The 58,099-nt window shown below is 37.4% G+C and overlaps 2 protein-coding genes and 1 pseudogene across 2 annotated transcripts; all 3 read right to left on the bottom strand.

The window, feature by feature from the left end:
• Window positions 1-7,188: 7,188 nt before the first annotated feature.
• LOC114047201 (olfactory receptor 2D2-like) lies at window positions 7,189-8,136 on the bottom strand. The gene has a single exon (XM_027868004.1). It carries the CDS (start codon window positions 8,122-8,124, stop codon window positions 7,189-7,191), a length of 936 nt encoding a protein of 311 aa, XP_027723805.1. The 5' UTR covers window positions 8,125-8,136.
• A 12,860-nt stretch (window positions 8,137-20,996) lies between these two features.
• On the bottom strand, window positions 20,997-22,016 carry LOC114047200 (annotated as a pseudogene).
• Window positions 22,017-36,335: 14,319 nt separating this feature from the next.
• Window positions 36,336-37,271, bottom strand: LOC114047360 (olfactory receptor 2D2-like). The gene has a single exon (XM_027868171.1). The coding sequence runs from the start codon at window positions 37,269-37,271 to the stop codon at window positions 36,336-36,338; it is 936 nt and encodes a 311-aa protein (XP_027723972.1).
• Window positions 37,272-58,099: the final 20,828 nt, after the last annotated feature.

The following is a 58,099-nucleotide window of genomic DNA, read 5'->3' as shown; positions in this document are numbered from 1 at the left end:
CTCTCTCTCTCTCTCTCTCTCTCTCTCTCACACACACACACACACACACACACACACACACACACACACCCCTACACTGCTCCCTGCACACTCCCCATACTTTCTCTATCAATCAATCCTTGATTCTAGTTATTCAAACAGCTCTGGATCCATCTAAGTATGCATCCATACAGTTCACATCTATCTTGTTCACAAGGCTATCATTAGAATTTTTTTCAAATTCCTTGTTGAAATCCATAATTTCCGTGGAAATTTCTCATGTCTCTAAGTCTAATAACCCTGTTACAAATATAAATTAGGTCAACCCTCACATCTATTTTCTTGGTGAAGCTTATGTTATCTCCTAGTTCTCAGTGTTTATATTTCTAAGTGTTTATCAAGTATCTCTTTAATAAAAAATGAAGATTACTTGCTATTGATAGAGCTCAAATAGATTCTAAAGACAGGGGAATGACTTGAGGATGGGAATCCACTGAAAAATCAATTTCCTCCAGATCAGCATCTCTTGAGCCCTAGTTTTTTTTTTCTAGTGGCAAAAAAATAGTCACAGGAAGATCTCAGTGAGTATTCTCAGAATTCACCACAAGAGACTCATGTTTCTTGACAGGGAGAAATTTGTAGACTCTGGGTGAAGATACTAGTGTCCTGCGGGTATAGAAGGCTAAGGGACCAAAAGGTGAATAATTAAGAAAAATTGTCAGTTCCTTGAGATAACTAGTTCTGACCTAATTCATTATGCTGAGAGCTAGGGGAGAGAGTATCATGGAGCTTCCTCTTCTAGGATAGTGATAGGTTGTGTTTTTGACTTCTATAGGTAAGTGTAATAGAGCATATATTATTCTGCACTGTCTCCTGAGAGTGTTAGTATTGGAGAGGTGTTTTCCCAGGTGCCCTTGAATTTCTTCCAACAGCCTGGTGATTTCTGTAAACAGTGTCAATTGCTCAAGGGTCAATCTGTCTCAATCCATGTCTGCCTCATGTGTTAGCAGAGCTAAAGATCTGAAAGATGTGATTCTAGAGAGAGGTAGAAGAGTTCATATGGTAGTGTTTCTCTGACATATTTTCTTTTAAAAGTGGCAAACTGAGAGAGACACATAGAATGCAAAGGGGAACTCCAAATTTTTCTTTTAAGGGATACTACATGCCATATTCCCTGTCTTTTTTCCCTGCCCTCCATCTTTCAACCACCACCTACACACTTCACTCCTATCATCTACCTAATCAGCTTTGAAATGTTTGCTTTTCTTGGTCCTAAAGAATGTTAATTAACTTTATATCCTACTTTAATAATTGTGCCCAGTTGTCCTCTACCCAGTTTCAGAAGAAAGGAAAGTCTAAGATTGTTTGATAAACAGCAGAGATAGGAAAGAGCATGGAGAATCTAATGATCTTGTGTGATCATAGGGAGTTAAATTTTGGGGCTGTATCAGACTGTCATTCTACCACTCAGACCCAAAGGTGTGCACAGAAATGACCTTCTGCTTCTCATTGACCCAAGGATTAAGTGTGTTGCCTTTTCCTCAGGTTTCTGACATTTCAAACTCCATTATAGGGTTACCTGGTCAATGCTCCTTCTCTAGATCGTCTCCATGCCTTCATGACATGTGACTCTTCTTTTCTGAAGAGTCTAAAGGATCAGTTCCCTCATCATGTAGAGCTTGGTTTTTTTTTTTCCTTTGGACAATAGCTAAGTATGATCAGAAAGAAGGCCATATAACTCCACATGAGTTTTTAACACAAAAATATAGCTATGGAGGAAACCCCTATACCTGAACCCTCACAAGTATAGATAGGTGTAAATACTTTACATGAGACTCTTGTAGCAGCAAAAGAACTCATCTTCTGATGCAGTATATCAACTGGGATTCATTCCATGCCAATGCCTGAGGAGTACCTGTTGTTTATGGGAAACAAGTCCTATAATGAAAATCATCTGAGTACATCTACTGTCGAGGGGAAAGTACTAGAATATTATACTTGGTGCATGAGGGATTTTGAATCAAAAGGACAAAATCAGCAAGGTACTGAATATAAATTCCCTTGAAACATTCAAGGTCAAACTTCTCCTCTTTCAGCCACCCCTTCCTCTTTCCCTCATCTGTATCTTAACCCTTAATTTCTCACCTGAAATGCAGAAAAGACCAGGAAAGGATCTCATAGTCTGTTAAACCAATCCAAATGTGGAACACAGAACAGGTACGTGAGAAGTAATCACTGGTCTAGGTAGATAGCATAGAAAGCACAGGGATCTTTACTAGAAGGCAGAAAACATATTTAAGTCCTTGTAAAGTGCCAGGAAGAGGAGTTGGGAAGAAGGCAAGGAAAGAGTGGAAAACTGGTTCACATGCCCCCTTCCCTCAAGGAAGTTTGCTTGGTGGTTCAGAAGATGTACCTTTCAAATAAGAGCAAATTATTTGAGGATAGTACAAATTTAATGGGCTATGAGGAGAGACGGTCTCTAGAGCAAATATGCTCTAGAGGATATTGTACTCATTAGGAGAGATATGTTGGCGTGTTTCTTTTCTATGTGGTTCTCATGTGGTTGTAAAGATCAAATTTTAGAGCAGCTAATTCAAAACTACATCTATAGGGGTTGACTGGGCCTGGGTTCCTTTCCTGATTAATTAAGGGAAAGGGCAGAGACTGGTCTCAGCTGAGTTTCTTGTCCTCTTTTCACCAGGTGCTAACATCCTGTTCAAGTATAGCCTATTGCTCTGAGTACTGTATGTGGAAAGTGTTTTGCTCTGATTCAGTTTTTAATCTCCTATCTTCTTTACATGGCCAAGGAGATCATTATTTGCCACTTTTTATGAAGTTGCAAGATTTAGGCAGAGTCTCTGCCATAGAAAATCTCTATAATTGGACCTTGAGCCCTAAGCTTGAGGACTTTAAAAAATTTTTACTGCAGGGGCATGTGGCGTCACTTGAGAGGAGAGATGATAACTCTAAATATTAAGCTACTCCAAAGTTAGTTGTGTGGGATTTCTTTCTTATTTTGTGAGATTCTCTGTACTTACTCCACATGTGACACATTTATTTTCCTTCGAAGTTTTGGAACAGGGAAAGTTTGTGGAAAGCAATTATTCAACTATCTTGTTAGTCATGTTATTCTTATTTCTTTTTATTAACAACAATAGCAACTGACATTTTATAGTGCTTTCAAAATCGCCAAGTGTTTTGCATATTTCATCCGAGCTCCACAACAACTTTGTCATGTAAGCATTATATATCACTATCCCCATCTCATGTACAAGAACAGTGAGGAACAAAGAGAATAAGTAACTGCCTAATGGTCACATGGCTTATCAGATGTGAGATTTGAACATAGCTCTTTCTAACCTCAAGGCCAATTCCTCTATCCAGTCAGTCAACTGGTATCTGTTAATCTACTACATCACACATCTCTTTTTCTCCTGTCCCTGACTCCCATTCAACTCAATCATCTTTCTAGTCAAGTTGTTCAAAATGTGGGAGTGGAGGGGAAAGACATTTTAAAAGGCCCAAGTAAATATAGCTTTCACCTCTCTGTTCCAAAGGCTGCTCCAAATGGAAGTCTGCAGCCTATGATAACTGAACAGTAGAAAAGCTCACGTCACTGCATAGTGATCATATGCCACTAGTAGGCAAGACAGCACTCAGCAGCCCCAAAGAAGAATATATAACCCATGTGAGATGCCCAAACAAGAAAAGAGATGGTTGTGTCCTTGACCAGAAGGGTTCCCAGTATCATGGTTACTGTGATCAAGTTGAACCAGATTTCTAAGAATGATAAGAATGATTTCTAAGAATGATTCCTCTTCTTGAGGAAGAAAAAGGTGGGGCTAGGCAGGGCAGAGTCAGCTATAGTAACCAGTGGTGCCCAACATTATGAAGATGTTGCCCACAAAAGTAACAAAATAAATTGTCAGAAACAGGAGGAACAATAGATTCTTAACTTGGGGGTACAGTAGAGAAGCTCTCAAGGAAAAAACACACGATTGTACTGCTCTTTCATGCCATTCTCTTTGTCAGAACTTGTGGAGCATTCAGACCTCAGAGAGGTGAAAGGATTGTGCTTCAGCCCAAGGGAATAGGGAATTTATCATCCACTATTTCCACTTCCATCATGCCTTCCAGACAATGGCTTCAAAAGAATCCTTTCCTCTAACATTCTTCCCTTGTTCTTTCCTCAAAAGTCTGAAAATCCAAACATTTGCATCTTCCAAAAGAACAACACACTTCATAGGATGAATACAACTGAATTTCAGACTCTCCCTTAAGCTGTAAGTCCTTTACACCCTAATTTCTGTTGTCCTGCAGAAGAACATCAGAGAAATTTTTTGGCTTTGGTTTTTTTTTTCCTGTCCTCTCTCCCTTTTTGTCTGACAAAAAGGTTTTACAGCTATTTTGTTGGTCTCCATGTGGATTGGAAAAGAATCATTTGGCTGAGAGTTGATTGGTTCTTTGGAGGACAGCTGAGCCATGCTCCTGTGTGGAGAGCATGTTAGAACATGTTATTTCATGTTTACAACCTGAGATTAAGAGATTAATAGTTTTAAATAAGTTTATGTTCTCTGGACATATTTCCTTTTGCTGCTTTAATCAAATATAATTTAAATAATTCATCATTGGCAAGGGAAAGTCAGGTGGTGTGGTGGATAGAGAGACAGAAAGACTCATTTTCCTGAGTTCAAATCTAACCTCAGATACTTACTAGCTATGTGACTCTGGGCAAGTCACTTAACCTTGTTTGCCTTAGTTCTTCATCTGTAAAATGAGCTAGAGAAGGAAATGGCAAGCCACACCAGTATCTTGGCAAGGAAGCTCCAAATGGGGTCATGAAGAGTTAAGCATAACTGAACAACAACAACAACAACATTAGTAAATTCCTTTGCTTGCTTGGCTAATACATGAACCACTCAGAAACTTACTTTGGTTTCACCTCATTTTCATATTATATATTTGTCAAGAAATTTTGTTGTGATGACATATTCCATTTTAAATTTTCTAATTTTTTGGCCATTGTTTTCCTGTCAGTTTGGAATATTGTTAAGAGTGTTTAGTTTGGTAATGTTTTGATACATTATATCCTTTTTGGCACAGTCATAGTGTCATTGTATAATAAACACAATACTTTGCCATCCAATTTGATAACAAAATAATCCACGTGCCACTGAGCCTTAAAGACATGACATTAGAAATCTACTTTTCTCTGCTTTTCTTATTTTAACATGATGGGTATGTACTGTAAAAAAAAAAAGTCATGCAGTGATAAACATGGCACTTGAAATGTTGTTGAGTTATAACTACTTCACTATGATTTGTAGTATACTGAGCAGCAGTGTGAAGATATGAGACTGTCACATATAGTATTGACCTAAACTACTCAATTCTGCCATTGTAGTGAGAAAGCAGCCATAGACAGTATGAAAATTATTGAGCACAGCTGTGTTTTCAATTTTATTTACGGACACTGACATTTTAATTTGATGTAATTTTCACATTATGAAATATTTAAATATTTACATAATAGCACCTACCTCACAGGATTGTTTTAAGTATCAAATAAGATAATATTTGTAAAGTTTACAACTATAACACTGGCACATAGTAAGCACTTAATAAATGCTTGTTCTCTTCTTACTTTTTTCCCCTTCCTCCCTCCCTTCATGTAGTTGATTGTGAAAATCCCAAAGGCTTGGAGATTTAAGTTGCTGTGTTATCAGTATTCACCAATTGGGGGTTCATATCTAAAGAAAAGACTGAGAATATTTTTACTAGGAATATAGCTAGTCTTGATGGGGCAATGAGACCGGGACCCCTAAAAGCCCCCACACATAACGCAGCCTTTTAACTTTCCCACACTGGTATTTTGCCTGAGGCATCTGGTCCATCCCAGCCCACCTAGATACTCAATAATCCTTTTAACTACCCTTTCACTGTGGCATTCTGATCTCTTAGCTCCTTTCACTGTCTCTACCTGGAACCTCCAGACCATTTACCACTCCTTAATCCCATCTAGACCCTTTCTCTATTGCTCCTGGGACACCCTAGGCTATTTACCACTCCTTAATCTTATCCAGATATTCTCACAGTCTTTTTTGTAGGTAAATATTAGTCCCATCCTCATCAAATTGGCAGATTTACTAGGAATCTTGCCCACCATACTGGTATTATGCTACTTTGACTGAAAGAAGGCTTGAGTGGTCAAATTTTTTTGAGGCAGACTTGCCCTGTACCCTTACATTTCGGGGTTCCCAGCACCCCAAACCACAACAGACTTATAAAGGGTTAGTAGCCACTATTTGTGAGTGAGGCACCACCATGAATGTCTTCACGTCACAACTGAAGTTGAAAGAAAACTATTCTCCCAGATGGAAGGGGGCAGAGAAAATAATGTCCCAGAGGAGAAGTAAGTCTGGGGGAAGCTCTGCCCACACAAACACAGGAGTGAGGCAAAAAAAGGGACTGGTAGCAGTGCCTACCTGCTTACCAGCAGCCCAGTAAGAACTATTAGAGTTTGTTTGTTAGATAAATTTTAAACTCAGCTCTCTCATCAATGAAGTTCTCTTTCTCCTTTCCATTTTAAAAGTCTCTCTACAATCATCACAGTTAATGCTTAATTCCTCAAGAATGACAAACTCTCTGTCCTCTCATAGACTCCTCACAGATGATAGCTAAACTGTAACTCCTCAAGACTCTACTCCCTTTTAAAGATGAGTAACAGTACCCGTAGACAATGTGTAAGGGGTTACTGAAACTGACGTCATATACTTCATACATTTAAAGAATTAGGCAACTTCAGCATGAAAGTTTTTTAAACCAAAAAATATTTTCAAGAAAATGATGTTACTTAAGAGATTAGAGGCTAGTAAAAAAATGCTTCAGACCACATGTTCTATAGTCTATCAAGCATTATTATGCTTGATGTTATGATTCCACATCCATAGTATTCATTTCAGTCACCCATATAAGAAAAACCACTCAGTTCTCCACAATGATTCATGCATCTGCTCACACCTCTCACCATGATTGAAGACATAATACAGATGTACAATATGCAAAAATTGTGTCTAGAATTGAGAGCAATGCAAACTGTCCTCCAGGGTTCTCTATCCTCAGTGACAAGGAAAAGGCCATTTCTTCCAAAGTATGGAGTACACAATAAGGGTTTAAGATAAGGGATACTGACAAATAAGGATTATGATATCAGAATCTACCCAGTGGTCTCTTAATAACTGCATTTCTGAGTGCCCGCTTCACATCTTTATTCTTCAAGCTGTAGATGAGAGGGTTAAGCATGGGGGTTATCACTGCATAGAACACAGACACCAGCTTCCCCTGCTCCTTAGCAGTCTTGGGTGTCATATAGGAAATTATGGCTGACCCATAAAAAATGACAACTACAATAAGGTGAGAGCCACAGGTGGAGAATGCTTTGAGTCTCCCTGAGGTTGTCTTCATCCTGACAACGGTCACTATGATACATCCATAGGAGACCAGGATCAGGGTCACAGGTGCAAGAAGAATCACCACACCCATAAGGAAAATGGCCATCTGTGAGCTGTGGGTGTCTGCCGATGCCAGCGCCAGGAGAGCTGGGGGCTCACAAAAGAAATGGGGAATCCTATTCTCCCCCTGGTATGGAGGTCGTAGTGTGAATGTTGTATCCACCATGGACACTAGTATTCCACTGGCCCAGCACCCTAAGGCAAGCTGGATACACACTTTCCATGTCATGATGAGAGGATAGTGCATGGGCTCACAGATAGCTAAGTACCTGTCATAGGACATCACAGCTAACAATGCACATTCTGTACATCCAAAAAGGAGGATGAAAAGAAGCTGAGCTGAACAGCCCATGAAGGAAATGAATTTTCTCCTGGAGATCATATGGACTAGGGCTTGGGGAACAATGGTGGTAGAGAAACAGAGGTCAGCTGTAGACAAGTTGCACAGAAAAAAGTACATGGGTGTATGAAGCTGTGAGTCAGAAAGAACCAGGGAGATGAGGAGCAGGTTTCCAAGCACAGTAACCAAGTAGACCACCAGGAACAATACAAAGAGCAGCAACTGGGTCTGAGGGTCATCAGTAAGTCCAAGGAGGAGGAATTCTGTTACCCAGGTCTTGTTCGTTTGGCTCATATTCTTCCTTCCTTCTTTAGGAATTAGCCAACACCTTCTTAACATGGGGATGTAACCTATAGGATTACAGAATCTTAGCATTAGAAGAAACTTCAAGATTACTTAGTCTAGCCTCTCAGACAACAGCTTCCCTGGTGGTGGCCATTGAAGACTTCCAATGAGAAGCAGGGCACCACTTCATGAGGAAGTAATTTCTTTGCTGGACAGTTGTAAAACTGAGATGAAATCTTTCCTTCTATGATTTATACCCACTGATCTCAGTTATTTTGGTTGGAATAATGCCAGCTAATTTCAACCTTTCAAAGATGGTTCTTTCCTACTTTTTCAGTCTTCTGGTGGTACCAATGGACTTGGAGTCAGTTATGTCCTGAGTTCCAATTCAGTCTTAGACATTTACTAGCAATTATCCTCCCTGGTCTCTCCTGAAACTGCCATGATATTGACTAAGCCTCTACTGGAAGCTCCTGTAGTGTGATCCTGGGCAAATCACTTAACTTTTCCATACCTCAGTTTCCTCATCTGTAAAATGTAGATAATAATAGCACCTACCTCCCAGGGTTGTTGTGAGGATAAAATGTGATATTTGGCAAGTACTTTGTAAACCTTAAAAGTACTAAATAAATATTAGCTATTATATTACTACTAGTACAAGTATTACTGCCATTGCTGCTACATCTCACTCCCCTTCACATACTCTATGATCCAATGACACTGGCTTTATTCCTTGCACATGACACTTCATCTCCTGACTTGGTGCCTTTTCACTTGTCGTCTTCCATGCCTTCAATGCCCTCTCTGCTTGTCTCATTTTCTTGGCTTCCTTTAAGACTGGACTCAAATCTGACCTTTTCAAGAGCCCTTCTCCACCCCAACCTCTCATTTCTACTCCCTTCTTTTGACATTACATTCTATTTACTCTGTATATAATTTGTATGTCTATAATTTGCCTGTTGTCTCTCCTCTTAGATTGTGAACTCCGAGAGGAGTTGAGGATCTTGAGAACCAAAAGTAGTCATTAAGCTGATGCCTCATTGATCACTCTGTATTCTTTTCTCTCTGTTATTATTAAGTTTTTAGCAAATGTAGGGTTTCCAACTAAAATCTCCCCTTCACCCAGATCCTTAAAAAAATCAATCATTTAGATCTATGTACCCTAAACCAGGGGTGGGGTACCTATGTCCTCAAGCACCAACGTGACCCTCTAGGTCCTCAGGTGTGGCTCTTTAACCAAGTCCAAACTTCACAGAACAAATCCTTTTATTATGGGGATATGTTCTGTGAAATTTGGATTCAGTCAAAGGGCCACACCCAGGACCTAGAAGGCCATATGTGGCCTCGAGGCCACAGGTTCCCCAACCCTGCCTAAACTTCTGAAATTTGTTTTGTTTATGAAATAGAATCATTGACAGGAATGAAGCAGGAAAGGGAGCTATGCTGCAACTTAGGGAAATGAGACCAACTGAGAATGAAATGTAAATTTCTGGATCCAGAAGGAAAGCCTTCTAGAATTCAGGAAGAGGAAGATTTTGTCACTTACTATGATTACTGAAGCAGTGATCTTGCCCACCAATGCTCACTGAGTGTGACTTACAGTCCCCTCATCATCTGAGTTTCTCTGCTTCTCAAGTTATCAATGTCTTTTCAAAACCGCACCATCCAGAATGAAATATAATACACAAGATATGGCCTGAATAAGGAAGTATGGAGGGACTATCAACTTCCTCATTCTGGATACTATGCCTTTCATAATGCATCCTAGAAGAGGGCATTATTTGGCTTTTGGATGACCTTGCTGACTCATTTGGGTTGTAGTCAGTAAAATCGCAAGACTTTCCATGTATACGGGGGTATAGCCATACCTCTCCCATGCTGTACTTGTGAAGTTTTTTTTAACCCAAATGTAGAACTTTGTATTTCTTCCAATTACATATATTTTCACTCATTTCAGCTCATAATTCTAGTCTGCTGAAATCTTCATGTATTCTCATTCAATGTGTGGTAGATTTCCTACCCACTCTTGGTGCCATGTGCAAATTTGATAAGGATAACATCTGTCAGGCAGCTAAGTGGTTGAGTACATAGAGTGTTGAGTTTGGAGTCAGGAAGACCTGAGTTCAAATCCAGCCTCAAACACTTACTCGTTTTGTGATTCTGGGTAAGTCACAGACTCTGTTTGCCTTAGTTCCCTGGAGAAGGAAATGGCAAACCACTCCAGTATATTTGCCAAGAAAACTCCATGGATAGTATGGTCCATGGAATGACAGAGTCAGACACAACTGAATGAATGAACAATAACAAACATCTTTATCCAAATCATTAATAATGTTTGACATCATGGAGCAGGGATAGGATTTTGACCACTCAATTTAAGACCCACCTCCAAAATCACATTAACCCATTAGTCTTTGTATCTGGTCATTCAACCAGCTCTGATTTCATCTAGCAGTAAAATTATTTAGTCAGCTTTTCCATCTTATCCAGAAGAATAGTATCACAGACTTTCAGATGTTTTGCTGAAATACAAGTGTACTTTTCTACAACATATTCCTGATCCACCAGTCTAGTTACCCTTTCCAAAAAGCAAATGAAGATAATTTGATAATACCTGCTTTTTATAAAACTATATTAGCTCTTAGTGATCACTGCAATAATTTACATGAGGATAACCTTCTATCATATGTTGTGTCCATTGCTAAAGGCCAAGGCCTTATGGAACTTCTTTTGAAGAGTACATGTATACTTACATTTTATATCATATTTCTCTTAGTTTATGGAATCCTCATCTGATTCCTAAAAAAGGAAGCCAATCTCTGAGTGAGAAAACCAACAGGAAAGGAATTTTATGACTCTGAAAGCTGCATCTGTGACAATCCCATTGTAATTGAGCCTGAATCCCTCTATGGCAGGGGTATTTAATCTGGGGTCTATGAACTTGTAAAATATTTTGATAATGATATTTCAATCTAATTAATTTAATCTAATCAATCTAATTTCTTTTGAAATTCTATATATTTTACTTTATGCATTTAAAGACATTATTTTGAGAAGGGGTTCATAGGCTTCACCAGACTGCCAAAGGAGTCAATGACCTAAAATATTAAGAACCCCTGATTAATGCCCTTTCTGCAAAAAAGAATGATGCCTCTAGAATAGTCAGTACATTTGTGTTCACACGAACCTTGGGAATACAGGACAGTTTTATTCATTCTATTACCTTCAATTTAATAAGACTATTTTTTAAACTATTGACTAAGATATAGCTCTATTCTAGGATTTTCCTAAGACTTGATTGCCATAAGAGATGTGAAAGTGTTTTATAACCTCTAAGATTCCATTCAAATGCATTCACAACTGGCAGAGTAGCAAACCTTCAGATCAAAAATTCCTCATATATACCAAATGCATAGATGTGCTGGCTCACAAATGAACTTCTAAGCACAATATGTTTATGAATTAGGAACTGTTTGTATAGAAAATGCCACCAATTTAGACAGCATTAAATATAATTGGTGGTTGTTCCAACTGATTTGGTCTAAGTTCTCTTTGGGTTATCTATGGAGAAAGGGTGAAATGAATCAACGATGTGGACAAAATTGGGAGTGTCAAGAATATGTTCAACTGCCTTAAGAAGTGACGCATTTTACAGATTCTAGAATATTAATTGTTCAAACTAGTGCCACTAACTATAACTACATTTATATGCTTATTAAAGCACAACCCCAGGACTTCTTGGAAAGATTTTATTAGCAGTAGGCATTAGTTGTGAGCATTTGAAAGTGCTGAATAAATTTCATTTACACATAGACTAAGGTTCACATTCATCTTGGTAGTGCCCTCAATTAGCTAAATTTAATGAGATTTCACTATTTTAACTCTTTTATAAAAAAAAATCATACTTCCTAAAAAGAAAAAACGATGTTTCAAAGGTGCGACATATGTATAAAAATTGCCTGAGCATTAATATTTTTGACCTCTAGGTCTAGTTCAACCTCATATTTGCTATCTCGGTGCTCTAATTCACTCTATCACCCATGCTCCCTTTTCCTGAGAATAGGTTGATTATATTCAGGTTCCAAAAAGACAAAAAAGGTAGGTCTAGGAAAAAGTAAAGTCTCATCTTCTCCTGTTTCTTTCTTGAGATGTGAGAAAGAGCAGTTAAAGAATACTCATAGAATCAGAGAATCTCATAGTTGGGTAAAATCTCAGACCTTAGCTAATCACATCTATACTCCAATAGAAATTCTTTTTACAAAATCCCCAAGTTTTTAATACCACCTAGTGATGAGGATCTCAGTACCTTCAGAGGTAGCTTGTTCCGTTTTTGGATACTTCAAATTGTTAGAATGTTTTTATTTATATTGAGTATAAATCTGCTTTTCTACAACTTTTACCCTTTGGTCTAATCTGACTGTATGTCAAGTGAAAGAAAGTTTCTCTTCCATTTTATAACACATAAAATACTTGACAAGAGGAATCTTGTCTTCTCTACCACCCATGAGTCTTCTCTCCTCCAGTTTAGTTATTCCCAGATCATTCAAGTTAACCTTATTTGGTGTGACTAATAGTTTTCAACATTATCGTCACAATTTTCTTGACATGCTCCAGGAAATTATGTCCTTCTTAAAATATAGTTCCCAAAAGTACAAAATTTTCCTGATATACTCCAACCAAAGAATACTACAATGGGACTATAACACCTGATGCTCTGGATACTGTTTCTAATAATGCATTAGCTGTGGGTTGCCATTTGGCATTGTTGAATAATATTAACTTTGCAGTGTTCTAAAACCCATAGGCTTTTTTTTTAATATGAGCAGTTGTTACTCTATGCCCTCTTGTGTTCCCAATAATTTGAATATAAATGTGGGATTTTACATTTGTCTTTATTCACTTTTATCCTTTAAAATTTCTCTCACTGTTTTATTTTTGCCAAGATTTTTTGGATCCCAATTATGTCATGTGATATGTTATTAATCCCTCTACATTTTATGTTACCCAAGACTTTGATAAGCATTCCATCTATGGCTTCACTAAAGTAATTGAAAGGGTGTTGAATATTTAAGCACCAACAAGAGTTTCCTGGAGGCCTTCTACAAGAAAAAGGTTCCAATATCAAATCAATGTTGATTTTGATACTTTTGCCACCACTGTTTGGTTCCAGTCATTTAACCAGTTCTCAATCCAACTAACTATATTAGTCTGCAACTCTCCATGTTGTCCATAAGGGTATCATGAAAAATTTTGCCTAAGTCCTTTTTGAAATTGAAAATGTCTATGACACTCCTCAGATTTTTCAGTAGAATAAACCTGTCACAAATAGTAACGAGATTCTTGGTGAATAGTTCTTAATGCATTATTAATAGTTCTTAATGTGTTGTTCACTCAGTGAACACCGCTTATCTTCCTAAGTGCTCTTAAGCTTTAATCATAATTGAGAACATTTGTAAAGGTTAAATAGAATCCTAGAGATGGGGAGCAACTTCAGGAGAGGAACCATTCAGAGCAGCCAATTCCCTACTAGTTGATTTCTCTTGCACCTTAGCTTTTCTAAGGAAAAAACGAGTCAGGAGAAGCCATCAGAGGGTGTTCTTAAAATTTGCCAGAATAATATTTAATGTCGTCTACCCAAGGATTAATCAGGTCTCATCCTATTTAGTTTATATGATCAGATGAGGTCAGGCCTATTCAGCATGGTACGGCAATAGAAAGGCTTGGGTTTCTTGACAAAGAAAAAAGCTTATATGTTCTGAAGGAAAGCTATGAACTCCTTAGCATATGAAAGACCAAGAGTGAGATGCGGGGATTGAGGAAGAATCAGCTTGGCCCTGAAACTGCTATTTCTTGCCTAATTCATTATTCTAAGAGCTTTCCAATAGATACTGAGCAGACATATAAAGGATTCAACCTTAGGTCCTAGTCTCCCAGGAGAGTAAATAGGTTTATTTGTGGCTCTGCAGGTTAGCATGAGATAAACACAGTTACATTATTTTTCCACTGTTCTCTAGGTATGTGACATTGGGAAAGAACATGGAGGTTTGGGGGCTCATTTCTGATCTTAGGGAACTAGGTTTTGGGGCCCTAGGTGGGACTGTATCAGACTGCCATTCCATCATGCAAACCCAAGGTTGGACCCTAATATATTATGTGACTACTCAGAGCTGGGAGGCAAAAGGCTTAATGGCATTACCTCTTCCTCCAGTCCCTGGTCTAGAATTCTACATTGAAGGTTGTGCTGTCAACGATCCTTCTTGATATCATTTCCATACCTGAATGAGATAGGAATATTTTTCCCTAAGTGAAACTAGAAGACCAGCTCCTTCAGTATACAGATCTCACTTTTGCTTTGGCCAAAAGCTAGGATATATCAAGGAAATGGTCATTCTTCTCCAGCCCAGTTTTATCCCAAAGAGTAAAAGTGTAGATAATCCTCCTATACCCATCTCCCTACCCTAACCCCTATGCAAATATATGGGTGAGTGTGTAGATTAGATAGATAGATAAATCTTCCCCTAAACAACATCTGCATGACATAAGAGATAACCCAGAATTCAAACCACACTAATATAAGAGGAGATGTGTGGGTAATTAGAGGCAGCTGTATGGAAATCATCTGAGTAGATCTACTGCCAAAGGGAGAAAACCTAGAGCAGCAGAATCTGTGGAAAGGGGATCTTCAAACAAAAGGACAAAGCTGAATACAAATGCCCCATTAAATATCCCAAATTAAACTCAACCTCATTCAGTAACCCCTTTTGCCTCTGCTCTCTTTCTTACACTGAAGTCACAAAAGCACCTCACAGTCAGAGAAGATTGTCCAAGCAGGGAACATGGAGTAGATACATGAGAAGTAGTTAATAGAAATGGGGAAGATGGAAATAGCAGGTACCTTGTGTGGAGACAAGGTGCTCTTTTCAAATCTTGGTAAAAAGTGGCAGGAACTGGTGTTGGGGGAGAAGAAAAAGAGTGGAAAATTGACTCAAATCCACCCTTCCTACCAGCAAATCTCTGGTGGTTCAAGGAACTTCTCTTTAAAATAAGACCTAATTCTATGAGGACAGGTCCTAGTTAAATGGACTATAGTGTGGAATGGTCCCTGTAGTATCTAATATGCTCTGGAGATTTTTACTACTAATTAGGGAAGATCTAGAGCTGTATGCTTCTTTTCAGAGTGATTTTCCAGTGGTAGCCAATCAGATATTTTAGTAGAGATAATTCAAATCTATATCTATGGCTCCAAACTCTGAATCTCTTCCGTTCTCCCTACCCCATAGTTTCTATGTCCATTTGGGTAGCTACATGTATGGGTAATTGACCAGGTGAGGAGCCTACATATTTTTTGGCTGTGTACAAGAAATTTATTCATCAATTTATGAGATGAACCTGTGAAATGCAGAGGCTAGATTTAAAATTTTATTTTACTGCAAAGAAAAAGGGTCTATTGAAAAGTCCATAAATCATATTGGTTGGTGGAATATTACAATCTAAGTGCTTTGACTTTATTCAGATGTTTTTAATCATGAAGTAGAATGAGAAGATCCCAGAGTTGAGGTCTATGGAGTCACCTAGGCCAACCCAAACTATGAATCTTATCTGCAACATACCTTACTAACTGATCTAGACACTGCTTTATCTCCAGACTCCTTGCTTTTCCACAAACTGTCCCCCATGTCCAACTCATGTCCTTCAAGAAACCTTTCCTGGTTACTATAATTGTCAGTGTCTCCTTTTATCACTGTGAATTTATTTTGTGTGTATCTTGGATGTACTTATCTGTAAACAATTCCCTTGAAGAATGCTCCTACGAAAGTCTTTTCTGGTCACCCTTACAGCTTCTGAGATGATCTAAAATTTATCTAGTACATGATTGTTTGGCTATTGTCTCCCCCATTAGACTGTGACCTCCATGAGAGCAATGATTATGTTTTCCCTTTCTTTGTATTTCCAGAACTTAGTATAGTACTTGGAATGTAGTAGCTGTTTGATAAATATTTGTTGACTTGACTAGAATAAAAGGTCTTTGAGGGCAGGTGACTCTTTCACTTCTCTATTTCTATCCCCCAACACCTACCTCAGTGTTTTTCATATCCAGGTTGCTTGCTTATTGCTTACTTACATGCTTGATTAATTGACAAGTAGTCATGCAATTTCTGCTTGCAGACCTCCACTGATGGTAAATTAACTACCTGCTAAGGCAGCTCATTCCATTTTTGAACAACTCTAATTACTATTAAAAGTTTGAAATCTACCCCCCTGTAACCTCTACCCTTTGGTATGACTTCTGCCTTCTAGATTTGAAACTAGCCCATAGTGACTAGGGCTTTGATCCACCAAGATGGAGATGAGGCATGCCTCTTCTTACCACTTCACAGTCCTCCAAGCTGACAACATCGTGCAAATACTCCCAGGTTGCCACCTCCAGGCTCTAATTCCTGTGGCACTCCTTCCTCAGGTCATTCCTTTTCCTCACGTTTCTACGGGAATATGGGATAGAATCTCTGTAATGCTCCAACTTCACCTATTGACATTTATATAATGACTTAATATTATCAACTATGTTATTACAATTGGAACTTTACAACTACCTTGGGATGTAGCTATTACAGGTATTACTATTCCCTTTTTACAGCCAAGAAAATTGCAACACAAAAAGGATAAGTGAAATGCACATGGTCGCACAATTAGGAAGCAGCAAAGGTGGGATAGAACCCAGGACTGACTGATCCCAAGGCTAGACTTCTGTCCAGCAGGCTTTTTCCTTTTGTCCGTGACTCCTTCCACACTAACTCCCCATTTTAACCAAGTTAATTATAATATCTGAGACAGGCCTTTCTGAGAATCTAGCAGCATGCATCCTTCACCTTTCTACTCACCAGGTTGTACATAATATGACTCAACAAGGCAGTCGCCGCTATGTAGAACAGTATGAGCAGCTCTTTTTTTTTCTTAGGTGAAGCACTGCAGCAGGGCCAAGTGTAGTGGAGGATGACACCACAGCAAAAAGAGGGGAAAGAGAACAAGAAGAAAGAAGCAGGGAAACAAGGCCTCGTGCTTCCCCATTGACAATGGCCACCTTTAACATCTTGGGGGGATGCAGCCATATAACCCCAATACCATCATGAAGGAGAAGCACATGAAAAAAGTCTAATGACTGTGGCTCTCAGTGCCTCCAGCTCAAACACATTATGTCCATACAGACCAATGCAATGGCAAGGGGGCTGTCACAGAATTGGGTTCATCATGTTTGCAGTACAGGATGAGAGCTAGAAATCAATGTGGTCAATGTAGTGGTCAAAAGAAAGCCTGAGAATCAGATGGTACAGCCCCCTAGTCCCAGGCTCTGTGGCCCATGATGATAGGTAATGCAAAAGGTTATGCATGGCCATCTAGCGGTCATATGCTTTGGTAGGCAAGAAATGGTCCACACAGCCCCCCAAAGCAAGAAAAACGTATCTGAGCTTTAAAATCATGAAAAGAGATGATTATTTCCTTGACTAACAAGGTTCCCAGAATCATGAGCAAAGTGACCAAGTTGAATCTCTGAGCAGGACAGGTTCTTGAGGCAAAAGTACATGGGGTTGTACAGGTGGAGTCAGTTGTATTGTCGGGATGCTGAGGACATTGCCCATAAGAGCAAAACAGTCAGATACAGTAGTAATAGAAGAATGGATTGCTCGCAATGCAGGCCAGAGAAGCTCACAAAGACAAATTCACCCACTGTTGTCCAATTCCCACCAGATTTTGGCCAGAACTAGTGCACTGTAGCAACCCCAGTATAGGGAAAGGATTTCTCTCAATAGGGTAGAGAAAAATAGAAGCCATAAGCATAAAGGTGAGAAGAAATTCCAGAAATTCATCCTTTTCCTGACCCCAGGAGGGAAAGCAACACAATTGTTAACATTACTTTGATGAGCTGGTAGTGGCCAATGTCTTCTTTCAGTGAGATGAAGGACCACCAGATATTACTATCTTCCCTTTTTCTATAGCCTCTAGATATCCAGACATTACTACCTGACTGGCTGAGGGTAAGAAACACTGACTTGCCATCCACCTCACAGTTAAACTCTCTTATTATAGTATGAGCTCCTTGAGAACAGGGACTCTATTGTTTTCCTGTTTATAGCCTTAGTACTTAGCACAGGGCTTAGCCCCTAAATTCATACATATTTATTCATTCATTCCATTGGCTCCCTTGAGATTCTTGATTTTATATTCCTTCAGGTGAATTTTACTCTCCTATTTTTAATTTTATAAAGTAATCTTTTAGTAGTTTTATTGCTGTGACACAGAATCAAGTAATTAATCTATGTAATATTTTTATTATATTAGCATGGCCCAACCATGAGCGGTTAATTCCTCTCTGATTAAGACTTTACATGGAGTGTTTTGTAATTTTATTCATATGATTACTACATGAGTTTTGGTAGGTAGACTATAATCTATTTTATACATTCATTTCTTTTAACTAAGTATAACTGACAGAATTTTAACACTGACTTTATCTAGAGTATCTCATTGGAGTTGGAAAAGATTGTATGAACTTGTTTTGAAAAACATTTTGATGACTGCATTTCAATTGTATTCATTTCCTTTGTAATCATATGTATTTTGTTTTATGCATTTAAAAACATTCTTTCAAGACGGCTTTATAGGCTTCAGCAAATTGCCAAAGGGACCCATGACACAAAAAGGGTAAAAACCATAGGCACCACAGGCATTATTATTCTCATTTTAACAATGAGGATTCAAAGGCAAAGAAAACTTAAAACGTTTAGCTTGGGATCATTGAGCTAGTAAATGACTTCAGTGGGACTTACACCCTATACTTCCTTTCTCCTAAGACAGGTCTTTAGAGATTCACTACATGTTGTTGTTGGGTCATTTCAGCTGAGTCCAACTCTTGGTGACCTCATTCAGAGTTTTCTTGGCAAAAATACTAGAGTGGTTTGCCATTTCCTTCTCTAGCTCATTTTATATGTGAGGAACTGAGGCAGACAAGGTTAAGTGACTTGCTCAGGGTAACACAGTTAGTGTCTGAGTTTGGATTTGAATACATGAAGATGAATCTTTCTGATTCCAAGCTGTATCCACTGTGCCACCTCACTACCCTTATTTACTACATATAGCCTGTCTTTTTGCTTCTGTGCCTGAACCTTCCCCTGCTTCCCTTTCCAAACAAATTTATTATAGTATCTGGGGGATGATGGTCTTTCATAGGGTCTAATGGCATGTATCTTCTTCTTTCTGTTCTCAGACTGTAGTCAATGGGGCTCAACATGGAAGTAAACATTGTGTAGAACAATGATAGCAACTCATTTTTCCAGCCTTGTTACACCTGACTGTCCTTCCCACACTCTACAATCCAGTTGAACTGGCTTTCTTTCTGTTCCTCACATATGGCACTCTATCTTCGTATCTTTGTGCCATAGTGCTAGCTGTCACCATGTCTGCAATCCATTAGATTTGTTCTTTGTCTTCAAGACATAGCTCAAAGACTATATTATATATAAGTCTTTTTAAAGACCCCCTTCCAACCTCTAGTGCTCTTCCTCCCTAACTACCTTGTATTTAAGTACTTTCTGTAAGGTTTGGTGCCTTTAAGGTGCTTCCCCTTCGTGTGGAACACTTTATAGGTTAGCTAAGAGTTCAGAGTTCTAAGAGAAATAGTTATTCTTACTCTGATTCAGATAGTTCTTACTTTTTTAAACATATAACATTCATTTTTAAAATTTTCAGTTCCAAATTCTCTCCCTCCCTAAGATGTCTTAGGCTGGGAAAATGTCTCCCTCTGACCTTTTATTGGCTCTGCCACTCCAAAACTTGATTTGAGGCATCATTTTTAAGTTTTTAGAGGGGAATGTTGGGAGATTTCAGCTGGGTAACTGCCTCAAATCCATTACCTGGGCTCTGCCTATTTCTTACATTTTTAGTGTAACAAGTTTGCAGAAGTATCATATAAAGATTTTATCTTCAATAAATATAAGGAGGTTGAGAATGGAGAGAGACAAAATAAATTATTTTAATTGAAAATATTAAAATAAATTGTAAAATTCAGAGAAGCATAAGAAGTCATAAATCATGTGGATTGAAGCAAGGAGAAAGAAAAATACAATATACATAGTAATATCAATGACATAGATGGAAAGATCAAAAAAAATGCAGTTGTACAATTGTTAATTCTCTAGTTATGCCTCAGAAAAAGAGTATATAACAAATAATTTCCTTTCTTCTTTAAAGAAACTGATTATCAATGTGGAATACTACATGGAATACTAGACATCATTGCTGTTTTTAATTAATTTTGCTTCATTGCTTTTTTCCTTTTTCTTCCAAAATCTTGGTTATAAGGAATAGTTCATGTTATAGAGAAAAGTAGAATAACATGTTCAGAAATTAGGTAGGTTCAAAAACGTAAGCAAATGGTAAAATAATAAAAAGTAATGTGTCCGGTATAGAACAGAGCATTGCAGATGTGGCCTTACTATAATAGCATATAAAGGCATGATTACCTTATGCATTTTTGACACTGTATTTCTACTCAAGGTAATCTAAAAGTAGGCCAGTTTTTTTTGTGTATTTCCTCCCTAACTTCCCAAAGGCCTGATCCTTTCTTTTTGTTCCCAAGCATCATTATACTATACCTGGTTGTTTCCCAAAGTCTAGAGTAGAATTTTCTGTTGTAATAATTCCACATTAATAAGACTCTATTCTAAAATCCTACACATTAACAAAGTTCTCATCTAGTTCTTTAAGATGATAGACACATCATGCCATGCCTCTCCCTATACCTAACACATATTACAAGTATACAACACATAAATATTCTAGGTATCACTACAGAGCAATATAAACATGTATTCACATGTTAGTCATAATTAAAAGGCTATTTTTTCATGTGGTAGGAAAGGATATAGTAACCCTTGGAGTGAAGAGACAATGCTATATTTAATGACAGTGAGACAGTCAGGATCTGAAGAGTTTCCTCTTTTGGCTACATTCTTGAGTGCCCTCTTCACATGCTTGTTCCTCAGGCTACAGATGAGGAGATTAAGCATGTGGTTTATCACAGCATAGAACACAGACACCAGTTTCCCCTGCTTCTTAGAGGATTTAGGTGTCATATAGTTGATGATTGCTGCCCCATAAAAAATAATGACCACAAGGAGGTGGGAGCCACAGGTGTAGAATACCTTGAGTCTCCTTGTGGTTGTCTTCATGCTTACAACAGTCACTATAATAGAGCCAGGATCCAGGATCAGAGTCATGGGGATGAGAAGAATCACCACTCCCATGAGGAAAATGGCCATCTGTGAGCTACAGGTGTCTGCAGATTCCAAGGTCAAGAGGGGTGGGGACTCACAAAAGAAATGAGCGATTCTATTAACTCCTTGGTAGGGAAGTCATGTTGTGAATGTATTGTCAACCAACATCACTAGAATACCACTGGCCCAGCAACCCAAGGCCAAGTGGCCATACAGTCTCCATGTCAAGATGAGAGGATAGTGCATGGGATCCCAGATTGCCAAGTACTGGTCATAAGACATCACAGCTAACAGTGCACACTCTGTACATCCTAAAAAGAGGGAGAAAATAAGCTGAGCTGTACAATCTAAGAAGGAAATAATCTTCCTCCTGGACAACATGTGGGCAAGAGCTTGGGGAACAATACAAGTAGAGAAGCACAGGTCAGCCAAAGACAAGTTGCAAAGGAAAAAGTACATGGATGTATGGAGCTGTGAGTCAATCAGAACTAGGGAGATAAGGAGCAGGTTTCCAAGTGCAGTAACTGAGTAGACTATCAGAAAGAATATGAAGAGTAGGAGTTGGGTTTGAAGGTCATCAGAAAGTCCCAGAAGGAAGAATTCTGTCCCCCAAGTCTTGTTGGTGTCCCTCATCTTGTTTTTTGGTTCCTTAAAAGAATTGCAAATGTTGGGTACAAGACTGTAACCTATAGAGTCATAGAATCCTAGTATTAGAAGGGATCTTCAAAGTCCTATCTCCTACCCAGCTATCAAAAGCTGTACTGATAGGTGGTCATTGAACACAATAATAAGCAGTAAACTATCACACCAGTAAGCCATTGTATTCAGGGGCAGTTCTAAGTGTTAAAAAAAAAATGCTTCTTATATTTAACAGAAATCTTCCTCAGTCTGACCACCCATGCCACTTTACCCTCTATATATGCTTTCTTGGTAATTTCATCATCAATGACTAACTATTATCTATGAAGATGAGTCCTACATCTATATATCTAACCCCAGTCTCTTAATTATGCAGTCTTACCCGTTCCCCTTTGTAATGTCTGAGATGCTATACAAATTCTTCAAAACCCTTTGCATGTTATGCAAATGAAATCAAACAATCAATAAACATTTATTAAGCACCTACTATATACTAGGCACTGTGCTAAGTAATGAATGCAGATACATACAGATATAGACAGATTGCCTAGAGTTCCAAACAGGAAGCTCACAAATTCCTTTTACATACAAATGCCTGGTTACCCTCAGCCTTCTCTGCTTCCCACCTACCCTAATACACTCCTAGCTCTTCAAACTGTTACGATGCAATTACCTCATGGCCAGTGTGAAGAGCTATTTGACACTATTCTCTTCCCTATCACTTCCTTTCTAACTACAAAGGAAGATCATGCACACTCAAGGCTCCCCAATTTTCCTCTGACATTCACTATTACACAACAATAAATTTCAATAAAGGTAGTATCTTTCTCTTACAAACATGTACTTCTTCTGGGATTTCCTCCTTCCTTTCTTGCTGAGCTGTTATTCAGTTGTCTCAGAAAATCCATCTCTTTGTATATCTGCCTGTTTCTCCATATCTCCCTTTTTCTGCCTGTCTTTGTCTTTATCTATCTTTGTTCCTCTAGCTCTTTTGTCTACCCTCTTCTCTCTCTCTCATGAAAACCCCTTTTATTTGTGAGACCAAAATTAGGACTAATGAGCTTATGAATAATACAAGTAGGTCATTTATGTCAAGCAAAAGGGAAGTGATTATATTTTGACATAAAATTAGATAAATCAGTGCCATCAACATTCAAAGCTCTTGAGACTTCCTGGAAAAATCTCCTCAGAATCTCCACAAGCATCTCTATCTACCTCCTTATCACCTTCTCATTAATTGTTATTCCTCATTCCCCAAGTTGGACTGAAAGAAGAGATATAAGAAGGCAGATATCTTTCTGTTTCTTTCCAACATTGGGGACTGTAAGTGTGGAACACTGAATATAATCTCAGACTTTCTGGTTTATATTGGTTAGTTTTGTTGGACTATTGTTCTCTCTTCTTTTTTTATTCTTCATTTTAATGAATAGTTCTCTGGGCAGAGGAAAGGAATGGTAGAATGCAATGGGAAATGAGAGTGATATAAAAACAAAAGCTCTCAATAACAATTAAAAATAAGTTGGTGACATAAGTTAAAAAAAGAAAGCAATAAATTGCTTTACTTTACAAATATTCTGCTGTTCAGATTCACTCAGGTGAAAGTACCCCCAATTAATTCAGCTAAATGAGATCTAATTGTCCTTACTAACCACATTATGAAAAGGAATTCTTCTTGGTGGGTAAACAGGATGGAGAAAGGATAGGGCAGTGTAGGAAAAGTTACTGAAAATTAGAAATCCTGGGTTCTGGTTCTGGGTCTGCCTTGGATTTGCCCCCTACATGAAATAATTCTCACCACTCCCTTTCCCACTTCTTCCTACTACTAATCTAAACTTAGCTTGATCAGAATCAAGGCTCTATAAAATCAGAAAGGTAGATCCAGAAGAAGATAAATCTCTAACTTGCCTTATCTCTCTGATATGATGTGAGGAAAAAGAACAGAACAAATTCATAGAACCATAGGTTCTCACAGTTTGATGATACTTCATAACACATCTAGTCCAATCTATATCTGGATAGAAATGTTCTTTACAGAATCTCCAATGAGTTATTAAATTCATGCAATTATGGAGAACTCACTATCTCATGAAACAATTAATTCCACTTTTGGATACTGTAGAAAATCATTACCAAGATTGAACAAGAATTTGCTTTTCTGTAGTTTTTGTCTATTGATCCTAGTTCTGCTAAGATTGAGTTTGAAAAAGGCATAATTTCTCTTCCACATGAAAACCCTTAAAATACTTGATAGAAGCCATCACTTCCTTTCTATTCCCACAAGTTTCTTCTCCAGTCCAAATATTCTCAGATCTGTCAAAATGTCCTCATATAGCATTGGTATAAGCCCATATTCCATCATGGCTAATTACCTCTAAAAATATTCCACCTTGTTAATATACTTCCTAAATGTAGTCCCCCCAAGTTGTGCACAATACTACAAATATAGTCTACCCAAGAAATAGTAAAGTGAGAGAATATGTTCTCCTGCTATGGACTTGTGCTTGTTTTCCATATCACATTGTTTAGTAATACTGAGGTTTCAATCCAGTAAAACCCAAAGTCTCTTTTCATGAATAACTTTTCAACTCATATCTACTTGTCCCTCCAATTGTTTGAACCCAAACATTAGACTTTAGATTTGTCCATATTAAAGTTCATATGAAAGTCATTTGTAGGGATCATGGGAAGGAAACTGGGATAGCAATTTGGTAGATATGGAGTCTTGCAATGAAGAACAAAGCTGAAGATGCTAAATCACATGATCAAACTCTCCCTCTTTCAGCAAACCTATTTTCTTTTGCTCTCCTCTTTCCTAAATCTAGTTTTCTCACCTGGAAAGCATTTCGAATGTTGTAAAGAGAATTCAGATGAGAAACATAGTACAAATGAATGAGAAATAGCCAATGAATGAGTTGGTTGACATAGAAAGAGCAGGGATCTTGTAGAGAAAGTAAAATGCTTAGTTTAGTCTTGCGAAAGGACCACTAATATAGCAAGAAGAGTTGGGAGAAAGAAGAAGTGTGGAAAAGTAAGTCAAATTATCCCTTTCCACCAGCAAGTCTCCTTGGTTCTTCCAAATACTTGCCTTTCTAATAAGGCCTGATTCTTTGAGGATGGTCTTGATATAATGGACAATGGTTTAAGACAGTGTCTAGAGCACTTAATATGCTCTAGAGAGGGTTCCTCCTCATTAGGTAGGCCTGGCGCTTTATGCTTTTTTCAGGGTGATTCACAAGTGATATCAAAGGGAGACATTTTTGTATAGCTGTTTCAACTCTACATCTTCAGCTCTAAACTCTCAATCTCCTCTCTTTTCCCTTCCTTGTAGTCTCTGTGGACACATGGTTAGGTATATACAAAGGCAAGTAAGTGACTAGGTATGCAGCCTCATATTTTTTTTGACATGGATTTATCACTTTTGAAAAGAACCTGTGAAATCCATATTTCAGAGTTGCAGGTTTGTTTTACTAAGAAAAAAAGTCAATTGAAAGGTTCCCAAATCATATCAACTAATGGAATTTTATTGCCTTGATGTTGTGGTGATATTTGGACATTTTGAAAAATGAATTAGAATCAGCAGATTCCAGTACTGAAGCTATTTTAACCCAAAGTATGAACCCTGTACTATTCAGCATTTTAATCAATAGTTTGGATGTCTGCAACATCCTTGACAAGTAATCATCTAGCTTCTGCTTAAAGCCTTCCAATACTGGCGACCTAATACCTGATGAGGAAGCTCATTCCAATTTTCCAACAGTTGTTGATTTCCAAGAAGATTATTTTCCTTAGACAATTGTAATTTATCTCACTACAGCTTCCATCCATTGGTTCTAATTCTGCCTTTTGATTGATGAATCTATTGTAGGGTGGGCAGGGCTTCATTCCAGGCACCCATAGGAAAGACATGTGCTTTATCTGTAATCATTGTGTCCACAATTCATTTCATAATCCTCTTTTAGCCCACACTGTAGCACAATCACCTCTAGACTTCTGGCCCCATGGTCTCATCCCATGATCTCCTTCTTCCAGGATCAGACTTGTTTCCCAATTCTAACAGAAGCTTAGGCCTGACTCTCCGAGGAATGCACCATCCACATTCCTGTAATAATTCCACCTGGGGTCAGTCTATTTGCTGTGGTCTCCCCTTTCTAACTGAAGTTACCACAAGCACAGATGTAGTGAGTTACAATCCCACCCTCCAGTACAAAAGACGCAGTTCTAGTCTCTCTTCCATATGACAACCATTCAAATATTCGAAAATGTCCCCTGGGGATCTAGGTGGTGCAGTGGATAGAGTGCTGGGCCTAGATCCAGGAAAATCTCTCTCCTGAGTTCAAATCTGTCCTCAGAAACTTACTAGCTGGGCAAGTCACTTAACCCTGTTTGCCTCAATTTCCTCATCTGTAAAATGAGCTGGAGAAGGAAATGGCAAACCACTCCAGTATCTCTGCCAAGAAAACCTCAAATGGGGTCACAAAGAGTCTAACACAACTGAAACAACTGAACAACAATAACGACAATCATGTCCACTAATTCTTTCCAAACTAAAGATGTTCGTATCTTTCAAATAACCCTCATGTGATATGGTTTCAAGTTTTCTCACCATCCTATCAATCTTTCTCTGAATACTCTGTACTTTGTCAATGTCCTTCCTAAAAGTGATGCCCAGAATTGGACATAAATTTACTTGATTTGGTCTGCCCAAGTACTAGCTATTCAATCATCTTCCTCACTCTGGGCACTATATCTCTGTTAATGCAGCCTTGACAAGATTCATCTCAGAGAAGAGGATGCATAACTATTTCTAGCTTTACCTTTGTCACAGAAAGCAAAATTCAAAATTCACTATCATCTGGCATTGGGATCCCATGTGACAAAATCTAGATAAATCTAGGAGTGCTGAATAGGGCTACAATGCGGTGTATGATACAGGCCTTCATTTATTCAGAAAAGGCAATAAAACAGAAGTCAGATAATCAACTATTACATGGCCTAGCCAGTAAAAATAGATCTTTTCAGATAAGGCCTGAGTAGTACAATCTTTATGCTGGATTCCAGGGAGCTAGTAGAGCACGTTTGTATCCCATCACTTATTAAACTTGTTCCCAGAGATCAGGTTAGATTCCTCCACCTTGCCCTACTACAGGAATTTCTACCCACAAATTATCCAAAAACCATCACTTTTTCACAGGCTAGTTTTCAAATGAAATGTTCTTTTCTCACTGTGTACCTTTCACTCATCTAGGTACAAAATTATGTCTTCGACATTGTGTGATCTTCCATCCTGCATCTCTTTCCTGGTTTTTTGTTAGTTTGAGAATGTTCACAGATGCCTTTTTGCAGATGAAAAAGCATCAGCAAGACAATAATATCCTTTATTTCAATAAGATCAAGTCAAACAATCTGATTCATGCAGTCTTGGAAAAGAACATCATTAACTACTCTGTCATTTGGGTTACTATTACAGTCATGAATGCAGCAATCATCCAGTGGTTGGTGATCACACTACCAGATAGTCTACTGGGCTACAATTGCTCTATTCTCATGTGACATTGCTCATGCCGTCACGTGTGGCTTCAGTGAAGAAATAATCCTCCCTCCCTCTAGGACACATAAGGGAAAGTCAAACCTCCAACTCATTGATTATGGTCCCAGAAAAGACCAGAGGCACAGTAAGTTGCCAGACTTCACTGCTCTTTACTAATGATAATGATCACAACCGATATTTATATAGTGCTTTTAAGTTTTCCCAATGCTTTACAGAGTTCATTACATGTGAGCCTCATAGCAACCTTATGATGTAGGTAGTACAGATATTAATATTACCATGTTATAGATGAGAAAACTTGTGCACAAAAAGGGTTAGTGACTTGCCAGTGCTCACACCTAGCTAGGAAATGTCAAAAATGTGATTTCAATCCACTAATCAATCAATATTTATTAAAAATCTGCTATGTGCCCAATACTGAGCAAAGCTTGGGAATACAACTACAAAGAAAAAAATAATTCCTGTGTCCAAAGAGTTCACATAATTGGAAAGACAACAAGTATGTATAACAGCATATGCATAATAAATATAAAGAGAATAAACATAAATTAATACACAATAGTTAAATGCAAGGTAGTTTGTGATGGAGGACACTAGCAATTTGCAAGAATCAAAAGAGGCTTCATGTAGAGAGTGGTAGTTAAACTGTATTTGAAGGAAGAGAGATTCTGTAAGGGAGAGGTAAAGAGAGAGTACATTCCAAGCTTAGGGATGACCAGTGCAAAGGTATAGAGAGTGGAGTACCATGCCAAATGTAAGTAACAGAAAGAAGGCTCATTTGACTGGACCAGTGAGTTTAGAAGGGGGAGTAATGTACAATAAAGTTGGAAAGATGGTTTGAGGCCTGGTTGTATTGGAATTTAGAAGCTAAACAGATTGGGAAGCTGAAAATACAAGTTGTCTCTGCTTTGGTCACAGCAAACCTTGAAAATCAGGAGGCAGCATCCAGCTGGATACAGGCTCTGTTCTCCATGATGACTAGATACTGTGAATGATCATACATGGCTACACAGTGGTCATATGCCATGATATGGCACCTAGCAATCCCAAGGAAAAAATCCTTCTGAGTTGCACAATCAAGAAAAGAGATAATTGTATCTTTAGTTTCAAGGTGACTAGCATCATGGGCACAACAACCAGGCTGAAGCTGCCAGGGAGGACACATTCTTTTTTTTAATAATATTTTATTTTTCCCAATTACATGCAAAGGCAATTTTTAACATTCATGTAAAAAATGTTTTGAATACCAAATTGTCTCTCTCCCTCACCTGCCCCCTCCCTAACATGGTAAACAATTTGATATAGGTTATATATGTACAATCATGTAAAACATTTCTATATAAGTTATGCTGAGAAAGAAGAAACAAACCAAAGAAAAAAAACACATGAAAAAAATGAGAATAGTATGCTTCAATCTACATTCAGGCTCCATCAAATTTTTTTCTCTGGATGTGGTTTGCATTTTCCATCATGAGTCTTTTGGAATTGTCTTGGATCATTACATTGCTAAGAAGAACAAAGTCAATCATAGTTGATCATCTCACAACGTTGCTGTTACTGTGTACAGTGTTCTCCTAGTTCTGCTCACTTCACTTTGCATAAATTCATGTAAGTCTTTCCAGGTTTTTCTGAAATCATCCTGCTTGTCATTTCTTATAGTACAATAATATTCCATTATAATTATACACCACAACTTGTTCAGCCATTCCCCAATTGGTGGACATTCTCTCAATTCCCACCCCCAAAAAATAGCTACTATAAATATTTTTGTACATATAAGTCCTTTTCTTTTTTTCAAAAAAATCTCTTTGGGATATAGACCCAGTGGTGATATTGCTAGATCAAAGAATATGTACAGTCTGATTGTCCTTTATGCATAGTTCCAAATTGTTCTCCAGAATGGTTACATTAGTTCACATCTCCACCAAGAGTTCATTAGTGTCCTAATTTTCCCACATCCTCTCCAACATTTATCATTTTAGGACACATTCTTGAGGAAAAAGTACAAGAGGTTATATATGGCAGAGTTAGCTGTGGTGCTCAGGATGGTAAGGAAGTTACCCATAAATGTTACAAAATAAGTGGTAAGATACAGCAGAAATAGAAGAATCTGTGGCTTGCACAGCAGGCCAGAGAAGGTAACAAGGACAAACATACTCACTATAGTCCAATTCCCCCAAATCATTCTCTTGGCCAAAGGTGGTGTGGTGTTCAATTCCCAAAAGGTGAAAAGACGCCTCTCAGTCCCAATAGGCTGGAGAAGTTACCAGCCACTGTCTATATCTCTATTATCCCCTCCATAAAGAAGACTTCGTGTGAGCTTCCATTACTCCACTGTCACTCTCACTCCTTCCTCAAGTGTCTAAAGATCCAAACATCTGCATCCCTTGAAAGATAAACATCTTTCAATGGCAAGAATATAAACTGAACGCTGGACCTGTAAAGCCTTTATGACCTAAATTCTGTCTCCACAGAAGATTAATGGGAATAGCTGCACCTTTGTTCTTTCCCCCTCCTTATCCCTCGGTCTGTCTATCAGCAGCGTGGAGAGATGAGGAAGCCCAGATTCAGGAAGAGGCTTGTGTGAAAACTGTTGAGATCAAGCAGGGATTCTTTTCTGTAAAACAAAAGTTAGGAAGCACAGAAATCAGAAAGCTTATTCATCAATCAGCAACAACATGTACTGAACACGCCCTATATTCAGAGCCTTAGACTAAATGCTGTGAAGGGTACAGAGGAAGGAAAGGGTAGATTTATTCTACCACAGAACTCTTTATTGGATGGAGAAATAGTTCATTCCTTCAGGAAGTGCAGTCTAATGGTCAGGCACATAAAAAAATAGGTGAATGATCCTTCGTTGTATCCGCATGGCAAGATGTACCATTGGACTCAGGAGGGAAACTGAGATACAAACAGAAGAATAGTTATTATTCACATCAAACAAATTAATATTAGTCCCAAGACCATGAGGAAAATTCATTTGTCCTGAGCAGCAGTCCTTCTTCATTTAATCTGCCAATCAATAAGAATTTATTAAGTACCAATTGTGATTGAGGCAATTTTCTTGATGCTACAATACAAAGAAAAAAACTAATCAATCCGTCTCACAGTTTCCAAGAGTTTACATACTATCATAGGAAATTATATATATATATATAAATAGATAGATAGATAGATTGATAGATATGTAAAGCACATATACCCAAATACTCAAATGGATCTATGATTTCATCATTACCCATCCTGTGTACTTCTAGTCCATGTCCTTCCAAAAGTTTGCTACAAATATGTTGCCACATCTGCAACATACTGGGAGCCTTTTTCCTACTCTCATAAAATTGCAAGAGTTTCAGAGGCCATTTACCTCTCATCCCTCACTTTTTCCATGTAACCAGCCTATCTTCTTTTTCTATCCCGCAATTCCTTATTGACATCCTTTATTGCTATTTCTCAAAGCTTCTCATTGGTTATGTGTTGCAGCCATTCTATTACTCTTTCTGTGATGCTCATCTTATATTCTAGGCTTCACTGCCACACAGCAATAATGCAAGAATGTTTGGATTGGAAAGATGGATCTGTGGTATCATGGAAGCTTTGGAGTCAACAAAAGTACTTTATGATTTCCCAAAAGCAATTCAGCACACTCTCCTTTTTTAGTTCTGAAACTAGATCACTGTCCATCTATACCATCTGTACTATGTGCCCCAGATACAGATTCTATTGAATCAGCTCTATAAGGGGTTAATTCAGATGGATGTTGAAATCTGGGTAATAGACATTGTTTATTCATTTGTTCTCATCTTGTGGATGGACAGGTCAGACTCCTTTAAGGGATTACAGATGTTTTCAAGGAATCTAAGCAGTGTATCTGGATTTGATGAAATCAAAACAATATCATCTACAAACAGGAACATCTGAAAGACCTTACGCTCCACAGAGATCCCTCCTTGATGTGGACACCATGATATATGTCTTCAACCACACTTTATTTTCCTCCAACTCATGAATAACTTTCACATTAGTAATAAGTCTTTTCCCATGTGTTAAAATATAGTCAGTTTTGTTCTTTGTGGTGTTGTTTAGTGTGTGCCATGTTCAGTAATTGTCAATTCTTTTTTTAAAGAAAGTGTTCATGATAAAGAGGCATGAGGCCACAGTATAATCTACAAGCTTTTGGTCTTTCATTTCTACCCCCTGAACTATACTTCCCCATACATTTTCCCCTAGCTTCACCTTTCCCAAACTTTGCATTTAAATCACTAAATATTAGAGTATATGACATTTTAATTTTTTTTAATCAATTCCTTCATAGAATCTCTCCACTTTTATCTTCAACAACCAAATGTTGTGCAAGCTGCAATTATTTTCATGGTGGCCTTTTTACAAATATCTCTGGAGAGTTCTACTCTGGTGTATCTTCCTGGCATGGAGATGATCCTGGAATCTCAAAGGCTATACAAACAGAACATGAGGTCTGGTAGGTTCCATCATGCTGGAAAGGTTCTGAATATAGGCCTAGGAAAAGACCTAGGTAATCATAGGCTGGTCACCTAGTAACTATTTTTAATTTTTTCAGCTATGGAAACCCATGAAACTAACTAAATAAATAAAAAGATTGCTCTCTATCCTTTGTGGCCCCCTTCTGCTTGTGAAGTGATGATGGTAGAGTGGTGGGGAAGAGGACAGAGAGGAGTCAAGGATAATATAGTCTTTAGACTCTCAGCAAAACTCAATTTGATTATTGGTACTCTAAATGTGAGATCCTTGGTAAATCACCAATGAATGGACATCTTGCTGGAGAAAGTGAATAATATCCACCTTGACATTTTTGCTGTAAATGAAACCAGAAGTAATATGGAAGCTGCAGTTAAATGGCATAATGGCTTCTTGGAGAGGCTTAAAAAAGGAGTTGGCAGATTTTTTACTTGCCCCAAAGCTACAAGAAATATAATTTTATAGGACCTTTGACCATTATGTATACAGTATATATGTGTATCTACATATACCTATGTTTGTATATTTACATATAAATGTAAAAACTGAAAAAGAATGATGTGTATGGGGAACAGCAAGTTGACAGTTTTAGGAGAACTAAAGAGAACGTAAAGGGTAATAACGTATAAGAGGCCTTGGGAGATAGAATGGAACCAGATTATGGATGGATTTAAATGTCAAATTGAGTATTCTTTATTTGACCCTCTAGGCAACAGGGAATCATGGGAACTTCTTGAGGAGGGGGGTGACAGTGGCAGAACTCTGCTTTAGGACTGTGACTTTGGCAGCTATGTTGGCTATGGATTGGAGAGGGGAGAAACTGGAGACAGAAAGATTAGTTAGGGGGCTATTGCAATAGAAGAAATAAATAGCAATGAGAGACTGAACAAGGGTTGTAAGTATGTGCTTACAGAGAATGTGATAGATAACAGAGCTATCTTGGAGGTTACAGACAATTCTGAGTTTGCAAACATGGGTTTCTAGAAAAATGATGGTACCACTGACAGAATTAGCAAAATGAAGAATGTTGTCTTTGGGCCAAAATATGAGTTCTTCTTTAGACAGGTTGAGTATGAGATGTCTTTGAAACATCCAGGTGAAATGTTCACTAAGCAGTTGCTAATGTAAGACTGGAACTTAGGAGAGAGAGTCAAGTCTACATATGTAGATCTGGGAGTCATCTACATAGAGATGATGTTTGAATTTGTGGAATGTGCTAAGATCACTAAGACAGAATATAAAGAGAATAAAAGAGAGCTCAGGACAGAACCTTGGTATGCTTCACCAGTTAGGATACAAGACACAAATGATGATCAAAAACTGAGAACAAGCATCCAGACCATTAGGAGGAGAAGAGAAGAGATATAGTCAGACCTGTGCTTTAGGAACTTCAATTTGGCAGCTATATAGAGGACAGATTGGAGAGAAGAGAGAATGATACATGATGCTTCATTGTCTCCTCCTCATAACATCCCTAGCTTTCTTCAAAGCTCATCTCATGTGTCACTACCACCAGGAAGTCTTTGGGGATTCCCTAAATACCAGTGCTATCCCCTGAGCATGCTACTTCACTACTCTAGTAACACCTCTTTGTATATTCTTTGTACATATTTTTAATTTACTTCTTTGTGTGCGTTTTGTTTCCTCCAACAGAATTGAAGCACCTTGAAGAGAAAATTGCGTATTTCTAGTCCCAATCATAGTACCTAGAACAAAATGGCTACTTTAACAATGCTTGTTCATTTGAATTGAATTGTACTGTATGGAATATGAATTACTATTAGCCACATGAAAAAGAATAGACTGCAAAAGAGGAGCGATATAATAATTTCTATAAGAAGATATTTATTTGAGGAAATACAAAAATAAGAGGAGGATTATAGGGGAAAGATGGAAGAGAGCATTGAGGACTAGAAAAAGAGAAGAAAAAAAGAGAAGTGATGCTGTGATAAAAATGACTTAGGCACAAAGAAGCGACAGATGCCTTCAAGAAATAGATCACCAAAGAACCATAAAGGTATGCTATATTAGTGATGAGGACATGAAGTATCTGCATATCTTCTGGAGCTTATTATCTGCCAAAATCAGGCAAATTAATAAATTATTAACTTCCTATAATAACCACTTCATGCTTTAAAAGGTAAAAAAAAATGCAATATGAGGAATAGCTATTCTCTATTCAATTCCGACTAAGAAGGAAGAAGTACTAGCTGCTATTTAGATGATGAGATCCATTGGGGAAAGGGACAGCCTCCTGACAAAGTTAAGTATAGAGAAGGAAATGGAAGTTTGATATCTGACATATACCCCAGGGTTGAGAAGAGTAGCTCCCAAAAGTCCTTCCCCTAAAGAATAAGTAGATCATTGACTAAAATTCTACAAAGGAATTCAGCTCACTTTTTCCATAGATATATGAAAAGTTCAAAAAATTAAATTCTGAAAAGACAATCACAAGTGATTCTGCTGAGGAAGAAAAGGGAAAATTGGATAAAGGGGCCATGGTGAATACATAGGTTAGTCACTGACCTAATCATATCTATAAAAAACAAGCATAAAAAAGGGAAGCAAGGTAGGAAACTGAGGATGAATAAATCTAGAGTGGCATGGTCCTTGTGTAAGAATAATGAGCTCTAAGACTCAGAATGAATTTTGGCAGGTGGTGAATGCTAAGGGTGACAAATGGATCTTTTAAAAAGAAATGGACTTGACTTGGAAGTCAAGAAGACCCTATTCAGAGTGAATACAACAATGATAATGGATTATCTGAATTAGTATTATCTGAATTCAGTATTAGCCTGAAGGGAAGTCTTTATTTTAATGTACAATAATTCATCTTTTGCCTAGTGCTATTCAGCCTTTTTTTGGTCAGCTACTTGGATCTAGTTATGCTTATCAACTTTGTAGATGACATAAAGCTATGAAAGATAGATATCATGCTGAATGACAGGGATATGACCCAAAAGAAATTTCTTAAGAAAAAAGATAAGCTATATCTTTTAGAATAAAATTTAATTAGGATAATATAAAGGTCTTGTGCTTGAGTTCAGAAAAATTAAATGCAGCAGTGAAGTCTATATTAGAGAAAAATTGTATGAAAAATACCTGGAGATTTTAATGAATTTCAAGTGCAATAGATATATACATATACATATACATATATACATTTATATGTATATGTATATATATATCAATAGTAAGAAATGGAAGTTCAAAAAACTGGATATATTTAGATAATAGGAGAAAAATTTAGATGGGGCAGTAAAACTGCTTACAAGTATTTGACAGATTTTCTTGTGGAAGAGGAAGTACACCCATTCTGCTTCACTCCAGGAGGCAGAACTAGAAGCAGCAAGTAGATGTTCCAGAGGTGTAGACTTTGGATAAGTATAAGAAAAAACATAATTGTTAAAGCTGTCCAGTGAAGAATAGGATGCTTTAGAAGGCAGTGTGTTTCACATTACTGGTGGTCTTCAAGCAGTAGTTGCTAGCATCTCAAAAATGTTTTACAGGGGATATTGTCTTAGGTGGATGTTAAGCTAGAAGATTCCAGAAATGTTACTCAACTAAGATATTCCGTGCTTCTTTCAATGAACCTTTGTATTCCACTTTTCAAGGACTCTCGTTATCACTAAAATTAATAAGAGTACGGATCATTTCATTCTTTGCATTTATATCCCCAGTGCCTACAACAGTGTATCTATTTACTAAATGATTGTTGATTACTTTGGTCATCTTCCTCTGTATGTACTATAACTTGGCAGTGTCTCTCTTTATATGTTGCATTTAGTACAAAATCTAGCAATGTAGAAGTGACCTTAGTGTAACAATATACAATGGCACCAGGACCATACACCTTTTGAACAATATGTAAATATGCATAGTAGTCTAAAATCAGGTTAGTCTTTATGCAGCTCCCTAATCACTTCCTAAATGCATGGCTGTCTCTATTTCTTCCAAAGAATCATTACAGCACAACTGGTTTAATATCCTGAAATGTAAAGCAGAATTTCCAGGGTCTATGATAATTCTATAGTAATAATATTTTCCCCATGGAACTTCAGACTAGCATAACTCCACTCAGTTCTCTAATGTGATAGATGTATCACGTCTATCCACACCTGAGGCATATTACAGGTATAGGATACACAGATGCGCAGCATATATGATTTCTCTGTGACTCAGTCATGAGGGAAAGTCCATTTCTTTCCCAGAGGCCATAAAACAAGCTTTGGAGGTAAAGGGTATTTTCAAATCCAATTATAGTTAGAGCATCAGAGTTTGCAGAATAGTCTCTTAATGGCTACATTCCTGAGTGCTTTCTTCACGTCTTTGTTCTTCAGGCTGTAAATGAGAGGGTTAAGCATGGGTGTTATCACTGAATAAAACATTGACACCAGCTTCCCCAGCAACTTAGCAGATTTGGGTGTCATGTATGAAATTATTCCTGACCCATAAAAAAGAGTGACTACAAGAAGGTGGGAGCCACAAGTAGAGAATGCCTTAAGTCTCCCTGAGGTTGTCTTCATCCTGACCACAGTCACTATTATAGAGCCATAGGACACCAGGATCAGGGATACAGGTGCAAGGAGGATCAATACACCCATAAGGAAAATGGCTGTTTCTGCACTGTGAATGTCTGCAGACGCCAAGGCCAGGATTGCTGGGGGTTCACAAAAGAAATGAGCAATCCTATTGTCTCCTTGATAAGGAAGCCTTAGTGTAAATGTTGTATCCACCAAGGACACTAGAATACCACTAGCCCAGCACCCCAAGGCCAGGTGGCCACACACCCTCCCCGTCATGATGAGAGGATAGTGCATGGGATCACAGACTGCCAAATACCTGTCATAGGACATCACAGCTAGCAGTGCACACTCAGTACACCCAAAAAGGAGGAAGAGAAGAAGCTGAGCTGCACACCCTATGAAGGAAATGTCCTTCTTCCTGGACAGCAAGTTGAACAAGGCTTGGGGAACAATAGTGGTAGAAAAAAAGAGATCAGCTGTAGACAAGTTGCACAGGAAAAAGTACATGGGTGTATGAAGCTGTGAGTCAGTCAGAACCAGGGAGATGAGGAGCAGATTTCCAAAAACAGTAACCAAGTAGACCACCAGGAACAATACAAAGAGCAGCAGTTGAGTCTGAGGGTCATCAGAGAGACCTAAAAGAAGAAATTCTGTAACCCAGGTCTGATTGGTCTGGCTCATGTTCTTTTCACTTCTTTAGAAAGGAGCCAACAGGAATTTGATGTGTGGATATAACCTGCAGAATTATAGAATCTAGTGTTGGAAGGGAACTAAGAGGTAACTAGTACAGTCTCCCACCCAATGACAAATCGGTGCCCTGATAAATGTCCATTAAACACTTTCAGTGATACTTAATACACTGTCCCAAAAGAAAGACATTCCATGGTTGCACAGTTCTGTTAGAAATTACTTTCAAACATTGAGGTCAAGTTTTCCACTCTATAATTTTCTACTATTGATATTAGTTCTGTCTTCAATCTTCTGGATAGATGTTCATTAAGTACTTCCTTTGAGAAGTAGTGTGCTGTATCATAAGGAAGGCTCTCCATTGTTGTACAGCTCCAATTATTGGACAGTATTTCTTCATGTCCAGCTGAAGTCCCCCATATTGTAATTTCTACCCACTGATCTATCTTCCATCACTTGATCCTGCATAGTCAATCTAACCCCTTTATCACATTATAGCCTGGAAAATATTTTAATACACTTTACATGTTTTCCCTTAGACTTTTTTCCAGGTTAATTGCCACTATTACTTGATATATTTCTAGAAATTAAAAAAAAAGACAAGAAAAGAATTTAAGGAAAGAAAAAACAAAATTGTCCCCATTCAGATGACATGATACCTTATATAGGGAGTCCCATGGATTAATTAAAATTAATTGAAAACATTAATAATTTCAATAAAGAAGCAGGGTGTAAAATAAATCCACATAAATCAACAGGCTTTCAGGATATTGTTACCAAAGCACAGAATAATTTATAAAAATAAATTTCATTCACAATAACTACAAAATGTATAAAATATCTTGCAGTTCACCTATCAAATCACATTCAGGACTTCTATAGATACAATCAAAAACATTTTTTCAGAAATAAAGGAAGGCAAATAATTTAGGAGATATTAATTATTCATGGTTAGGCCATAATAGTATAATAAAAAGGATAATATTGCCTAAAGTACTTTAATGATGTAATGCCAGACTGATCAAACTACCAAGGGGTTACTTTGTAGAATTAGACAAAATAATGACAAAATTTAGCTGGAAGAATAAGGGGTAAAAATAAATATGGGAAATAATGAAAAAGTAGGAATTAAGGTCTCTTAGTTCCAGACCTCAACTTATACTATAAAATTGTGATCTTCAAAAATATTCTATTTGTTACTGGTTTAAAAAGAGGAAGCATGGCATAGAGGTAGAAGAATCAGGGGGGAGGGACGGAAAGATTTGCAAGGAGGAAGATCGCATGCTTGTATGGGGAAAAGGTCCCATTGAAGAGCATTTCCATGGGGACAGGGGATGTGTAGAAGATGGCACTTCACAGTGGGTTCCATTTACGGTAAACTTTAATTTGGGAAATCACTTTCTTTAAAAGACATTTGCACTTCAACCAGCATTCTACTCAAAAGAAAAGATATATGAACTCCTATAGGCAGTTGATGCCCAGAATGTGTGGGGAATGAGGCACAGAGCTAGAGACAAAATAGCACACAACCTTTAAGAAGGATATTAACTGTGGTGAGAACAGAGTTGAGGCTGAGCAGTAAAATTTGGGAGTGAAAGTAATTTCTACCTTGCAACATTACCTTCATCCAAAACAGCTTCCATCATGAATTGATATTTCTAACATTGAGGCATAGCAGAAAACTGTTGGAGAATTTAGATATGTGTGAAAGATTTATGACATCTTCCCAATGGAAATATTAAGGAATGTACTTATTTTACAACATCATGTGGCACTTATATAAAAGTAGACCAAGTGCTATGACACATAGAAATCATGAATAAATATAAAAAGCAGAAATACTAAAAATATTATTTACAAACCACAGTGAAATAAAAATAGTGACTACTATGTAGAACACAAGCAAAAGATACAGACCTAAATGGAGAAATTATAACCTGATTAATGAATGGGTCAAAGAAAAAATGGAGGGCAAGATCTATAAAAGAAAAAAAATAGAAATTTTCCAGGGAGTCCAAACCCAATGTGTCAAAAACTTTTGATGCCAGCAGAGAACCAGAGAGAAGAAAGAAAGAAAATAAGGTTATAACTCACAAAGCAGGGGAAAAAAATCAAAATATATCAGATTGGCAGGAAGATAATAAGGAGTACAAAGCAAAGAAAAACTTCCTAAAATAAGATTAAATAAAAGAAAATTAATAATAATAAGCTATAGAGGATGAGGAAAAGATTTTGGTCACTTAACTGAGTGGAAAAAGAGAAGGGACAAAAAGGGATAGAAAAAGATAACTAAATATATTGAGGAAGGAAAATTTGATAATTTAAGTAAAATTTTAAAACTTGGAAAAAAGTTTTTAATAGGAATGAGAGAGGTAGGATGGAAGTGAGACAAACATAGAGACAAACAAACAAAAAATCCTATGGGAATCGATTAGCCTCAAAGTAGCTTAAACCTAAATAACCATGGGGACAAATTACCGATGAAAAAGAGTAAAGGGAATTTTTTTAAAAAAGCAATACTAAAGAAGTTAGTAGGAGAAAACTGAAGCCTAGCAACTGTAAAAATAAATAATTCAACAAAATGAAAGGGAATGACAAAATGAATAAGAAAATAACAAACTTGATAATCTATAATGTATGAGAAACTCATCTGAAAAGGAAAGATAAATATAGAATTAACATGGGAGGCCAGAACAAAATTGATCATATATTAGATGAATTTAGAAAATCAGGAATCTCAATTATGCTGTCAGATAAAATCTCACAATATCAATAGAGATAATCTATATTATACTTAAAGGAAACTATATTATACTCAAAGGAACTAAAGACAACAAATAAATACTAATACTCATCTTATATGCACCAAATAGCATAACAACAGAATTCATCAAGGAAAAGTTAACTAAATGGCAAAAAGATATAAGTAGTATTGCAATAATTGTAGGACATTTTAATGTTACTCTCTCAGAGTTATACAAATCTAATAGAAGGATAAATAGAAAGGAAAATAAAGAAACTAACAAGAAATGTTGGAGAAGTTAGATATGTGCGAAAGATTTATGACATCTTCCCAATGGAAATATTAAAGAATGTACTTATTTTACAACATCATATTGCACCTGTATAAAAATAGACCAAGTGCTATGACACATAGAAATCACGAATAAATATAAAAAGCAGGAATACTAAAAATATTGTTTACAAACCATAGTGAAACAAAAATAGTGACTACTACATAGAATGTGAGGAAAAGATACAGACCTAAATGGAGAAATTATAACCTGATTAATGAATGGTTCAAAGAATAAGTCATACAATTAATAAATATATGAAAAAGAATGATAATGATGAGACAACATACCAAAACTTCTGGAATGCTGAGTAGTCCTCAGTGAAAAAATATACATATATATGTATATATGTTTATATATAAGGTACATATGTATTTATGTTGAGAACATATGTTAACAAAATAGAAAAAGAGAGATTTAATAAACTGAACAAGCAATTAATAGAATAGAATCATGAAATAAGCACAAAAGAGGGATTTTTTTCAAATTATAGGAAAAGTAGATAAACCAAAAGACCAAATGCATATAAAAATTGACAAGCAAAGCCAAAAAGGACAATCTTGTTATTACCTTCTTAAATTTAACTATCTTTTTTTCATAATAAACAGCATAAAAAGAAATTCAGTTTTATATACAGTCCTCTTTTTTGTTTTTCTTTATGTATTAGAATGTTTGTATTTGTGTATATGTTCATGTTTCTGGATGATCATTAAGTTCAAAGAAAAAAATAATTTCAAAATGAAAAATTATCGAACTATGTGTAAGACCTTTTGAGGATACTACCCATGAGAGTTTCTGGGACCATTCCTTTCCTGTAAGTAATGTCTATAATAGTAGTAACGGAACCCTGCACAAATATCCTGAATACATATATAATCTGTCTTTGGCCATGCATACAGGAAGTAATGACTACAGGTACTGTGGAATATGCAGTTTTCCCAAATTCCTAATTTTCAGGATCTACTTTGATTTTGATCTTGAAAGAATTTGGGAGAGGAAGAAAAAAGGTGTTATGACAAGAAAGAGGAATTCATAGCAATTGGGTGGACATGGGGAAGCAGGTGGCACAGGAGATACCATGCTGTTCAGTAGGTGAGATAGGGACAAGTTACCCTTTGGAACAACTTGCTGAGAATTAAAACTGAAGATGTATGGCTGAGCTATGCTTTACAGAGCTAAAGTGAGTGAGAAGGAGAAATAATGAATCCTCTCTCTTTCTTTCCCCTCTCTCTTCCTCTACTAGAAAGAAAAGCAGGTTTCTGTGGCACTAGTGAAGGTCTTCACTACAGCTCCTACTATCCCATTAAAGTTGTTTGAAAAGGGCAGAGGGAGCTTTAGGAACATTGCTATTTCCCTGAATGTGCACTTTTCACTTCTAAACCTTTAAAATGCAATAATACTTGTTTACCAATAAAATCTAGGCTATATATTATATTTTAGATAATCTCCATAGGTAAAATTAAAAGATAAGACTGAGGACTTTTTTTTTAAAAGATGAGAGATATATGTGTTTGGTAAAGTTGGGCTAGAGAGTTGGAGTCAAATAGAGCTGTAGAGAAGCAGAGATCAAAGCCAGTGTTATATTTCAAATCACCAAACTAGAATTACTAGAAACCAAAGATGTCCCAGATCTATTATTTGTTCCTTTTGTGAAAGAGCTCATTAAGGGACAGCTAGGTAGTGCAGTGGATACAGCACCAGCTCTGGAGTCAGGAACACCTGAGTTCAAATCTGGCCTCAGACACTTGACACTTACTAGCTGTGTGGACCATGAGCAAGTCACTTAACCCTGATTGCCTCACACACAAACAAAAAAATCACTAATCCCAGCTGCTTTCTAGGAGTGAAAAATTATTTTCAGTCCAAGAAGATTTAGGAGGCTTGTCCCCATTGAGAGATTCCTTTAAGAAATTTCAAAGAAACATTACTAAGAGAAGAGAAAGGGACAAAGACCCTCACAAGCATGGTAGCCTAGAAGGATGGCTTCAATTGACCTTGTTTAGTTAGCTATCAGAATTTATCAGACTTTAGCAATCAGTAGCAAAAGTCATTCATTAGCTTTTCCTGATAAATAATTACATTGTGAAATTATGTTTCTGCCTTGATCTTTCTAAGTGCCTCCTCGATGTTACATGGATGAGGCTGAAACCAATACAAAATATTTCTGTCCATTTTGTCATCTTCTATTCAATGAGAATTGACTTTTGAAGTTGGTGACCAAGACATTAATTCCAAGGTTTTCTTAAGGACCAAATAAAATAATGGTTGTGAAAATGCTTTGTAATCTCTAAGGTGTTTTACAAATGCAAATACAGGCACTTCTCAGAATTGTAAAAACCGAGCTCCAAATGCTTAGTCCTTCTCTGCCTCTTCTACTCCTCACTCTTTCTCCTACCTTCCCTGATCTTCACTCAGTATAGCAATATTGCTGTCACAAGCCAAAAGCACTATCTGAAGGTCAGTGTGGGGAGCTGCCTAACACACTCACTTCCTTGAGCCTTCCTTTCTAAGCTCAAAGGGAGGTCATATACACATTAGGATCCTCTCTTTTGCTCTGACATTCACTATCACAGAACAATTCATATTAATGAAAACGATGGCCTCTCTCTCTTTCTCTTTCTCTCTCTCTCTCTCCCTCTTGAGCTCCCTTCATCTTTTCTCTCTCATTCAACTATTTTCTATTTCTCTAAGAAAAAAATCTCTCTTTTTCTGTATGTCGCTCTCATCTCTACCTCCATGCATCTCTTGCCATCTGTCTCTATCTTTTCTTGCATGTCTTTTATTGCCTCTTTTTTTCCTTCTCTCTCTTTCCTCATATTTGTGAGTGGAAATAAAATTCTTTACCTATGACTACTTGTGCACCTGATAGTTTGAACTGAAATGTAGAGCATTTATCCTTACTAAAATTCATTTTTTGAAATTCCTGTTTTAGTTTGCCAAGATATGATTGAATACCAATGATATCATTCAACATGCTTGCTACCCCTTTATGTTTTGTATTATTCAAGAATTTAATGATCATTCCATCAATAGCTTCATCAAGTCATTGATTTAACATTAATCATTACAGGATCAAGGGTAGTTAACTGAGACATTCTACTTGGAACCACCCCTGTCTTTCACCTCAGTGCTGACACTGATGTTTTAATCTCTTGTATTTGGTTCCAGATGCTTGACCAGTTCTCAGTTAATCTAACTGTACTGATCAACATTGTTCCATGTTGTCTACAAAGATATGGTAAGAAATTTTGTCAAATTCCTTGTTGAAATTGAGAGATCTAGTAACCCTGTCATGAATAAAAATGAGATTAGCCCATCAAGACTTGTTCTTCATAGAACTTAGAATACTTGGTGATCACTGTTTATCATTCTAAGTGCTCATAAAACACCCTTTTAAATAATAAATGAAAGCACTTGTTATTAGTAAAGTTTAGGTTCTTATTGTCAGAAAAGTAGCTTCAGGACAGGAACCCATCAAAGCAGCCTGTTCTCTGCATCTGCCTTTCTTGCTCTCCAACTTTTTTAGGGATAGGAATAATTGGGAGAATCCCTCAAAATGGTCTCCCACAACTTAACATAATAGGTTTGCCTTTCATCCCTCCAAATGCTAACCAGTTCTAACCTTATTTATTTTATTAGATCAGATGAGAACAGATACTTTCAGGGCATTATGACCATAAATGGATTTGTATTTCTTGACAGGGGCAAGCTTATGGGTTCTAAATGAATAGTGTGATTTCTTGAGCATGTGGAGAGCACTACCTGATCAAGAAACGTGGGATTGAGAGGGAATCAATATTACTCTGAGATAGCTATTTCTGACTGAATCCAATTTACTGAGGCTTTCCATTTTATATGAAGGACATGAACTTGCAGGATAATAAGGAGGTTAATTCCTGGCTTTGGCAGGTTAGTAAGAGATAAGAGTTACATTAACATCCATCTTTCTCTGGGGATGTATATTTGGAGAAGATCTTGATTTAGGTGCCTATGAATCTCTCCCCAGGTCCAGGATGATTCCCACAAGGATATTTTATCAAGCATCCACTTTCCTCTCACCTCATCCACCACATGTGACATCAATAGAACTGTAAAACTGTAGAATTGTAGATATGGTCCCAGTGAAAGAAGAGTTTGGAAAGCAGTGTAACTTTGATGTCTTCTTTGGTAAAAGGACAAGCTGAAACGAATATACAGAAACCAAAAGAGAACACTGAAGTTTTTTTTTTCTATTCTGAGACCTCTACTGCTCCTTACCTAATCATCATCCCCACTTTTGTCTTCCAAACCTGGATCCTTAACTTTTATTATCTATTTTATTCACTTTTATTATCTATCCACACCTGAAATTTTAGTCTTTCTTATGTCCTCCTTGCTCCCTCAATTCTGGCATCCATTTGTCCCCAGACAAGCCAGAGAGGAAAAGAAAACCTAAAGCAATTTTGAGAAATAGGTAAGATGAGAAAGAGCATAGTATTTATGGGACTTATGTCTGACATTTGGGAAAACTGTACCAGAGGGTCTTGATATCATTTAAACCACAATTTTCTCATTGGAATATCTTCAGACCCTTAAGGACTAAGTGACCCAAAGCTGAATACATTGGCTCTTCTTCAAGTACATAATATCTGAATATCTATCATAAAGGTTATATGGTCAGTTATCCTTTTACATAGCATCTCCATACTGAGCAAGAAAGGTGTGGGGGGTTTTATGGTATGGGGTGATGGTGATGGTGGTGGTGGTGATGATGATATGTGTGTGTGTGTGTGTGTGTGTGTGTGTGTGTGGTGTTTTCCTGAGGGAAATTAGGGGACTAAGTCCCTCAGTTTGCAGGGCAAACCTCTTCTTTGGCTAATAGCTAATGGAAATGAAAAGTCAGGGAAATGGTCATTATTCTCTAGACCAGTTTTATCAGAAAGAACAAAAGCATGGAAAATCCCCTACATTCTGTACTGCATCCTTGGTAATTAAGATAGTTTTGATTACTGTCTGAACAGCCACTCATCCTTTGATATAAGTCATCACCCAAATTCACTCTGGAAGATTTTGTGCTAGTGTGGAAATAACCTATATGGATCCACTGCCAAGGGAGAATACTGGTATGTCAGACTTACTGTTGGTTGATATTGAAACAGAAAGACAAAGACAGAGAGATACTGAATCTAAATTCCCTTGAAATATCCTATATCAAACTTCACTTCTTTCAGTAACCCCTTCCATTTCTCCCCTCTTCTGTCTATAACCTCACTTCCTTACCAGGAAGACAGAAAAGACTTGGAAATTATTTCATAAAGAGTGAGGATATTCCAAGTGTGGAACATATAATAGATCAATGAGAAGTACCTGTTGGAGTGGGAAGAAGTGGAAACAGTAGTATCTTCTGTGAAGGCAAAGAGTTCTTGTCCTGTTTGGGTATAAGTGTCAGAAACAGAGAAGAAACATGGGTTCTGAAAGAAGTGTGTTGGGGAGGAAAGAGTAGCAAATTGACTTAAATGCCCTTTTCCTATAAACAAGTGTTCCCAAGGACTTACTCTTCAAACAAAAAATGATTTTATGAGGACAACCCTAATGAAATGATTTGTGGTGTGGGATGGTCTCTGGAGTATCTATTATGCTCTGGAGGATTCTTAAATCATTAGGATTGATCTAGAAGTGTTGTTTCTTTTCAGAATGGTTCTCATATGATAGCAAAGAATACATACTTAGTACAAGTAATAAAACCTACATCTCCAGCTCCAAATTAAATTTCTTCTCCCCTTCCTTCTCCATATTCTCTGTGGCCATATGGGTAGGTCACTGTATAAGTAATTAAGTGAACCAATGTGGGGTCTACTAAATTTTTGCTTTGATAATGATAAATCAGTTTATTGATGAGTAAGTACTTTTTTAATCCAGATCCCATATTTCAAGGTTTGTTTTACTATGAAAAGCTTTTTAAGGTTTACAAATCATACCATTTTGTAGAATTTTATGCTCTAGGTGCTTTGGTGATATTCAGATAATTTGAACCATGAACTAGAATTAGAGGATCTCAAAATTGGGTCCTTCCATGTCATCTATGCCAATGCAAAATATGAATTTGACCCACAATATCTCTCAGAAAGTGACCTACTTTCTCTTGCCTGTATGTGACTTTCTATCTCCTCTGTTCATGCCGTTGCATAAGCTGTATCCCCATACCTAAAATGTTCTCCCTTCTCACCTTTACCTCTAAGGGTATCTATTTCCCTTCAAGACTCAACTCAAGTGCCACCCCCTTCCAAAGATCTTTCCTGATTCCCCTGGTTGTCAATGTAAGATCTGGCAGCACAAACTGATTTTCAAGACCTTAATGGTACTAAGAGATTAAAAAGAATTGTTAGAGTATCCCTTAACATATACTTCCTCTTATCTTCTCTGTGACCATAGTAATTATGTTGAGAGTTTGATTTTCCTTCATGATTTTCCTTCCCATCCTTAAGAAGAGGGATTCTATACAAACATGCACAATATTTACTTATTTGTTTAAATATTATTTCTCCCAACAGAATATAATCTCCTTAAGGGCAGGAACTATTTTATTTTTATATTTATATACATTAGAAGAAAGGCAGGAAGAAAAAGATCAGAAGTTTTAGAGTTACAAGAGAGCTTAGAGACTATAAAATGACTTGACCAGAGGTACACTGCTGGTATATGTATGAGGTGAAATTTGAACCCAGGTCTTCCTGATTCCAAGGCCAGTTTTTTTCTGGAATACACCTATTTAACTCAAATAATGATGGGTAAAATTAGACAGGGAAGTCTTGAGACAAGCTGTACAGTCCTTAATTTGTGAAGAGAAACCAATCTAAGAGGAGGTAGATATTCAAACTTTACCTGACATGTACATAGCTTTGCAGACCATGTCTTGAGCCACATAACTAACTAACAAAACAATAATAATTCCAACAACTGATGGAAGATGACCCTGCTGCTACAATGATTGTTCAGTTTCCCTAGAGTACTCAAAGATAAGAGAGTAGATCCTTATGGCCTCCCCTAGGAAACTTCTTCCCACAACCAACTTTAAAATATCCTATTTACTACAGATTAGTCTCCCCCTGGAATGTCCTTCCTTTTCTTCAGTGTGGGTGACTAGTCTTCAACTGCTCTGGACATACCCATGATGTCTTCAATTTTGTGCAGTTTTCTACCCTTATCTGTTTCCTACTAATTTTGGTAGTTTTGTAGTATTTACAGATTGATGCCTTTTACATAAACTAATCAATATCAATGTAAGACTTATTTCATTGGAATTGTCAGACATTTTCACTGTTGCATTCTTTGTAAGAGTCAGAAGTTAGGTTAATGAATGTGACAGTTTACTATTATAAAGACGAGTGAAGCAGGCATCAAGTAATTGTGCCTGAGAGATCATTGGGCTTAAGGAACTATTGCTCTCTCCTCATACAATATTGTGTCTATTTATTCTCCATGTGTAGTTTTGATGCAAAAACAACTTTCCCTCCTATAAGGACTCATGATGGAAAGTCAAACCATCAACATAACTACTGTGGTTAGAAAGAAGACCACATCTGCAAAGAGCCACAGCTTCTTCCCAGGTTTCATTTCTTTTTTTTCCTCAATTACATGCAAAAACAATTTTTAACATTCTTTTTTAAAATTTTTTTATTTCCAAATTATTTCTATACTTCTCCCCATTGCCCCTCCCGAAGAAGGCAAGCAACTTGACAAAGATTGTACATGTGCAGTTATGCAAAATATTTTTCCATATTAGCCATTTTACAAAAAAAATGCAGACAAAAATAATCCAAGAAAAATAAAATTTAAAAAGTATGCTTCAATCAGTATTCAGACTCCATCAATCCTTTCTCTGGAAGTAGACAGTATTTTTCATCACAAGCCTTTTGGAATTGTCTTGGATCACTGTATTGCTAAGAATAGCTAAATAATTCTCAGTTGAGCATCATACAATATTGCTGTTACTATGTACAATGTTCTCCTGCTTCTGCTCACTTTGCATCAGTTCATGTAAATCTTCTCAGGTTTTTGTGACACCATCTTGCTTTTCATTTCTTATAGCACAATAGTACTCCATTAAAATCATATACCACAACTTGTTCAGTCATTCCCCAATTGATGGGCATCCCCTCAGTTTTGAATTCTTTGTCACTCCAAAAAGAGCTACTATAAATATTTTTGTACATACAAGTCCTTTTCCTTTTTCTTTGATCTCTTTGGCATACAGACTTAGTAGTGGTATAATGCACCCCAAATGTTCATATGGAATATTTGTGCCCAACCTGTGGTATAGCATTCCTAGCTCATATTGATCTGATCAGCCACAGTCAGACACACTGTAACTTAACTCTAGCATGGAGATATCATTTTGGTCCTCTTTGAGAATGAAAGATAACAACTAACCAACATATGGGTCCTTTTCCTTTTTCTTTGATCTCTTTGGCATACAGACTTAGTAGTGGTATTGCTAAGTCAAAGGATATACAAAGTTTTACAGACTTTTGGGCATAGTTCCAAATTACTCTTCAAAGTGGTTTGATCAGTTCACAACTCTACCAATTGTGCATTACTGTCCTAATTTTCTCACATTCCCTGCAATATTTGTCATTTTCCTTTTCTGTCATATTGGCCAACCTTATGTGTGTGAGATAGTACCTGAAAGTTGTTTTAATTTGTATTTTTCTAATCAATAGTGATTATTGGTCAGAGGTCCAGGGTCACAGAGCTAGTAAGTATCTGAGGCCAGATTTGAACTCAGGAAGATGTGTCTTCCTAACTCTAAGCATAGCACTCTATCCACTGTGCCACCACTGTGCCTATATCCTTTGATCATTTATAATTGAGAAATGACTTGTATTGTTGTAAATTTGACTCAGTTCTCTATATTTTGAGAAATTAGGCCTTTTCCAGATAAACTTGCTGTAAAACATTTTTCCAGCGTTGTGCTTTCCTTCTAATCTTGGCTACATTGATTTTGTTTGTGCAAAAGATTTTAATGTAAACAAAATTATTCACTTAAAATACTGTAATGCTCTCTATTTCTTTATTCATCATAAATTTTTCCCTTATACATAGATCTAACAGGTAAAATATTCCATGTACCACGAATTTGCTTATGGTATCACCTTTTATGTCTAACTCATGTACCTATTTTGCTCTTATCTTGGCATATGGTATGAGATGTTGTTCAATACTTAGTTTCTGCCAAATTGTTTTCTAGTTTTCCCAGCAATTTTTGTCAAATAGTGAGTTCTGTCCCAAATCCTTGAATCTGTGCATTTATGAAACAATAGATTATTATGGTCATTTACTATACTGTATTATATGTACCCAATCTATTCCATTAATCCACCACTCTATTTTTTAACCAGTATCAGATTATTTTGATGATTATCACTTTGCAGTACAGTTTGAGATCTGGTACAACCAAACCACCTTCCTCCACAATTTTTTCATTGATTCCCTTGATATTCTAGACCTTTTGTTCTCCCAGATGAGTTTTGTTCTTTTTTCTAGCTCTATAAAATGTTTTTAGTAGTTTGTTTGGTATAGTGTTGAACAATAAATTAATTTAGGCAGAATTGTCTTTTTTATTATATTGACTCAGCCTTCCCAATGAGCAATTAATATTTCTCCAACTGTTTAGATCTGATCTTATTTACATGAAAAGTGTTTTGTGATTGTGTTTATATAGTTCATGGGTTTGTCTTGGCATGTAGACTCTCAAGTATTTTATATTGTCTCTAGTTACTTTAAATGTAATTTCTCCTTCTTTCTCTTCCTGCCGGACTCTATTGATAATTTATAGAAATGCCGACATGTTAGGTGGTTTTATTTTATATCCTGCAATTTTATTAATATTGTTAATTTCAACTAGTTTTTAGTTGATTCTCTAGGATTCTCTAAGTATACCATCATATGATCTGCAAAGAGTAATGGTTTTGTTTCCTTCAATCAAAGGAACATGGAAACAATAATTGATTCACCAGTATGGGGTCAGTTTTCAGATAAGACATATGGGTTGCTTTAGATGTAAAATTATGAGAAAAAAATATCTTGCATCAGTCTTCAGATCTGAATGGGTTTCTGGTCAGCATAACCTAGGTCCTTATTTATAGGTCTCTAAGCAACAAGTAAAGGTGGTACAGCTTCCCAGACACACAAGGCAAGGTTCCAACAACGTGATAAAATTTTCTCTCAATTTCCATAACTGATTAAAGTTTTCTCACAAGACAGAAATTGGACTAGACCCATAATTGAATAGAAAGGGAACTGAGGTAGATCCAGAACTGAGTCACAAGATAGAGTCAGTGCAGTGCACTCAATTCCCATAATTCCCTCAATTCCTCCCCTTTGATTCCTGGAGAGGGGATAGCCCTCTGTCCCACGAATCACTTATCTATGGGTTAAAACTATGAAATTTTTCATAATCAGACTAATTTGAGAAGGGAGATTTACATGTCACCAAGGTAACCAACAAAACTCAGTAAACATAAACACCATGAAACAAAAGGTCAAAGCAATATAATGATGATCATCAATATTAAATAACACCAAGTCTCCTTGTATCCTAGTAACCTATTCCCAATATTCCTTTAATCTTCACATTTTATCTTGAGCCTCAGGTGTCCCATGAAGTTGTCTGATTCCTAGAAATATCATCTCTTGGATATCCTGCACTAGACCTTGTCCTTAGGACAGCTCTGACAGGAGCTCTTCTTCTCTTGTTCCAAATCACTTGTTGAGATTCCTAGGTAAATCTGCTAAAATTTTCCAGCAACAAGATTTAATATAATTTGGTACAATCTCTTACATTTGGTTCTCCAAACCTGAAGCTTCAGAAAATTTCAGTTTTTATATACCATTTACTATTTCTGTTTGTACCTAAATCCTGTGTGTTATATAAGAATCTTTTTTTTAATATTTTTAAAAAAATTTGAATGTCTAACTATAAAAGGAACTCTTCTGTCTTTTATAACTATTGAGGGTAGGGGGAATTTCACTTCACAATTACAAATACAATTTTGGATTTAATACCCTTAATCCAATTTTGAGAATTTATTACTAAACATACTCAAATCCTGAATTTCTCATTAGAAACATTTGGAAGCTAATTACATGCATATGTTTCTAGTCCTTAGAGAAAACTGTTGCTTTCTCAAAATTTACTATTCCATTTCATTAGAAAACTTTTATATTACATCTTTTTCTTATTACTTTGTCTAATCCCCCCTTAAATGGATGTCATCTTTATATTATAATTTGACTACAAATACAGATTAAAATTGAAAGATTTTTCATACTTACATCCTGTTATAGTAACTTAGAGATGTTCTGGTATCTATTAATGAATAGATTTAGTATAGCACTTAGAAAACTTCTACTACTCACATGTCCCAATTACAGAAATTTTCTATGAAAGAAAAAGGAGAGACATAGTTATAACAGTGTCAAGACTCATTCCTTCAAAGGCACAGACTGACCTGACATATACTGTAACGGGGTAAAAACTCCTCAGCTCTGTTTAATTCCAGGTATGAATCATATCTGAAATCTAATCATGTAGTCACAGGTGTCATAAACCAGGCTCAGAATTAACCAAGAGGAGAAATTTCCTATTCCGAGAGGAAATAATACAATGGAGAAACTGAGTCAAAAGAATACTATCTTAGGCCATGCCAAGGTCATCCCCTCAACTTTTCCCAGAGAGAGACATCTACCTATAACAATTCTCAGACTGCAGCACATGCCATTTTCTCCTTCACTGGTGGCCTATTGGCTGCATGACAATTCAGGTAACCATTACTGTAATCAAAACTCAAAACAGTATCAAATTATATTCCCAAGGGTATTTTCCTCAAATAGCAAAATTTCACTAATTATGGCTTAGGGCTTGAACATTATTTATTTTCTCATGTTTCCCTAATAATTACACTTCATTTATCCTTTACTTATAAATTAAAACTAACCACATTCTGAGGTTTCAGACATACAGTGAATATCTGATAGTTAACTCATATTGGTGTATTAGAATAATATCTTTAAACAACCCTATTTTAGTCAACTTATTTTGCAAATAAGTTGGAGGGCTGATAAGATCTTATGATCCAGCCTGAATACAAAGTCTCAAGGGACTCCTAGAGAAAGATATGTTCAATGGTCTGTGCAACGTTTCCCCCAAGGAGTAAATTACTATGATTATGATTGTTATTGTTGTTGTTATGGGTTTTAAAACAAAATATACCCCATTAAATATTAACAGATTTAAATCTTTTTATTGCACTTGGTTTTTTATTAATTAATTAATTTTTAGTTTTCAACATTCACTTCCACAAGACTTTGAGTTCCAAATTCTCTCCCCATCTCGTTCCTCCCCCCACCCCAAGATGGCACGCATTCTTAATACCCCTTCCCCTAATCTTCCCTCCCTTCTATATCCCCCCCATCTCTTATCCCCTTCTTCTATCTTCCTGTAGGGCAGGATAGATTTCTATACCCCATTGACTGTATATCTTATTTCCCAGTAGCATGTGAAAACAATTTTTAACATTTGTTTTTAAAACTTTGGGTTCCAAATTGTCTCTCTTCTTCTCTCTCCATCCACCCTCATTGAGAAGGCAATCAACTCAATACAGGTTATATATGTGGAGTCATGCAAAATACTTCCATAGTAGTCATTTTGGGGAAAACTAACTATATTTTCCTTTCATCCTATCCTGACCCTGTTAATTCTCTCTTTTGACCCTGTCCCTCCTCGGAAGTGTTTGCTTCTGATTACCCACTCCTCCAATCTGGCCTCCCCTCTATCATCCCCCCTGTTCTCTTATCCCCTTCCCCCCTATTTTCCTGTAGGGTAAGATAAATTTCCATATCCAATTGAGTGTGTATGTTATTCCCTCCTTAAGCCAAATCCAATGAGAATAAGATTCACTGATTCCCTCTCACCTTCCCCCACTTCCCCTCCACTATAAAAGCTTTTTCTCTTCTGTTTTATGTGGGATAATTTACCCCATTCTACCTCTTCCTTTCTCCTTCTCCCAGTATAATCCTCTCTTACCCCTTAATTTTATTCTCCAGATATCATCCCTTCATCTTCAACTCATCCTGTGCCCTCTATCTATCAATCTATATCTATATCTATATATCTATATCTATATCTATATAATTTTTTCCCTCTAACTACCCTGATATTGACAATAGTCTCATGAGTTACAAATATCATCTTTCCATGCAGGAATGTAAACACTTCAACCTTAATAAGTCCCTTATGCTTTCTCTTTCCTGTTTACCTCTTCATCCTTCTGTTGAGTCTTGTATTTGAAAGTCAAATTTTCTATTCAGCTCTGGTCTTTTCATCAAGAGTACTTAAAAGTTCTTTATTTCACTGAATGCCCATTTTTCCCCCTGAAGGATTATACTCAGTTTTGCTGGGTAGGTGATTCTTGACTATAATCCCATCTCCTTTGACATGCAGAATATTGTATTCCAAGCCCTCTGGTCCCCTAATGTAGAAGCTGCTAAATCGTGTGTTATCCTGATTGTGTTTCCACAATACTTGAATTGTCTCTTTCTGGCTGCTTGCAATATTTTGTCCTTGACCTGGGGACTCTGGAATTTGGCTACAATATTCCTAGAACTTTTCCTTCGGGGATCTCTTTCAGGAAGTGATTGGTGAATTCTTTCAATTTCTATTTTACCCTCTGGTTCTAGAATATCAGGGCAGTTTTCCTTTATAATTCCTTGAAAATGATGTCTGGGCTCTTTTTTTGATCATGGTTTTCAGATAGTCCAATGATTTTTAAATTTTCTCTCCTGGATCTATTTTCCAGGTCAGTTGTTTTCCCAATGAGATATTTCACATTGTTTTCTATTTTTTCATTCTTTTGGTTTTGTTTTACAATGTCTTGATTTCTCATAAAATCACTAGCTTCCATTTGCTCCATTCTAATTTTTAAGGAAGTATTTCCTTCAGTGAGCTTTTGGACTTCCTTTTGCATTTGGCCAATTCTGCTTTTGAAGGCATTCTTCCCCTCATTGGCTTTTTGGACCTCTTTTGCCATTTGGGTTAGGCTATTTTTAAGGTGTTATTTTCTTCAGTATTTTTTTGGGTCTCCTTTAGCAAGTTGTTGATTGTTTTTCATGATTCTCTTACATCACTTTCATTTCTCTTCCCAGTTTTTCCTCTACTTCTCTTACTTGCTTCTCGAAATCCTTTTTGAGCTCTTCCATGGCCTGGGACCAATTCATATTTTTCTTGGAGGCTTTAGATGTAGGAGCTTTGACTTTGTTGTCTTCTTCTGGTCGTATGTTTTGATCTTCTTTGTCACCAGAGAAAGATTCTATGGTCTGACTTTTTTGTGCAGTTTGCTCATGTTCCCAGCCAATTACTTGAGTTATAAACTCTTTGTTAAGGTAGGGGTCTGCTTTCAGTGTGGAGAATGTACTGCCCCAAGCTTTGGAGGTTTTGTGTAGCTGTTTTCAGAGATACTTCTAGGGACCTGTAAATTTTCAGTTCGTCCAAGGTAGTATGGTAAGGGGCAAGGTGTTTACTCCTTTCCTGGCCTGTGCTCTGGTCTTTTCTACCTTGGAACTACAAGCACTCTTTTCTACCTTGGAACTGTGAGAAAGATTCCCTCTCCACTGCCACGACAAGCCCCACCATGCCAGCACTCTTCCTCACCCCAGGACTGCCACCCAGAACTGTGACCCAGATCCAAGCATGGGCAAAGCAAGAGAATCCTGCCTCAGCACCAGCCAAGAGATCCCTGCAATCCACCTCTGACCAGCCACTCGATTCCCCCTGGGTCTGTGGGCCAAGAGCAGCTGCCGCCCCGGGTGTGCTCGAGGACTGGGGCTAGGCCAAAGCTTCTCTCTCACCATGGTCACAGACCTTTCCTACCGACTTTCTAACTTGTCTTTGGTATTTGTAGGTTGAGAAGTCTGGAAACCACCACAGCTGCTCATGATTCAGTCCCCTGAGGCCTGCTCCAAGTTCACTGAAGCCTGGTCTTTGCTTACGCACCCACGCTGAACTACACTCCTCTCCCAGCCCGGCACAATATACCTTTCCAATCAACCATCCAGGTTGTCTTAGGCTGGAAATTTGTTTCACTCTGTCTTTTTGTGAGTTCTGCTGCTCTATAACTTGTTTAGAGCCATTTTTACAGGTATTTAGAGGGGTTTGGGGGAGAGCTCAAGCAAGTCACTGCTTTTACTCCACCATCTTGGCTCCACCCTATCACATTCTTTTAACAGCTCAATTTATAATCTAATAGCAGCCAGATTAAAAGAGAAGTTTATCTGACAGCATTTCTAATACAATGTTTCTCATAGCAATTCACAATATAACAAAATTTTTTAGAAACACAATAATATCATGTACTTAAAACATGAAACAAAATTTATTACCAGTCTGATGATGTCAATTCATCCAAATGCATTTCCTAAATTATTTTACATAGAAAATCATTAATTTTTATTTCCTTTGACATTTTATACTAATCACATCTAAATCCTGGTGTAATGTTATATGTAACAATTACATCCAATTAATAATAATAGTAATAATGTCAACATTTATATAGGGCTCACCAAATGCCAGTCATTGAGTTAAGCACTTCATTATCATTTGATCCTCAAAATAACCCTGGAAGGTGGGTACCATTATTATTTTCCTCTTTACAGACCAGGAGAGAGAGGTAAGCAGAGATAAGATAACTTGCTTAAGATCACATAGCTAATAAAATTTTAATACCAGATTGTAACTCAGGTTTTCCTGCATTTTTCCAGCATTTTTTTTTTGCATTTGATGCCACAAGTAATAGACAAACACATTTCCCCACATCATGATTTAATTATAGGATACAGCTCAACCAAATCAAATCTAGATTTACAAACACAAATCAAAGTCTCAAGATTTGCAGTAGTATTTTTACTTTTCCATGAACTTTTTATTCATTTTTTTTCAAAAATTATCAAAAGAGCCAAATCAATTCATTTCATTTTCATGACCTAGCCCCACCCTCTCCTTCCTTTAGACTTTTTCCATTTTAACCCTAGCAAAAGATAGGGAGCAATTCCAAGTGGCAGCCTTACATTCCCAACTCTGAGTTGACATTAGATGGAGTGGGGCCAGAAGAAATCTATTCATCTAGGTTGGAAGTTTAGAGAGATTCTAGCTCAGAACTTTTGGAGAATGCTGGGGGGACCTTGGGGCACCACAGTCCTATTTGTGCTCCATCTAGATGGGATGACAGGAAAACCAGAATCTTCTGGAAGCCTCTTTCCATTTTTGTTTTTTCTGTACATGAAGTTCCTTCTGCCTCAGTCCATCTCTCCTATTGACATCTCCCAGGACTACATGGTCATGACATGGCCAGCCACAGTGCTGTTCTGGAGGAAGACTATTTGGAGTAACATAACAAATAGGCTGTTCTGAGGGGATGTTCTGACAGTAAGATTCCAGCCTCATGAGAGGGAATTCCCATCTGCAAGACACTTCCTCCATTCTAACAATTCCTGACCAACCTGCTCTTCTCTGGGAATCAGGAAGTTGACCAACCAAGGGCCCTTTCCATTCTTTTCCACTTTCTGCTTTTCCACTTTCTGGCTTTTCCACTCACTGCTAGCGAGTTCCTGGCAAGTTCCCAACCTCCATTGGCCTCTCCTGGCTCTTGCTTCTTCAAGTCTAGGCCTGGGCTTGGCTCCTTCTGCTGCCCAGGGCACTCACTCCCAGGCCTCACTCAGCAGAAGGGAAGCCACCCTTTGAACAGAGGATTTCCACCAGAATCCTGCCTCCTTTTCCCCACTACTCCAAGGTATCCTCAAGAGCAACCTCCATGTGATGCGTAGACAAGAAGCAACCACAGACCCAAGATAAAATTTATTATTACATTGGCATAAATTACAATCTATTGATTAGAAAATAAAACTAAGGAATTAAACAGTAGCCTTTGTGATGGAGAAGAGCTAAGCACCCATCTGTAGAGTCCTGTCTAGGGCTGCTCAGATGCCAGTTTCCTGGGGAAAGGGACAAAAGGGCTAAGAGGCAGCTAGTGTCAGCCCCATACTGACTGTTGCTGGACCCTGAAACCTGCAGAAGAGTGGGCACCTCTGCTGGCTTCAGGAACCAGCGGCCAACCCAGTGGTGTGAACCCCTGCCTTCCCTCCTGATAGTAAGAGGCAGAAAGGATGAAGATGCCACTGTGGGGATCAGTGCTTGCTTGACACCCTGCCCCCTCTGCCCCTGCTGGGGCTGGAGGGAATATCACCCTGTGCCCCATAGCCAGGAATGAAGCCCTTAGCTTTTCTATCTGATAACAAAGAACCATGAAATATATCTGTGTGTAAATATAAATATACATATATACATACAAACATACACACATAATACAATTGGCCCACAAGGCCAAAGACTTTGCCTTCCCCCTCCCAATCCAGCCTTAATTACAACAAGCTCCCCCCCAACCCTATCCCAATAAACTTAACACCTGCCCCTGTGCTACCCAAGCCAGAAAAGAACTAGAATCAGAGCCCAGAGTGAGAGCCTGGTGAGCCTACAAGGTCCTGTTTCCCTTCAGAGGTGCCTGGGGCATGTCAGGTCCACCCCAGGGAAAGAAGGCAGCATAGGCTCAATGCCAACCCTAGACAGGACCAGGGAAGGGCCCTTCTCATCAGAATCCCAGACAGTCTTTTTGCCCACCATACCCACAACAGCATGAGCTGATGGTCCCAAAGGAGAGC

This window comes from Vombatus ursinus, unplaced genomic scaffold, assembly GCF_900497805.2.
Source record: "Vombatus ursinus unplaced genomic scaffold, bare-nosed wombat genome assembly UNPS02014786.1, whole genome shotgun sequence".
Taxonomy (NCBI): Eukaryota; Metazoa; Chordata; class Mammalia; order Diprotodontia; family Vombatidae; genus Vombatus; species Vombatus ursinus.
Note: the sequence above shows the minus strand (reverse complement) of the source record. Positions and strands in the feature narration are given on the sequence as shown.

Coding starts and splice junctions, on each gene's coding strand:
- LOC114047201 (XM_027868004.1), bottom strand. CDS start 8,124: ATGAGCCAAACGAACAAGACCTGGGTAACAGAATTCCTCCTCCTTGGA.
- LOC114047360 (XM_027868171.1), bottom strand. CDS start 37,271: ATGAGCCAGACCAATCAGACCTGGGTTACAGAATTTCTTCTTTTAGGT.